The sequence below is a fragment of the Engraulis encrasicolus genome, chromosome 6 (genome assembly GCF_034702125.1).
Source record: "Engraulis encrasicolus isolate BLACKSEA-1 chromosome 6, IST_EnEncr_1.0, whole genome shotgun sequence".
In the NCBI taxonomy this organism is placed as follows: domain Eukaryota; kingdom Metazoa; phylum Chordata; class Actinopteri; order Clupeiformes; family Engraulidae; genus Engraulis; species Engraulis encrasicolus.
Window position 1 is genome coordinate 39,941,215 of NC_085862.1, and position 72,089 is coordinate 40,013,303.

General features: G+C 45.1%; 2 protein-coding genes across 2 annotated transcripts; one reads left to right on the top strand and one right to left on the bottom strand.

Annotated features, from left to right (window-relative positions):
- The first annotated feature begins 9,092 nt into the window (after positions 1 to 9,092).
- On the top strand, positions 9,093 to 36,589 carry LOC134451565 (E3 SUMO-protein ligase KIAA1586-like). Its single transcript, XM_063202071.1, has 6 exons — positions 9,093 to 9,096; positions 9,217 to 9,478; positions 13,184 to 13,206; positions 16,049 to 16,125; positions 34,032 to 34,197; positions 35,281 to 36,589. The coding sequence occupies exons 1-6, from the start codon at positions 9,093 to 9,095 to the stop codon at positions 36,453 to 36,455; spliced, it is 1,707 nt and encodes a 568-aa protein (XP_063058141.1). The 3' UTR covers positions 36,456 to 36,589.
- A 20,379-nt stretch (positions 36,590 to 56,968) lies between these two features.
- Positions 56,969 to 59,154, bottom strand: LOC134450386 (uncharacterized). Its single transcript, XM_063200232.1, has 4 exons — positions 59,074 to 59,154; positions 58,601 to 58,981; positions 57,761 to 58,516; positions 56,969 to 57,636 (listed from the first exon to the last, which is right to left on the bottom strand). The coding sequence occupies exons 1-4, from the start codon at positions 59,080 to 59,082 to the stop codon at positions 57,139 to 57,141; spliced, it is 1,644 nt and encodes a 547-aa protein (XP_063056302.1). The 5' UTR covers positions 59,083 to 59,154; the 3' UTR covers positions 56,969 to 57,138.
- Positions 59,155 to 72,089: the final 12,935 nt, after the last annotated feature.

A 72,089-nucleotide genomic window follows, 5' to 3' on the forward strand; every position in this document is an offset into this window, starting at 1 on the left:
CCACTCGAGCTTCCTGTACCTGGACAGGAAGTTCGCCCACATTAACACTACATACCCTGCTCCCCAACACAAACCACCTTACATCTGGAGTATCACAGAATTGAGTCTCTTGTTCAGGTCTCCAGGTGTGAACTCTGCCGCATTCTGAGTAAGGGCCTTCCCGGTGACTCTGGGGTTCTGGACGGGGATCAGTGGGAACACTCGGCCATCTCCAAAGTGCTGGATCCGGTTGCCGCACGTCAACGGCCCACTTGCTTTGTCCCTGTAGGCAACCAGTTCGTCTGCCGTAGTGCTGGAGAGGGTGGCTCCTTGTGCCGCAAGGCAGGGGTTTCGGCAGGTGTCTTTCCTCTCTGGCACGGAGACTGTTCCAGCTGATGGGTCTGCCTCCCACTTTGACTTTCCCCGGGCTTTGGAACGGAGGAACTTTGCTGCCATCTAGACCGGTGCGGGAGACCTGAGCGATCGAGGTAGGCTGCTGCGTTGCCACCAGGTTTGTGGCTGGAGCCTGAGCAGGGGATCTGGGCAGATTGGCTGCACTTGCAGTTGGTTTCAGTTTGAGCTTTGTCCTTGCTGTAGCTCGGGTCTGGGCAGGGACTTGACCGATGCACTCTTGGGGGATGAGTGGATTTGGACCCTGGGCTTTGACTTCATATTTTGAGAGCTTGACTCTCAGCTGCATTTTCTTTTTCTTCCTCTTTTTGGAGGGGTTCACAGCCCACATCAAGTGAGGCTTGTCTTGTTCTGGAATGTACACAGGACCCAGAGTTTTGTTGCTCTGCTCAGGGAGTGGATTTTGAAGGGCCATTACTGAGGGCTCTTTCTTCTGGGGGTCCCCTGGCTCAGACCTCCCACTTTGGCCTGAGTAGGCCCATGACTTCTTGAATGCACCAGACTCCAGGGTGTGCTCATGGTTTGCTGCACTCTTCATGAGCTGGTTCAGGCCATTGGTCCTTTTGTTGATGCCCCCAAGCACATGTAGATTCTCAATGTGCCGGTCTCTGATAGTGTACGGCAGTCTACTCTTTGTGGCTCGGACGGGTGGAGGTGGCTGCACTGGGTTGTGACTGAACTCTCTATACTCCACAGCTTTTGTCTGCATGGAACGGGTGAAGTGAGTTCTTGAGCCAAGCGCTGTGACTTTTACCTCCTCCAAGAAGTCTGGGTGTGAGCCACCAACCGTTTTCCCAAGGGGGCCATCCCACAGGACAAGGTCACCAATGGAGCGCACCTTCTGAGGCACGAGTTGGCCTTCTTTGTGGCTGATAAGCAGCTCGATTTTGGTGGGCCGGACCAGCTCATGGGGAGGGATGTCAGGAAATAGCTTTTGCAGCGTCTTTGGAGGCACATGACAATTGACCTCTGCGATGCTGTTGAGGCCGTAACACACAAGTTGATGAGATCTGAGGGTTCCCTTCGGAGTGGAGACCCGGATTTTCAGGAGGTAGCGCTTGGTCTCCACGGTAACTTGCATGCCACCGACACCATGGACTACGAGTGTTACGTTTTCGCTCCTCAAATTCAGTGCGTTAGCAGCTTCATGAGTGATATAATTCGTGTCGGATGCCAAGTCTATCAAAGTCCCAATCTTCTGCCCAACATTTGCGGTGACTTCCAGCATCATCATTAGGACAGGGAACTCTTCTATGCCATTTTCTGCCAGTAGACTCCCCTCTGGCACGGCTGAATGGAATGTCTTGGCGACCGTGTTGCAGAACACGTTCCTACACCTCTGAGCAAGGTCGGGGGGCAGGCTTGTCAGGAACTCTTCCTGGGCTTCGGTGGCCTTTTTCCATGCGCCTCTTACTGGACTGGTATTTGGTCCTCGTGACCCAGCGCTTTGGCTTCCAGCTTTGGGACAGAGGTAAAAGTGATGGCCCAGGTCTTGAGCACCCTTGCACTCCTCCCTCCTACACAGAAAGGTGGTCTTACATTCTGCACAATCGCTGTGAACCTCAAGACACCTCCCACATGCGCCGATCCTCTCCACTGCTTCCTTCCTCTCAGGTACATTGAGGGTCTTGAACTTTTGGCAGTAGTAGAGTTTGTTTCTGTGGCCTCTCTCTCCACAGACGACGCAGAATGCTTGGGTGCTTTGGGAGTTGGTGACCTTTGTGTGTGCATGTTTTTGTGGGACTGTTGCCTCTCTCCTATTGGCGTCATCGTCCCTCAGCTGGTCCAGCTGCTCATAAATCCTCTCCTGGCTTCTCAGGAATTTGAGGAGCATGTCGAACCGTTTCTCAGGGGAGGAGTCTTCTGCTTCTTCCTCTTCTGACGCATGGACCAGCCACTCCTTTTTCAGGCCCTCTGGCAGTTTGCTTTCAAGGGATTTTGTGACCAGTGGGTTTTTGAGAGCGCCGGTATTTCCCAGCGCGCTGAGGTCATACAGGGCCTTTTCCACGGTTTGGATTAGTTCAACAATCTTCCTGGGCTGGTGACTTTTGACTGGGGGCAGAGCCTGTAGCTCCTCGATGATTTCCAGTGCTATTGCGGTCTTGTTGCCGAACCGGTTTGTGAGGACCCGGAAGATGTCCTCCGCCGTCCCGTATGTTGACAGGCGCAGGTCTCTTGTCACTTTGTCTTCAAGGCTTCCCAACAGCTGAATCTTCTTCACCTCTTTGGACCCGGTTGGTTCTCCTTGGTGTTGAAGTGCCTCCCATTCTTTCCGCCACAAGTAGAAGTTGCGCTTATTCTACCATGAAGACTCGAGAGGCAAATGAACGTTATTAACATTTATTGAACAATAGACATGATACAAAAATGCATGAATCCGTTTGGCAAACAATTGCACTTGATACAAAATGCATGAATCTGTTTGGCGAAGGTTCCCGTCTTCGCGTTGAACTCCGGGGTAGGACAGCATATCCTCCAGCGGAGATGGAGGCGGGCGTAGCCTGCCCCCTAACAGACGGGAACCACTGGTGACGGTGGACGGAGGGGTGGTGGTGGCTTCGAATTCGGCTTAACTGGAAAGCAGAGAACAGAATGAGTGACTGATTTTTAAACAAACGTGAATGCGATCCATTGGCTGAGAGGGAACGATGCATGAGTGATGCGTAACGGGGATTCCCAAATCTCGCGTTGTGATTGGTTGACGACCCTGGGCAATGATGACGCATGTATGATCTGTCAAAAGGGAGATTGGATGGTTAGCCTAGTAAGTTTGACAGCCGAGAAATTCGAGTCTCCCTGGTAGAATTTACGCAAGCTCCCATTTCTACCATGAAGACTCGAGAGGCAAATGAACGTTATTAACATTTATTGAACAATAGACATGATACAAAAATGCATGAATCCGTTTGGCGAACAATTACACTTGATACAAAATGCATGAATCTGTTTGGCGAAGGTTCCCGTCTTCGCGTTGAACTCCGGGGTAGGACAGCATATCCTCCAGCGGAGATGGAGGCGGGCGTAGCCTGCCCCAAAATAGAGATTAGAAGTGAACTCACCTACCGCTTACAAGGAGACACCATCTGAAAGACATGAAAAGTTAGTTAGATGATTGATTGATGATGGACGGAAGATGAAGGATGATAGGTGATGATGATGATGATGATGATGATGATGATGATGATGATGATAATGATGATGATAACAATGATGATGATAATGATGATGATAATGATGATAATGATGATGATGATGATGATAATGATGACAATGATGACAATGACAATGATGACAATGATGACAATGACGATGATGACGATGACAATGACGATGACGACGATGACAATGATGACAATGATGACAATGATGACAATGATGACAATGATGACAATGACAATGACGATGATGATGATGATGATAATGATGACAATGACAATGATGACAATGACAATGATGACAATGACAATGATGACGATGATGATGATGATGATGATAATGATGATAATGATGACGATGATGATAATGATAAAGATGATAATGATAATGATGACAATGACGATAATGATGATGATGATAATGATGACGATGATAACAATGATGATGATAAAGATGATAATGATAATGATGACAATGACGACAATGATGACAATGATAATAATAATAATGATGATGATGATGAGTGATAAGTGATAGGTGTTGGAAGACAAATGATGATAGATTAAATGAGATTATAAATGATAGGGATGTTCTAAGGCTTAAGCTTATGGGCGGTGGTCTAGCGGAGGCATGAAGCCTGTGATGATGATGGTGATGATGATAATGTCGGTACCTTAGGCTATGCGAGAAGACATGGCGCGGATGCGCTGAGAGCAGAGACACAGCAGAGCGTTATGATTTGATTGATAGATGCACCTTGGTCAGGAGAGCGCTGAAAACTTAGATTATGACAGTAGGTAGAGAGCCGGAATCGTGACCTAGGAGAGAGAGTAGAACATGGTGATGAATGAGTAGATGAATGGATGGATGAATGAATGTAGGCTATAATATGTGGTATGATAGTTGACATCATGGATAAACAACCATGGCAACTAGCCAGGCTGGTTCAATGTTACAAAATATAGAGATAACAGGCTTACAGACCACTATAAATCGATCTGATAGATGAGAGAAGGATAGAATACAGACATGACCGGGTGACCGGAGCGATAGCCCCCCAAGAGATAGAGTGAATGCCGCCGGTGCAGCAAAATACCACCGTCACCAGAAATGAGAATAGAAAACATAAAGTTACAGACCAGATATAGCATGCTTCAACGACGTGATGAGGAGTGAGGCAAGTGCAGGAAGCGTATGCGCCAGACGACCAACGGCCCAGCGCCTTGATCGCAGTAGGGGACAGACCCCGCTTAGCGGCCGTGGTGGCCACGCCGATTTTGAACGAGCGTGCTGTATACCTCTTGGGCGAGGAACGAGAAGAATGAAACAAAGTTAACAGAACAGAAACAGTACACTGAGCCAGATGACAAAGCGAGGAACGAGCCGAATGCAAAACGCACTGCGTCGGACGACCAGCGGCTGAAAGCCTGCACTATGCGGGCGTCTGCCCAGAGTGGTGAGAGAGACAGCTTTAGACAAAGCATGAGTGGCTAACATTAAAAGACGAGCACCTCGGCCAGGATAGCAGAAAGGTCAGGTTAAAACAGAGGAGAATCGGCAGACAACTGGTAATCATGACCTAAGAGAGGGAGAGAGCAGAGCTTGTAGCTGAAACGAACAATGAATGAAACACCAAGAAAACATCTCGACCAAGAATAATAACACCATGTCAGTTATGATAAACACCTACGCGGTGTGGCGCGGTGAATGCTTGTGCAAAGCAGGCATGGACACAGGCAGTGGGGCGGATGCCCTGGTTGGTTGAGAGAGACAACTTGCGGTAACTGCATGATTAGACTAGCAATAAAAAAGGGTGGCACCTTAGTCAGGAGAATGCAGAAAGTGCGAGCTTACGACAGAGGAGAGTCGGAGAGCCGGTTATCGAGACCTGAGAGGGACAGAGCAGAAAGCCGAAACATCACTGAATAACGGCACCAGAACAAAAACGGCATATCAAAATAGACATAAACTCCTACTCGCTACCAGTGGGTAGCTGCGATAAGTTCGTCATGCAGGATGGATGAGGATACCGATACAACCAGGTGACTGGCGTTAAAGTTGGGGCGACAGCCCAGTGCGATGCTGAGGCGATGGCCCATTGTGATGCCGAGTTGTGATGTTGAGCCGTGGTGTTGAGGTGCGACAGCCCAGGGCAATGTTGAGGTGTGCCGTTGATGCACGAGCCCTGAGGCGCCGGCCCAGGGTGATGTTGAGTCGCCGGCCCGGGGTGATGTAGAGTCGCCGGCCCAGGATGATGTAGAGTCGCCGGCCCAGGATGATGTAGAGTCGCCGGCCCAGGATGATGTAGAGTCGCCGGCCCAGGATGACGTTGGGGCCGATGCCCAGTCCAATGTTGGGGCCGATGCCCAGTCCGTCGTCGGGGCCAATACCGTCGCCGGGTCCAGAGCTCAGTCCATCGTCGGGGCCAGAGCCCAGTCCATCGTCGGGGCCAGAGCCCAGTCCATCGTCGGGGCCAGAGCCCAGTCCATCGTCGGGGCCAGAGCCCAGTCCGACGTTGGGGCCGATGCCCAGTCCGACGTTGGGGCCGATGCCCAGTCCGACGTTGGGGCCGATGCCCAGTGCATGACGTAGCGTATGCCCTACGTGGAGCGCAGACGCACGTGTATGTGAAGTGTACGGGAAAGCAGCAGAGACCACCATCACCAGATATGAGAAAACAAACGCAATACGACACATCATAGTCCGAGCGCCCTGACGATTCCAATGAAGCCTAAGGGCACGAGTGGTGTGCAGAGTGAGAGGGTTAGCCCATAGATGGCTACCAATGGGGAGTGATCAGAACCCTGACAGGACTCCATGGGCAGAGTTTCATGTATAATTTAATTATGATTATTAACGGTCATCATCGATGTACTTCCCACGGATATCACTCATTCATTTACTTAAATTTGGACGGTGTACATGTAGCCCATTGTGATCAGAATAACTCGAAATAGACAAGGCATTGCGACCGGCTACAATATCCCTCGATGCTCGGCGACCGGGCGCAGGCCGAAAGCCCTGCGTGATCTTTAAAGGTACACTGTGCAGGAAATGGTCAAAAAAAGAACTGCAACTATGCTGCTCATTGAAACTGAGCTGCCGATTGCCAAATTTGGTCTTTACATGAACATTTACCATGTAATAAACAATATTTTCTAGTATGGTCCAAGTAAGTCATTTTTGGAGCTAAAAATGCTATTTGGGAATTCAAAATGGTGGACCATGGAGAGGATCCCCCCTTACATGTAAGGAAAGTGCAATTTTTTCTCAGTCATAAGGAATACTTAGAATTTGATGGTGGGGGTAAGTATTCATGAAAAAGGTAATTAGTGAATTGGCAGCATGAATTCTGGAAAAAAAAAAAAACTAAAAATCTCACACAGTGACCCTTTAACTTAATCCAGCCCTGAATGACTTGAAGCGGGAGTGAGGAAGCAAGGTACACTTATCAATACGAACTGCCGGCAGTGCGATGACATTAAGTGATGATTGGCAAGCGCGCATAAGCTTAATGTGCGATCCAGCAGTCTAGGCCTACGAACCGAAGTCATAACTCAGAAAAGTCAACGAGACCGCCACTCCTCCGCCACATGGGCCAGTCCATGCAAACGACAACGTAAAATAGGCTCGTGTTGTAGGCATAGGCTACTGAACGGAACATTTGAGAATAGGCGGGTGCAAACTGATGAGCGCACGACCGGAATCCACATGAATGAAAAACTATAGACGGTGCTACGGCCCGTAGGCTGAGGTCCTTGCAACATCGCTCCGGAACACAGGAAGTACGTTTGTAATCAGGACAATTAAGAACGAGTGCATGGCTCTGCAATGTCCTCCGTCCGGTATCGTGACAGGCAGTAGCACGAAACAACACAGAAGGTAATGTCAGGTTATGCATGCGGGCGAGGCGCTTCGATATATAAGTAGCCCATTTAAATCTGTAGGCTACCCCCAGCAAACGTTCCAAAAAAAACCACACCGACCGGTTCATAAATGCTCTATAATATTGGCAAGCGAATCACCAGTCCATCCGCAGCAGATGAGGCCGACGAGGACCAAGTAGCCTAAATTGTGACTCGCAGTACCCTCCGAGAAAACAAATGTGCTGAGCAGATAAGCTGGCTAAGTGCGCGAGGCGCAACGAGAGAGCACCGCGGCCAGTTACTTCGATTCCGCCCTTCCCCAGCAAATGTTCCAAAAGTCACTCCAACCAGTTCATGGAATTCTCCCAAATGACCGCAAACGAAACGTAGGCCATCAGTCAACCAGCGGCATACGAGACTGATATCCGAGACAGTGCAACAAGCCGAGTATGAGGCATAAGAGGCGACTTGCCTGGACAACATCTTCCCCGCAAAAATAGTCATTCGCTGAGATAAACGTTCCCTGGGTCCGCAGGACAAGTGAAGGGAAAGCCGCCAGGTTACTCACGAATTACACCAGTTCGGGGAAATCCATCCACAGGCAGGCTAGTTCAAAAGCAAATCCACAAGCGTCGGGAAATCAGGGAGCGGCGTGCCAAACAAATTGATTGAAGCCTTGCGAGGAAAATATTAGGCTATTAGAAAGCACCGATTGCGTGCCACGCGTTTGAGCGGTTGGAAATTCCATCCCAGCGACGGCAAGGTGAGGATAACCAGGTAGAAAATAAACAGAATGTTTGATAACGAAAACGCCGGACAGCCACTTCAAATTCGGCTTAACTGGAAAGCAGAGAACAGAATGAGTGACTGATTTTTAAACAAACGTGAATGCGATCCATTGGCTGAGAGGGAACGATGCATGAGTGATGCGTAACGGGGATTCCCAAATCTCGCGTTGTGATTGGTTGACGACCCTGGGCAATGATGACGCATGTATGATCTGTCAAAAGGGAGATTGGATGGTTAGCCTAGTAAGTTTGACAGCCGAGAAATTCGAGTCTCCCTGGTAGAATTTACGCAAGCTCCCATTTCCCGTCGAACCGTGGGAGTGCAGTTGGTTTCAGCTTGATGACAGCTGACTGGTGCAGTGTTTGCTCCGGGGATTTGTTGTCCAGCTGTGTTTGCAGAAGGCCAGCTTTCTCCGAGGTGAACTCAAGCAGTGAGCCTTCCACGTTCCAGAGGCGCTGCTGGATGTCAGGTCGCTCCTCTTCCGGGACCCACCGAGTCCATTGCCGCATGGTTTCTTTCGCCGTCTTCACCAGCTTCTCAAGGTTGCTGAGCATGAGTTCATACACCTCCAGCTTCAGGTCAGATTGTCTTGCAGCCAGCCGTTTACAGTCCTTTTCCGCTGCCTCTAGTGCCAGAGAGAGTTCAGTGCAGCCAAAGTTTTGCCACAGCACCTTCTGGATGACGTCCTCCACCTCCTCCAGTTTCTGTTCGCAGTCCTCTGTGGTTCTCTTAACCTCAGCAGTGATGCCTTCCTTCGCTGTGTCTTCAAGCTCCGCCTCATCCGTGAAGACTTCCACCTCCTCATTTGCCTCAATCACCTTTTCAGCTCCGAGTTTGAACTTGCTGAAGGCTTCCATCACTTCTTCCACCGACATTTTCTTGCATGACTTCATGAGTGAGTTTGCTTGTCGGGTGAACGTCTGTTTGGCAGTTTTCCTCTCTCTTTTCAATTGTTGGAGAGATTTTGGATCAGCCATTTTGGTCTTTGGGAAGAGTGATGGGCCTGTTTTTCCAGCGGCAGGCGAGCTGGGCGCGGACTCAGCGGCAGGCGAGCTGGGCGCGGACTCAGCGGCAGGCGAGCTGGGCGCGGACTCAGCGGCAGGCGAGCTGGGCGCGGACTCAGCGGCAGGCGAGCTGGGCGCGGACTCAGCGGCAGGCGAGCTGGGCGCGGACTCAGCGGCAGGCGAGCTGGGCGCGGACTCAGCGGCAGGCGAGCTGGGCGTGGAGCTGGTCTTGTTGCGGCGGCGGGCTGGGCTGGCTTTGACGCGGCGCTTCAGGTTGGCTGGATTTCCAACCAGCTGGTCGCCGGTTTTTTACTGTCAAGTTGTCGGTTTAGTTTTGATTTGTTGGTTGGTTTTTCAGTTTTTGCTTGTTTCAAGCTTTTTGGTTTGGCTGACCCCTGTGCCGTTTTCCCCAACTAGAAAAGGATGACATCTGGTTGAGGTGTAAGGTGCAGGATTCCACTCAGAGGGATTTGACAAGACAACAGTTTTTCCTTTTCGATTTCCTCTTTATTAAAGTTCAGTGATTATTCTCCAGTTGAGAGAAACAGATTTGGTTCAAGGAAACAATCAGGGCTTGTAGGTCTACCTTTCCCATAGGTAAAAAAACCTAGAGGGAGACGTACAGACAGATAACAGAAAATGGAAACAGAAATTAGTCACGGGTAATAAATGTGCAAAATGTTTGTGCAAATGCAAGCAATGTGCAAATATGCTGTTAATAAATAACTTATCAAAAAGTAGACTTTGCAACATTATTACACTAAAAACCCAGACTATAAATACAAGCTTTACTGATTTTTAAGACAGCAATAAATAAGATTATCCCAAAATAAACACCTTGAATTTTTACTCAAAAGTGACCCCACTATAAAGTGCCAAATGCACGCAAGTCTCGGAGTCAGGCCGTTTCCGAATCAAACACCGAGGTCAGACATTACTTGTGCCCAGGCTATTTAGCTTACAATCGCAACAAAGATTATTTTGCAACAGTGGAAGTGAAAGAAACACTACATATTTACATCACCAATCAAACTGAGAAACAAGCCGGGAGCACAACATTATGGCTTGCTACAAACGCTACCAAGGAGGTAATAAAACAGCGCTTACCGGCTTCCCCTCAACTTTCAGATGTCTTTTGCACAGTGGTTCGCAAGTTTTGAGCAAGCAAACCAACCTGCGTGTGCATTCCAGGCTGTGTCTTTTCACACTGAATCTTCCCCCATTGATTGTGCACCTGTGCACTAGGTTTGCCGCTCAAACCAAATTACTTGAAACGAGCGCAGCTGACACTGATCAGCTGCGCACGCTTCTACTATGTGGACGCGCTCCTCACCAATCAGTCAATTAGTGATTACTATGCACCAACAGTACACCCTTTTTTTCCCCGTTGTTTTTTCCCAATGTTTTTTCCCAGTGAAATTAAGAATTAAAATTTAAAACAAACCGCCGCAGACCTAGTCTGACGCGACAGCTACACATGGGCTTTTTACTACTCAGTTCTAGGTCACATACTATATAAATAAATATATTTTTTAACTAAGGATTGCCTTGATCTGCAAAGCTGTTTTTTTTAACGGTTTTAACACATACCTGGACCAATTTGATCAAACTTTAACAGGTTTTCTTGTAGAATGAACTAAACTACAGCAAACATTTCGAGCAAAGGCGTGGAATTCTTTAAAAACAAGCCCCTTACTTCATGCTTGCATCAAAGTGTAAGCTTTGCATGAAAATATATACAGAGTGGTTTATGCATTAAAAGGAAACTGTCCGAAAGCAGTTCTATGGAACACATACGGTAAGCTTCATAAGCCTGCTTACTCAGGATAAGGGAAATATATTAATGATCAACCTACAGCCAGCTAGGAGGACTGGACAGCACTGTAAATAAAACATCCAAAATGTAGGTCCAGCTAACAAAGGAGTGTCTCCACAAATATGTTTCCCCCTTTCCGTTTTCAAAACATGATTTGGACAACTCAGCTGTTTCAATAGAAACTAAATCAAGCGATCATGCAGCCCAAAAGGTAGGTTCTTCCGTAGTCACAATTTTGGAAAAGTAAATACAAGCAAGATTGTTTTCAAAGTTATGACAACATAAGGCAAAATATATTGTATGAATGGATGATTTCCTAACATCAGCTAAATAGTTTGAATAAAAACACTATCTATTGTGAAGTGAATTTAGTCTATTTATTTCCATAACCTCTGTTGCCATTCACTGACTGTTCTAGTATGCACAGAAAGATTAAAAATGTGACCGATAGTAACTGATGGTAACTTCGCATTTTGAAATATGATATGATTATATGAAATATGATAGGCCTACATCTTAATTCTCATGATTAAATATTCCTAGAGGCATTCCTAGAGCCATCCAGTGATAGACTAATGAAACAGACAACCTTCTCTGCTAGAATTGCATTTTGAGATCTTAAAGTGTAAAACACTGTTTTCATTGCTGATGCCTAATTGCCAGTTGGTTGTGATATCCTATAAGACTTTACCAAACCTAAAGGGAGCTACACTACAAAAGGAGTCTGACCAAATGATGACGTGCATCTGTTTCCCTGAGAGCAATTCGCTACTCAGTGCCTATGGTCAGGGCCGCTGACAGCTTTGGCTGGGCCCGGGACAAAGACATCTGAAAGGGCCCCAAACCCAATATTTACAATGTAATGAGGATCAAATTCTGGGCCCCTTCTCTCCTTGGTCCCGGGACAAGTGACCCCTTTGTCCCCCGCCCCTGACAGCTTCCCTGCCTATGGTAATGGTACTGGAGGAGGTCCACAATGGCAGCCTCCAGGGCCTGCCACGTAATTACCGCCAGACAATATCCTGATGATTTGCAGGAGGTTTCATCTGGAGGTGCAGGCTGTCACTGTGGTCCTATAGTGACGTCAGAGATTCTTTAAGTATATAGAGATATGCCATAATAGGTCTCTATGGGCACCTAATGTGACCAGGTTCCGGTCTGCCTAAAAGGGCGTGTCATAATGCTCCTAGCATTGAATAGAACAGTCCTTAGGTCTGCCTAGGTCTGCCTAAAGGGGGATTTCCCCCCCTCCCCCTTGCAATAATAGAACCCGGAAACAATGGGCCAGTGGAACCTCTCTCTCTCTCTACTCTCTCTGGTGACGTGGTTGCCACTGTTGTTGCCCCTGTGGCAAAGCTATTAATATACGACAAAAACCTGAATACAGGTAGGCCCTATTTACGACCCTTCATTGTCCTTTCGACTATACCTGTCTAATTAATTGTGCAATTAATTCACTACCTACATTAACTCCTGCGGCAAAGCCAGGCAATTATATTTTCTGTCTGTTACGTTTGTTAAGTGTATTCCTGTCTCTCGTTGGATAGGCAGAGCAAACAGTGCGTGTGTGTGTGTGTGCGTGTGTGTGTGTGTGTGTGTGTGTGTGTGTGTGTGTGTGTGTGTGTACGCGTGTGTCTTCCAGGCAATTACAGTACAGTGTGGCTCCTGGTTAATGACGTGAAATTAAAACAAAAATTGCATTGTCCATGGGGCCTGGACTTAGCTCTTCAACTCGGCTTGCTAATTACAATGTCGGCTGGACCGGAAACAATGGCCAGATCACCCTAAAAAACAGACCTCTTTATTGCACAATGCCACCAGCACACTATTGTGTGTGTGTGTGTGTGTGTGTGTGTGTGTGTGTGTGTGTGTGTGTGTGTGTGTGTGTGTGTGTGTGTGTGTGTGTGTGTGTGTGTGTGTGTATCTGTCTGTCTGTGTCTGTGTGGTGTGTGTGTGTCAGAACTCAATTTTTGGGCCCCACCTTTTCCTAAGCCCCACCTTTGCCTAAGCCCCACCTTTGCCTGGGCCCACAACGACCAACCCCTTTTTCCTCCCCTGTCAGCTTGTGCGTGCGTGCGTGCGTGCGTGCGTGCGTGCGTGCGTGCGTGCGTGTGCACATGTGTGAACGTGAAAATGTGTTAGTGTGTGTGTCACTTTCCCAGTTCTCAGTCTCACCACATCACACGTTGGCAGCCCTCTACTTCTTCCTCCTCCTCTCCTCTCCTGTCCTCTGTCCTCCTTCCTTACTCGTCTCCACTCCACATACAGTATAATATACAGCCGGTGATTTGTGGCGGAGGAGGTTGGAGAGGTTCAGGCCTCTTGTGTTGCATTTCAATGGAGTATTGACCCCCGCGTCCTCTGGCATTCATAGTTTCTGCAGCCCATCTTTAATTAGCCGAAGCAAGACGGCATGAATCACATCCTAATGCATTTCCTCCCTCCATCCCCCCCCCCCCCTCCCATCTTGTCTGATGACATTTTTTTTGGAGGCAAGTAATTAAATTTGTCAGATTCAAGAGCGCCTCCTGGGCATTGAGTGGCTGGTGTTTTATACTTGTGTGTTTCAGTGCAACTGGTTGGGTTATATTATCGTAATCCTCCTCATTGCCAAAGATTTATGCTTTTTCAATGGCAACTAATAACTATTGTTTTAAATGATGGTGTAACTAACGCACTCGCACGGTTCATTAGTTGACATAAGTGAACCATTAACTTGCGAGCTGTTAAATATGAGGTGCTACAGTGGGATCGTTATTGGCATTATCTGCTACATTTAGTTTGTATTAGTCAGTCAAACCTTGGTGTTAAATCAATGCCTTTCTTTCATAGCAGTCAGCCAAGGTCTCCTGGGCCGCTCACCTCCATCTCTCTCCTCTCTCTCTCTCTCTCTCTCTCTCTCTCTCTCTCTCTCTCTCTCTCTCTCTCTCTCTCTCTCTCTCTCTGTCTGTGTGCTGATGGGCGAGTGTGTGTGTGTGTGTGTACATGTGTGTTAATTGGCAGATTTCCAAGCATCTAAGCAATGATCGAATTGATCTGCCTCTTTAACCCAAAACAAAGAGCATGGTCACATCAAAAGAAAAAAAAGTCAGATCAAAGTCTGATCTGCACTGTAAACAAGACAAACAGAAAACAAAGAGACAGAATTAACTGCCCACAAAACGTGTTGACCATTCCAAGACCATTTGTTTTGAATATTCTACACCAATGGTCTCCAATTATTTTCCTACAAGAGCCAAATTATGTAGCGCAAGTAAGGCTGCAGGCTAAACCACCAGAAACAAGTTAGATGGCTGGACAGAGAATAGATTTTTGCTTTTCTGTTTTCCCTTCTTGTCAATGTCTGTCATGAGTCACTGTCACTGTCAGCACAAGATCTAAATGCACATTTTGTTAAAGAAGAAAGTTCGAGAGAAGTGAGAGAAATGAAATGTGGCATGCCTGATTTACTACCTGCTCCACTCAACTGTCATTCATCTGAATTCAGCGCGAAAAGATAGGCACGACTATTCAACCAGCTGCATCTAATTCTCCGCTTTGCCTTCATTTGGCGAAATTTCAGCGTACTGGAATTTGGAACGCCCCTTAATTAACTATTCAGCATTTATTGTTCGCTCACCTGTCTCCAATCAGAAATTGTATTTCTCGCTCGCACCCACCACCTCCCCTTTCGCCTGCCGCTGTTTGACCGATTCGTCAGGTGATAGACATTTCTCGGCCATGGCAGTGTTTCAGCACCACGGCCAGCGATATTGCCCAATACGCCACATAAGCGATCTCAGCTTCTTGATTGCAGTGGTCCCTGCGAAGATGTATGCATACATGCTTAATCCAAATTTCAGATAGTGAACTAATGAACTCTGTTAATGCTTTGGAGAGATATGACCCACTGAAGTTTAGTGATCGAAAACCACACACATTTACATTTTCATTTGTTCTGCATGGCGGGCCAAACGTTTGCCATGCCCGGGCCAGATTTGGCCCGCGGGCCTTCGTTTGAAGACCAAGGCTCTACACTATTAAACCAGAGGGTCCATACGACCAGGTGTGTTGATTGTCATTAAAACATAATACTCTCAGCAAGACAGTTTGCCCAGGTCAAAGTCATCTGAAAGTGCCCTCTTCTCAATACATGCAGTGTATTGTATTGACTACCCGACTCCTTGTTGTCAGCGGGCAGCAATGTCCTGATGGTCTGCTTTGGGGTGTCGCCGTTAGTGCGCGGAGGCTCTGGGCACTGTGGGGTGTCTCCGGGCCTGGATCCTCCTCCGTCTCACCAGATGCCGTACTGGGTACTGGCACTGTGCGTTGCTCCACGGGATTCCTTAAGCAGCGCATCTTGGCCTGCTGTATCTTCAGACCTGTCATATTTTTGCAGACCTTGCCACATTTTCAGACTGTGCTCGTAGTGGATTGTCCATTTGCAGGGGTCTTTGTCCGTAGGCCCAAGACAACTGACCTGGTTATTAGCCCCTGCTCTTGGAATCACAGCTACAACAAAAGGCCTTTCAAAAGTATGGCAGTCATTTAGTCTGACGGTACGTAGGTGTTTCCTTTTTAATGGCAATCTTTCCAGTGAAAGAAAGTTTATAACTCGACTACAACGCACGGCCACTTAATCACAAATATCCAAAAGTAAATGCTTTGAAAAAGGAATGTGAAACAAATGTTGAAATGAAACATTTTTCTTTATTTGGTGTGTGAGCAGGGACATTTGGTGAGGCTTCTTGAGACTGAACAGTTACCAGAGGCACGCTATTTAAGGACTCTGTAAACATATGCCTTTAGAAAAACACTAGAAATGCATCTCATTTTGTCTGAAGTTGAATCTGGAACAAAAATCAGATCAAGTGAGGACAACTCGATGCATCATTCTGGGGGGAACAGAAAAGACAGAAAAGAAAATGGAAAAACTATGTCGCGGAAATAATTTGCAATAGAGGTCTAGGGATTTTCAGACAGTCAACATTTTGCATCTGTTTTATCGTGTGTACGTATGTCCTTCCCTTTTGTTCTACTTTCAAAAGCATTTGTCCTGAATGAGGAGGTGTCAAAGGAGGAGGAGGAGGAGTTGCAGAAGGAGGAGGACGAGGAGTTGCAGGAGGTAAGCGGTTAAGGAGATTAAGGAGAAAGGGAAGGAGGAGGAGGACTTCCAGAAGGAGGAGGAGGAGAAAAGGAGGAGGAGGAGAGGGAGGTGGAGGTGAAGGTGGAGGAAGAGAAGGAGAGGGTGGGGTGGAGGGGAGGGAGGAGGAGGAGAGGGAGAGAAGGAGCCAAAGGAGGAGGAGGAGGGGTGTGTGTTGGAGTGGAGGTGAAGGCGGTGCAGAGGAGGTGTCTTAGGAAGAGGAGGAGGAGGAAGTGGAAGGTGTTGGAGCGTATGAGGAGAGGAGGAGGAGGAGGGTGTTGCAGTGGAGGAATAGAAGTAGGAGAAGGAGTGTCAAAGGAGGAGGAGGAGGCGGGGTTGTTGGAGTGGAGGAGGAGGAGTAGAAGAGGAGGTACCAAAGGAGGAGGGGGTGTGTTGAAGTGGATGTGAAGGAGGTGGAGAAGAGGTGTTGAGGGGGGAGGAGGAGGAAGAGGAGGAGGAGTAGAAGAGGAGGTACCAAAGGAGGAGGGGGTGTGTTGAAGTGGATGTGAAGGAGGTGGAGAAGAGGTGTTGAGGGGGGAGGAGGAGGAAGAGGGAGGTATTGGAGTGGGGGTGGAGGAGGTGTCTTAGGAGGAGGAGGAGGAGGGTGTGTGTTGGAGTGGAGGTGGAGAGGAGGTGTTGGAGGAAGAGGAGGAGGAGGGCGTTGCAGTGGAGGAGGACGAGAGAGGAGGTGCCAAAGGAGGAAGAGGGAGGAGGAGGAGGTGGGTGTTGGAGTGGAAGCCAAGGAGGTGGAGAGGAGGTAGCAGCAGCAGCAGCCTTGAGACGGCTCCTGGCGAGCTGAGCTCTGATCTGTTTCCTTTTCCCATTAGCATCTCTCTACCCTTCACGACACCCCAGCGAACACACTTCATCCCAGACCACTTTGCTTTGTTGTTTTTTTCCCACTTCTTTCTAAGCACACAAATGTAAAAACAATAGCCCCGCTTTTGTGTGTGTGTGTGTGTGTGTGTGTGTGTGTGTGTGTGTGTGTGTGTGTGTGTGTGTGTGTGTGTGTGTGTGTGTGTGTGTGTGTGTGTGTGCATGTGTGTGCGTCTGCTCACACACATATCTGTTTTACCCTGCAGCTAGATTATGGCTCTCCTCATCTCTCTCCACTGAGGAACTGTGGATCATCACAAACAAGCCCATATGTATTCAAACACACTCACAGAAGAGAGAGAGGGAGAGAGAGAGAGAGACAGAGACAGAGAGACAGAGAGACAGTGAGATATATGTACCTGCATGCACCTAGACAGACACACAGATTCATGCACACAAACGTTTGTGCACACACGCACACACACACACACACGCACACGCACACGCACACGCACACACACACACACACCGCCATCACCACCATCACTACCACCACCAGATCAACAGACCTCAGCTATCGTCCTCTATTTCCCCATCCCTTCCTCCTCTTTCCTCTCTCCTATGTGTCAGGGAGGACACTGGCTGGTTATCCACCAGCTCCGGTGGGTGTCCTGTCGGGAAGAAGGGCCACTGACAGCATCGACTGGGCTCGGGACAAAATCATCAGAAAGGGCCCCCTTCTCCATACACACAATGTAATGGGGTCCCAATTCCGCCCCCAGTATCCCTGGGCCCGGGAAAACGGACCCCTTTTGCACCTCTTTGTCGACAGGCCTGGCCGGGGAGAAGGGTGGGGGACACCAAAGGGGGCCTCTGATTTATGGGATCTCTCCGAGTACTTTCACCCCAAGGCTTATTCATTTCAATTGAATCTGCTCAACTGTAAAAGCCCCTCTGGGTACAGTCAAACTCGGCCCCGCACAGTGTCACACAGGCTCCATAAAGCAGCTCCCATGCAACGTGTCGCCAAAGGGCACAATAGGCTGTCGACTTTCGCTGCTGCCCTAAATCATACTGATATTAAGGAAGCGTATATATATATACCGTACTAGAGCACTTGGCAAACCGGCGTTGTAAAGAAAAAAATCTCCTGGCCTTTGCTACTGTATACCAGGTAACCTAGTTTTCAGATCTGCCTGTAGAGGCAGAAGCAATCGGAGGCAATGATTCTCGTGACCTTGCTCTTTATTTGACAGTGCCCTGCGGTTTACTGCGTCTCCGCCAGAATCTGTACTTCAGCATTCCGATGGATGCCAGTTCCCAGTTCCCAGTTTGTTTTAACACCCTCCATTGCTGACTTTTTTTTTCATTCGAGGATGAAAACGGTGTTGTGTGAAAAAAAATCACAACCTGCGTGTGAAGCCACTGTTGTGGTTGTCGTCCCCACCAGAAACCGAACCCTGGCATTCCATTGGATGTTTTCCCTTCTCAGCTTTTTTTTTTATCACCATTGCTGATTTTTTTTTCAATCCAGGATGTAAACGGTATGGCAACCGGCGTGTAAATCCAGTTCAATAACAACAACAGCATAAACACATCCTGTGGCACGAGTCCGGTTCAATAATCTCACACAGGAAGAGAAATCCGGAAGAGTGGACTGGACACCTGACAAATGAAAGCAGGATGACTTTGTCTCTGGGTTTTGCCAGTGGCCGCCATGCAGTGCTCAGAAGCGCAGTAGCCTCCTCCTCCTCCTTCTCCTCCTCAGCCCCTCCTGGGGAAGCAGAAGAGAGAGAAATCCTCTTTCAATTTTTGACAGAGACAAATCCTCTGTCTCCCGGCAGCCCCTAACGTGGAGAGGATGCTATGATAGACAGACAGTCTGTCATCGTTTTTTTTTTGTCTCCTCTTTTTTTTCGTGTGTGAGGGATTTAGTTCCTTTATTTTTTCTGGGTTGCACGCACTCTGCAATACGCTATACCCTTCTTCCTATAGTGAACACACACACACACACACACACACACACACACACACACACACACACACACACAATCACATACAGTGCACACACACACACACACACACACACACACACACTACCCCTGCCTTGACCTAGATCAGCGTCACAACTGCATCAGACCTTTGTCAGATTCGGACCAGCTTCATTATTATCCACAAACACATGCATACATACACACGCACGCACGCACGCACGCAGGGCCGCTGACAGGTTTGGCTGGGCCCGGGACAAAATTTTCTCAATGGGCCCCCCCTCCCAACACCAAAAAAGCCCCCCACCCCCTCATCCCTGACGGTCCCTACACAAAATAGTCAAACGCCCAACCACAACCACGTAATTCCCTTGTGCAGCTCCAAAACACACCACGTCGGGTGACAAGTCCATTATAACGGATAAACAAAAACGTATTTACATTACAACCTTATGGATATGGACTGAGTGAAGTTATGGTTTTCAAAATCCTATCACAATAAAATCCACGCTATTGTAGCCTATTACTTTAGCTCATGAATAGCACATTTTTCATCACATCGACCATTTTCACTTGACCAAGGGGAATCATGTCAAGGACGCGTGTATGTCCGCTGAACTTCCAGAGAGGGGAACAAGGCGGAGCACATTCTTGCGAGTGTCAAGTTCACCGCAATCAGAAACGAAAGTTACAGGTTACCCCAAAACGACACCGTTATAATAACCCATTCGTTACATTCAATTCTAGGCTATCTAAATGTCAATTTCACACGTTGACATGCCACTGGCTTATTTTAAACCAAATAAGTTTAAACCAGAGTCGAGTTACACTGGCTGTAATTCAGCTGACCGGGGATGATTCTCAAATCAATTCAGCCTGATTGGCGTGCGCGTGCCTGCCTGAAACTTTTGATTTGGACACATAATTGCAGAGTAATGCGCATATTCATAGATTAAATTACATAGGCGCATGAAACACATTGTAATTAAGCCGTTGTGGTAATCAAATTATTCGATACCCCCTGTCTCTCTGATACTGAATCCCGTGTGACTTGCTCACGGCCTCCTGTGCCAATGTTAGGCTACTTGACGACGGGGCTGGAAAAAGTTTGCCGTGTCTTACCTGGATCTGCTGCACAGCTGCTTTTACTGGTGCCCGCTACATCATTCCAGTCTTTCCTGAAATATTTAGCCAGAGAACCCCTCAGCCTTTTGGCTTCTTCCTCTCTTTTTCGATTTTCCTTCTTTTTCTGCGCTCCCGACTTGTGCATGTTTACTAACTAGCTCGCGCACACTGACTACTTATCGAATGCTTCGTCTTTTTTTCTAGAAAGACCAAACCATTTTGGAATAGGGGTGATAGGGGGTTATTGGCCGTTTTTTCAAGGGCAATGAAGACAAACATCTATAAGTAATTGTTTGAATGCAAATAAAGCACTTTTCTACCCTAAAAAACAACACATGTTGAAGTGAACGTATCATAATTGAGCCCAACGTCATGGGGGCCCAGTTATGGGCCCCCCTCTATTCCAGAATTCCCAGGGCCTGGGACAAAAAGCCCTTTTGTCCCCCCCTGTCGGCGGGGCTGCACGCACGCACGCACGCACACACTCGCACACACTTGCGCGCACACACACACACACACACACACACAGCACATCTCCACACGCACACAGACAGAGACACAGACACAGACAGACACACACACGCACGCACACATGCGCACACTCACAGCACATCTCCTTCCCTCCAAGACAGAGCCGCATGACAAGATAACAGGGATTAATAGCCCATGATATCTCCACACTTAAGGTCCATTCAGATTACATTTCTCTCTCTCTCTCTCTCTCTCTCTCTCTCTCTCTCTCTCTCTCTCTCTCTCTCTCTCTCTCTCTCTTACTTCTCTCTCTCTCACACACACACACACACACACACACACACACAAATGCATGAACGTCACATCCAAGGCACCCAAGGGAAATGCAAAATCCTTTGTCAACCGCCCCGCTGCCCGGCCGCACCCCCACTCCCCCCGCCCGGCCGCCCGTTCCCTACGCACATTAATATCTGGATTTACAGTACCAGCTGTTCTCTGATCAGACTACGCAGTCTCAGGACCCCCCCAACAGTAAACCATGCTAGTATGCTGTCAATTATATTTCACCCTATACAGTTCTTGTACTGTAAGGGTCCCACTCTAGCATGCTAATGTCGGGCGAGACAACACTTCCTCATGTCATTACTCTGCGCCCCGTCTACAGTATGACAAACGACCAGGCTGAAACCCGGACGTAAATTACGGTGACTGTTGGTCTCAACCGCTCCATATGCCCCCCCCCCCCTTTTTATAGGCTTGGTATTTCATAAGCATTACGCTTTGGCAACAGGAATCATGCGCGCCCACCTTTTATGCATCCGGGGAGTTTGGCTATGAATCAATCGCTGGTTGGTGTGTGTATGTGTGTGTGTGTGTGTGTGTGTGTGTGTGTGTGTGTGTGTGTGTGTGTGTGTGTGTGTGTGTGTGTGTGTGTGTGTGTGTTGCGCGCCAATGAAGGTTGGGACGTCAGCTAGGCACAAATTGACTCTGGCATTTCAATTCCCGGCGGTGTGTTTGGTGCTGGTGGTGTGGATCTGGTGAGCGCGTGCAGTAGGGGCCGCTGACAGCTTTGGCCGGGGCCTGGGACAAAGTCATCTGAAAGGCCCCCGATGACCCAAGACATGCAGTGTAATGAGGACCCGATTCTGGGCACCCCCCTTTTCCCTGGGCCCAGGTAAACTGTCCCCTTTGTCATCCCCTGTCTGCTTCCCTGAGCGTGTGTGGTGTGCATGGTGAATGTGGCTTTTCCACAGCTGATAGCAGTTCCGTGCACGCCTGTCATGCCATTTCCCACACCTACTTAGAATATAATGCTTTTTTACTCTCTCTCTCTCTCTCTCTCTGAATCTCTCTCTTTCTCACACCATCTTCCATCCCCCTTTCTATCTTTGTCTCCTTCCATCCCATGTCCTCCTTTTGTCTTGCTATCACCTTCTCTCTCTTGTGCTTGCTCTCTCTCTCTCTCTCTCTCTCTCTCTCTTTTGCTTTTTTTGTATGCTCTCGTTTCCCCCTCCCGGTTGCCTTCCATAAAACGGTCCATCCCTTCCTTCCATTCCTACTTTATGGAAAGAAAACTGTGAATCCCTCCTGCATGGCCCCTGGGAGATCCATGATCACGTGACCATGAGGCTGAGAGTCCCATTTGAACTCTTCATGCTCTCACACTGTAACACTTCTAAATCATTTAATCCCCTTTCTTCCCCTTTCTCTCTCTCTCTCTCTCTCTCTCTCTCTCTCTCTCTCTCTCTCTCTCTCTCTCTCTCTCTCTCTCTCTCTCACACACACACACAAACACTCTCTGTCTGTGTGTGTGTGTGTGTGTGTGTGTGTGTGTGTGTGTGTGTGTTCGGGTGCAGGCGCGTGTGTCAGTGCATTTGTCTATGTCTGTGCATTTTGTCTGTGTTTATATGTGTGCATGCTATGTATGCTATGTCTTTAAAGGTTCCCAAAGGCTAAGTGCTGGATCTGCCAAGAAGTGTCTAAACTTTAACAAAGCACAATATGCTACCGAGTCCCTGGAGTGGCACCGCTCTGGGTTCATGTCAGCTCAATGTATTGTAATGAATTGCCTCATTCCAGGGATGCAGGAATGTTCATAGCCGACTCTGTCCACTAGGACCCCCATCATGCCTTTAGGGGGGGTCTCGGAATAGCGCTCTGTTTACCTCATATTGTTCAGAGGAAGAGCCTTAGGAGGTGTTCTGGAGCCTCTGATAACATTTTTTGTGAATGCTATTTTTTTTATACCTCAGAGCTATGTGACAACCAGCCTAATCTGTCATTTTAAATGTCTGTTTTTTTCAGACATCACTGGCTACAGACAGACACATCGACCTGCTCACGAGTGACTCTATAACAAGCTCTATAATCCAAATCACCATTCTATCCTTCTTTCTGTCTGTCTATTCATCTTGCCCTCTAAACTCTCTGTCCTTTCCTTTCCCTCTCTCCCACCCCCCCACCCCCCCCCCTCCCCCTCCCCCTCCACCACCACCACCACCACCCCCAACTTCAGTTCGACAGAAGCCTCCTTTCTTACGGAAGTGAAAATAAGAAAGTCAAAGTGAAAGTGGCCGTGATTAGGACTTGTCCAACCCCTTAGACCCCTACTAATGAAAAAGACAATTAGTCCAACCACTCGTTTTTTTCCCACCTCATTCTTCCTTTTTTTTCGGTACCTGCCAAGTTTTGTGAGATAACAAGGAATGCAGCCGAACATTTTCATTCTGGCTGGCTGATGTTAGCGGGAACTCTCTTCATCAGCCATTTTTAGACACTCGTTTCCTCTGTGCTAATCCATGCTGGGAGAAAGCCAACATCTCTCTCTCTCTCTCTCTCTCTCTCTCTCTCTCTCTCTCTCGTTCTCTCTTTCTCTCTATCTCTCTCGCAGACACATACACTCTCCCTCCCTCTTTTTTACGCGTTTGATGTTTAAAGGCTTTAATGCTTCGCCTTTGCTCTGAATGTCAACATCAACTCATAAAAACTCACCTAATTATCAGGGTCTTGTGTATGGGCAGGCTAGCAAGAGAGATACCCTTTAAATCCACAGCCTCCATTCAAGCAAACATAAAAGAAAACCCTATTTGGTGGGATTTAGACGGCGTATGCTAAGTCACAGTATACACCTAATTCTACACGCAGAGTTTACACTGAAATAGGATCATGTTATAGGGAGGGGTGGTATGGGACAAGTTGGCACAGGCAGGTACATGATGAATTAAGCCGAAGACGGAATGTGGCACCGTTAGCTTTGTGTGGCGCTTGCATATTTTGCCCACTGTCGCAGATTCTTGGTAAATAATGCATAACCCTACACACCTACATCGTTTTTCACATTCACCAAAGCACAGGAGGGTGGCGGTGGCGCAGGCAGGCAGGCGGTGACAATAGAAGGCGTATACCACTTATGCTACCTGGCCACATTAGCCTCGTCGAAGCATCTTGCTGTGCGGGCCGCTCTCTGAATGTAAAACCTCTCCGAGTGCATGTGTAGAATATTCAGCTGACACGACAGGGCCAGGAAAAGACACGCGAGCGGAAGACCCAGAGTTTGTCGGAAGTGGGAGAGGGCAAAAGGGCAACAACTCCCCTCCGCGGCGAGTCGCAACCCTGCCTCAACCCTAAGTAGCTGCAGCCATTAAAATTCTCCGTACGAGGCTGGCAGAGAACGAGAGAACGAGACAAAAAAATATGGTTATTCTTAATAGTATCTGCTGTTATGTAAATCGCTATGGTGTTTTCTCCAGTGGTGGAGGGTAGGCTATATGCCGCATGTGGAAATCCAAACTGTGGAGCTGGAGTTATGGGAAAAGTTGAATATTTGAATCTGGCTATGATTGGAATAGATGGCACCATAACAAAAAAACACTAAAAATACACATTAAAAATAGCAGTGTTAGTTTAATTCCAAAAGAGTTGAAATTAACTGTGTTTCAGATAACATTGGGGTCCCACTCAAAATTAGTGTTCATTTTACTCTTTGGTCAGTGTAACATTTTCGCTATAATATTGTGCAAAAATTACACTGGCCACCTGCAGATTTTTTTTACTCACATTGAACTCCAGAGTCATTTGACCCTGCATTGTGTTGTAATTACTCTATCCAGATTTATACGGTATAGAAAAGAAGGATATGTTTTCTCTTAGCATCCATTTTTAATGGTAGTATATCCTCTTGTGAGTGGAGTAGAGTTGATAATAACTCCTCCATTATTTCCCCTCACTATGGAGACAGTGTGTCTACTTCTGTGCCGACCTTGACTGACCCCTCTCGCAGTAAACCACAACTTTCTGTGAATGATACACACGGAGGAGAAGAGGCATATCATCGAAAACAATGATCTTATTCATCCATCCATCCATCCATCTACCCATCCAGCCAGCCAGACAGCCACCCAGCCAGCCAGGCAGATCCAGACTTCCTGGGTGAGAGACCTCTCCCTCCTCTTGACTTCAGTTGCAATCGGAGCTCGTAAAGAGTCAACTTGACTTGTTCTCCGCCAACCCCAGCCCCCCCTGCTGACTGCACCCCCCTACAAAGCCACCTATTCATTACGGCGCCCAGCGGGGGGTGGAGGCCAACGCCGTCTCCTTGTGATGAAGTGTTGTGGGGGCCTGAGTGACCGCTGATCGCCAGGTAGTCTGACTGATGGAAACGCTTGGACGGAGCCATCCATTTCGGAAGAGGGGAAGCATTGTCACTCTGCTGCTCTGTGTGTGTGTGCGAGCGTGCGTGTGTATGTGTGTGTGTGAGTGCGTGTGTGCATGTGTGTTTTCATAGTAGCACCCATGGTGTGTGATGGATAATATGCTGTATGTGCATGAGTGTGGCCCTGTGTATGTGTGTGCACACGCATATGTATTCAGAGTGTATGTGTACTGTACTGTACATACTGCATGCACTGCACACGTCTTTGTTAGTGTGCATATGTGTGTGTCTATGCGAGTTCAGGTTTAATTAGTTCTCATTTGGAAAGGAAGAGAGGAGAAGAGATGGGTATGGTGGTGTGTGTGCGGTGTGGGGGGGTGTGAAGTCGTCGGGGCAGAGGAAGAAGTCACATAGCCCATTAGGACACAGCCACTTAATCTGGGGCCTGACCTGTAAGACAGACTGATTAATTACAGCACGGAGGGGGCACGGGGGCCGCGTGTAAGCTAACGAAGGGAGGAAGAGCCGCGCAACCGGCAAGTGAAAAAACAAAGAAGCAGCCCAACGAGAGAGGAGGGCTGGGAGAGAGAGAGAGAGAGAGAGAGAGAGAGAGAGAGAGAGAGAGAGAGAGAGAGAGAGAGAGAGAGAGAGAGTTGAGATTGAACAGTCATTCATTATAACGACCCGACGAGAGAGGGGGAGAGACTCTGTGTGTGTGTGTGTGTGTGGTGTGTGTGTGTGTGTGTGTGTGGTGTGTGTGTGTGTGTGTGTGTGTGTGTGTGTGTGTGTGTGTGTGTGTGTGTGTGTGTGTGTGAGAGAGAGAGAGAGAGAGAGAGAGAGACAGACAGAGAGAGAGAGAGAGAGAGTGAGAGAGATGTGGATTCTGTACAAATATGTTAAATGATTTTTGCAGGGCAGAACGAGACTCCATTCCCATTTCATTATTAATTTATGTCCAAAAAAGATGAATATGAATCAAAGCCATTGCAATTCATTGCACTTGAAAGCATCTCAATATCAAGAGGATAGCCTTGATCCCAAACCCCCAAGAGAAACTGCATTAAAACTGACTATTCCACCAACCACCATCACAGATCATGCCAGGTCATTCTGTAGCAATGGGGAGTATAGTTGCCTTGCCGGGACACGAACCCGGACCTTCGGGGAACCAAAATGGGGCTCTGACCACTACACCAAAGAGCCAGACTCATTGGTGTGACAGTCAGAGTGCATCCACGACCCTAGTGATGGCCACTCCATCACACTGCTTTCCCCTTCTGCAAGCGGACCCGTGCACTTTACACACTCATTGGTGTCCCTCACGCAACTGCCGATCATGCTACTCCCATCCAGTGTGCCCCATCAACTATGCTTCACCCATCACTGGGGTCCCTCATGCCAGGGTCACCAATCCTGGGGATCCCTCACATGGCATTAAGATTCACAAACACTGTCTTTCTCAAAACCTAGGCCAGTGTCCTTCCAAGTGTATCAGCCTAATTAGTCACGCCCAGTGATTGGATACTTTTTGGTGAACTCTACAGAATATCCAATCACTGGGTGTGACTAATAAAGGGTATCCAATCAATGGGCGTGACTAATTAGGCTGATACACTTGGAAGGACACTGGCCTAGACTTTGAGAAAGACCCAATGTGTATGCTTCCGGCGACCTCAGAGCAGCCATCCCACTTCTGTAGGAGTAGAGTTGGCCTGCTGGGACTCAAACCCAAGCCTTCTGGGCTACCAAACTGTGGCTCTGACAGTCAGAGGGCACCCTAATGCTATTGATGGCTACAATATAATATAATAATTACATTACATTTCACTGAGCTGACGCTTCCATTTCTTCAAAGCGAGTTACAACTATTATTTTTCAGGGTCTTGGTTACAGACCCTGGAGCAATGTGGGGTTAGGTACCTTGCTCAAGGGCACTTCAGCCATGGATGGAGGTGTAGGGAGAGGTCACAGGGATTCGAACCGGCAACCCCTAGATTGAAAGACCAACTGTCTAACCACTAGGCCACAGCTACCCCTCAGATCATATCACACATTGATATATAGCCAACTGTGATATTTTTGTTTGTGTGGTGTCCTGAATGTGTAGATAAATCTTACCCTGTAATGTAATGTAATGTAATGCTATGTCAAGCTCTTGTAATGTACAGTATATGGGTGATCTCTCTCTTTATGATTACTTCTAGATTTGATACAGCATGTGGACTCTACTTGCCCATGGTAATTTTACCCTTTTGAGACATTTAATTATTTTCTTATCTTATCTTATCTTATCTTATCTTATCTTATCTTAATGTATCCTCATGATCCAATCACAGTCAACTAAGGTACATAGTAAAACAAAAGATCTTGTGTAGAATAATGGAGATCAAAAGAAAAAAAAATGCAGGTCATTAATGTTAAAAGAGCAGATACACTGACCAATAAAGACACAATATTTAAATGTTTACTATAAAGTACAGACTGGTTTGGCCACAGGGAAAGCGCACTAAGACCACGGCTACCTCAAGAGGGAGATGACATGGACTGATAGCATGTATCTGCTCTTCCATCTACACCACAGGTACACTTGACATACAGTGCTCCTTGCTATCTTGACTCGGGCAACAATTTTATTCCAATTTTGAATGCTGGAAAGAGAGGACCAAACTTAGAGCAAACAAAAGTTAACAGAGTTAGCCTGCCTGCCTACAGGGAGAGTTTTGAGAATTTATGGGATATGATCCCCTATTCAGTGCCTTGTAGTGCCCACCCAAGCACCTCACCTATACCTAGACTACAGAGTTTGTCCACTCACCACACCATAAACTTTCAAAAAAAAAAATCTCCTGCATGAATTAATAAAAATGAGAGTCAGCGAATGGGAGACACATACAGCCAGAGAATTGAATCGGGAGACAGAGAACAGGAGAGAGAGAGAGAGAGAGAGAGAGAGAGAGAGAGAGAGAGAGAGAGAGAGAGAGAGAGAGAGAGAGAGAGAGAGAGAGAGAGAGAGAGAGAGAGAAAGAGAGAGAAGGAAATCTCAAGCTGAGAGATAGGTGCAAAGGCAAAGAAAGCTACTCGCAAGATTGTTGACCCCTCGCTGGCCCTCCACACATACACACACTTACACACACACACCCACACCTCCCCAGGTCCTCTTGGGTGATTTCACTTAAAGGCAGCCCTGGAGGCTTAGAGAAAAGCACCCCTGAGGAAACCTTGCATGGGTGAGAGAAGGAGGAGGGTGGAGGAGACGAGACGAAGAGAGGAGAGTAGAGAGGAGAGTAGAGGGTGTCTAAGTTGAACCAGGGGGGCCTGACTGTCTATCTGCAATCCATCACTGTCTTGCCGCTCCATCCTGTGGGCAGATTAGGGGCGAGTGGTTCACAGGACGCCCCCCCCCTCTCTCTCTCTCGCTCTCGCTCTCTCTCTCTCTTTCTCTCTCTTTCTCTCTCTCTCTCTCGCTCTCTCTCTCGAGTGCGGCCGGTGTTCGCCGTGACTGCGGCGCGAGTGCCGTAATCATTTCTGAAGGCTTTCCAGCAGTTGAATCCAATTCATTTCTTTTCGGGGTAAAGTCGTGAGGGAACCAAGTGATGTCTGGTAATTGCTTCCCAGCTCGAGACCCACATCGCCGCAACAAAAAGAGAGAAACACACAGAGAAAAAAGTAACAAAGAAAAATAGAAATTCGAGAGAAAAAAAGCTAGAAAGCAAGAGAGCGAGCGAGAGAGAGAGAGAGAGACAGTGAGAGAGAGAGAGTGAGAGAGAGAGCGAGCGAGAGAGAGAGAGAGAGACAGTGAGAGAGAGAAAAAGTTAGCTGTTGTTCTCTTGGTCCATGTAGGTTAGCTCCTAGCTGAGGCACTGATGAAAGTTTAAACATGAGACTGCTGCAGAGCATTCAGAGATGCAACGCTGAATCAACCTGGAGACTAAAATACCACACAATGCAAGCATAGGCAGCAGCATGCTGCAACGTTGTTTGTGTTTATATTCATGCTGTTTATATCTCATGGGATGTCTGTCAGAGTGTGCTACTCATTTCCGAGGCTAAGGATGTTAAGCTTCCTGTTGTGTGTTTACATACACATAATAATACTCCACTAGAAAGGTGTAAGAAAAATCCCAGTTATTTGTAATCAGATCCAGTCAGCCATTCATTCATGCCCTTTCCCAAAATCACTCTCTAATCATTACCAATTGGGGGTGAAGTGCACTTGGGTTGAAATCACCCTCATGACTAAATCACATTCGCTCTTAGGAGAAGGGTGTAAATTGAGCTCCAACCTTTTTGGGCAGACTCCCCTGGCAACGGGGTGGGCATGAGAGCTGATGCAAGTTCACCGTGGGTTTGAGTCAGAAAGCTAGGCCGAGCTCACATTTGTAAGAAGGGTCCTGCGTGTCGAGACGAATAGCAGCATTTTGCGAGAAACCTTTGACAAGTCAGTATCGGTGCTCATTTGGTGGCAATGGAGTTTTTATGCAGTGAAATGCTTTTGGATGGTACTTGATATGGCAGGGGCCTAGTGACCAGTCAGAAATGGCGAGGCTAGTTAGGGGAAACCTGAGGATGCTTCAGAAAGTGCTTCTGACTTTAAACGAAGCAAATGTTTGCTCTACCTTTAGGTCCCTCGGTCACTTGTGAGCAGAGGTAGTTATTCTCGGCCCAATTATCAACTCCCTGCCTGTGGAGCCTGATCTCGAAAAATTGCGTCTAATTTCTCACGCAAACCAACATCCAAAGTTGCGTACATATTCCGACGCTTTCCCTGCTGTCTAGAGCACATAACTTCTGATTGGTCTAGCTGTGCCCTTTCCAAACCATCCCTAAACCTAATCTGTCAGTAATGCAATGTTTCATAGTTTTACAACTGTGCCCTTCCCAAAACCATCCCTAAACCTAACCTGTCAGTAATGCCACATTTCTGAGTTTTAAATTTGTGCCCTGACCAAAACTTTCCCTAAACCTGTCACGGACAGCTGCATGACCACTGCGCATGTGTGTCAAAGAGAATGCGTCGTAAACGGGACACAATTTCAGTTTTTGGTTTGCGTTAGATTATAGACGCAATTCGTTCGAGATCATATTGGCCTGTGCTGGTTTAACATGTGCACATAAGGCCAGTTACATATCAGAGCACGGTATGGCTGCAGCGAGAAGATGGCGGTCTTTCTGCCGAGTCTCGACTGGTGTGTTCTACTCAGCCTTTCACACTCACCGCGTCAGTGTGCGTGGTCAGTCCTGTTCAAACCCCCCACTTTGCCTCTTTGCTTTTCATTTCAATGGGACACCGTCCGCTTGAGTTGGATTTTCCACATACAGTGCGGCACTAAGCCATGTCCTGTGCTGCTACGGCCTGACTACCACCGTGTGGGTGTGGAAGGACAGATCTGTGTCCATGTATTTTCGCTGCGGCCGATAAAAATCGCTTCCGTCCCACCGACGGCAGCCGTTCTGGTGTGAAAAGGCCCTAACACTGGCTAATTTAGCAAACCAACGAGGTGCTAAATGAAACAATGGTTGCATAATATGAGGCCAGAGAAGCCGACAGGGGGGATCAAAGGGGTCAGTTATCCTGGGAGCAGAGATTGGGGGGCCCCTAAATGTTTGGGGGTGGGGGGTTTCGATGACTTTGTCCCAGCCCTGCCCAAAGCTGCCAGGGGCCCTCTATGAAGCTACGTTCCCCAACTCTGCTAGTGAGTCTCAGGCAGCATGTCAAATAAGGAATCCAGGCTGACCTAAAGAGACGGGCTTAACTGGTACATCTGTGGGATCAATGCAGGAAGTGTAGTGGGGAGTCATGTCTGCTTTTGAACCCTCTAAAGGGGTCAGACTTCCTTCATCCACTAAGCTAAGTGGCTCGTTCTTAACCCCATGCTACTGCAGGCCATTAGGAATTACTCAACTGGTAGGCTATATACAGTATGTATTTGCTTCCTAGCCTCCTTCTGGAGCTGTTTTGGCACTGTAGCCAGTTAGGTTCAGGAAAGTCTTGAGCTGTTACAGTTCTTTTTCGCTGCTTTGACGCACCACCCACCAATCCAAAAAGCGCCTATTCATAACATTTAACTAACACACCAGTCTTACCACTGACACTGCACTGTTTCCAAATGCAACATCAAACATTCCACAGATGATACAAAAGCAAACCCTTTCTACAGTCAACGCAGACTGTATGAACACTACCTGCCAGTCATTACACAAGAGAGAAATATAAAATAAGGCTTTTGTGTGTCATTTTGACGCAATTTGCAAATTGCTTAACACTGTTGTCAACTACTTAACTTTCATGCCAGTGCCATTTTAGTTTCTTATTTTAAGACTTTGTGTGACTAATATACTGCTACATATGAGTTAATTGGCCAGGTCAGTAAATTGCCATTACACAGAATCTCATTGATAATTATTGTTTTAAAATACCTTTCTCGGTGGCTTCACAAACAGTTTTTTCTCTTGAACTGTAAATTGTGTTTTGAGCGTACTACTTTCAGAGGTGTCAAAAGTAAAAGTAAGAGTAAAAACAGAAGTAACTTATCTGGGTAAACAGTACACCTGTGAACTCGTCTTACGATCAGCTAACTGTGCACTAGTCGGATCAAGTTTGTGGTGGGTCCTTGATAGGTTTTCAGTGTTTTTCAGTAATAACACAGTCTATATATCCCATTAGTTACAATGGAGTACATGGTGTAACAGCTAATGTCATGTGCCAGTGTTGTAATTACACCACAAAAGTACTTTTACTTTTACTTTTGACACCTCTGACTACTTTGTGAAACTCAAATGGTACCTGCCATTGGTATTGATGTGTTCATCTCCACCCTGTACTTTCAATTTGTTTCTAGATTTTCTCCTTTCCATGTCAGTGGCTCTCAAACCTTTGTGTATTTTTCACCCACCTCTAAAGTACTTCGGCTCCACTCAACACATAATACTCCACTCCACCTCTGCCATTGCTTATGACTGTCCTCACAACAGCTTGGGCTATCATGTATTAGGTTCATATAACTTGACACAGATAATATCAATTGATTGCTGATAATGACACAAAGGTTAATCCTTTTATGCAGAGCCTCTATGTCGTTACCACAATTGGCAATAATGACTTAAACTGACAAACTGTAATGACTTAGGCTTGACTCTATAACACAATATAGGTTATTTTTCTTCTCTTCTCTCTATTCTTAAGCACATTGCATGACATTTATGTAGCCTATGATAATGTGCTATATAAATATTTTGATTGATTAATGACGCTTTTCAGCAAACAGTGCAGCAAAGAGCAGCAAAAAAAAATAAAAAAATTCCAGCATCCCAAAATCCCAGTCATCTTTGTGCTCACCACAGGTTTGGAGCAGAGTGCTCTCTTGATAGAGAACAATTGAGACGGGGCCTTTGAACTTCCTCCACAACTTTGAAACTGCTTAGTGGTGTTCTAGCCCACGCAGGGATGTCAGCATAGTGAATTCAAAAGCAGCTTTTGCACTGCTACAATATTATACTAAATACACAATATACAACATATACAATAATATATAACTAAACAGAGTTCGAATTACGGGGGGTACCGGGGGGGTTTGACCCTCCCGAATGAGACTTGATACCCCCCAAATGACATTAAAATGAAACTTTGGGGGGTACCGAAAATAATGTATTCATTTTTCAAATTGCGTGTTTAAAAGTGTCTTCTTATTTCTTAAATGCGTTCGATGTTTACTTTGAGTAATCTACTGACATTAAAATGCAAACACCCCTTGAATGGACTGTACCATTGTCGTCACAGCCGTCTTTTGACCATAGATATGAACACTGGTTCAGCGCCGGCAGCCTTTTGTTATGGCGTAACCAGGGCGCCTCTTTTTTATGACAGTAATGTCGCTTGTCATTGATGACATAACCGCCACCTACAGGGTAATGTGCGTACTGCCCTGTCTTTGACTGGTGATCTGCCGGCAATGGCCTGGATAAACATGGCGGCGAGCCAACGACCATTGCTTTCAGTACAAGGGAATGGCCGTGTAGTGGTTTTTCTATGGCTTGACCTGAACTTGAACTCGTTGTCTGACTTGAACTTGACCCGCTCACTCGACCACGCACTTCAAGAACACCGACGAGACTGACTGATGGACCAAATTGTCTAAGGTGCTGCTGTGACTGTGAGTGAGACTACTCGTATCAAGGTAAATGTTTCTACGAGTTTTTATGCATATAGTGCACCAGACATAGTAATTGTTGTTTTTAGTTCTGCATATTGTGTTGTTTTATTAACAGCCGCCACTGATTGGTTAGGTGCTAATCTATTTGCGATGCTAGTTGTGAAGACTGTCCGCGCTTGCTAAAATCAAACTCTTTGCTATTGCATTACGGGTATTACCTCGTCAATCTGATCTAAGTTTAATGGTCCTGTGCTGTGAGTCCGTACACTGACGGCAATCTGACTTCTGATCTGGCGCTTTTGCACACATGTAGTCGGACAGGTGCGATGGATATTATCCTTCGTTCCTCCCAGTGAAGATGTAATTCAATTGTTAAAAAAGAATGATCCCGCGCACAGCCCTTTCCACCATCAATCGATTAAACAACTACGAAGTTGCGAGCACCTGACCAACATAGGTGCGCACAAGCCTCTGTTTGAACAGTACGTTATGTGTAATTTCTTTCATATATCGTTCACAGGTCAACTACGATGAGCAAAAAGAGAAAAGCAGACATTAGGGACTTTTTTGGCTCTAAAAGAAGAGTAGAGGTAGGCTAGGTGTATTGAGCAATCCATAACAAATTAAAAGGTTAAGTGACTAAGAGAAGACATAGTGTAACCTTATAAAATGTTATTTATGAAGGAAACAGATTCTGTGGAGTCAGGGCAGAGGCAGAGCCAGGGAGAGGAGAACACTGAACACAGCCAGGAGCAGCAGGCAGAAGAGATTGAGGACGGGGCACCAGGGATAGGGCAGCAGGAGGATGTTGAGGAGGAGGCAACAGGGACAGAGCAAGAAGAGGTGAGATGTTTTTAAGGTGTACCACCATGCTATACTACAAAGCTGGTTCAGGAGTAAACCAGGTTAAGTTAAGAGGTAAATCACATAATAGAAGAGCCTAGAGTCCTCATTTTCTTAAGAACATGAGGACTCCAGGCTCTTCTAAGCTTATTGGATGATTTTCCTCTTCACTTAACCTGGTTTACTCCTGAACCAGCTTTGTAGTATAGGCCCCATATGTGTAGTTGTGTATTTATGTATTCATGAATGTAATGTAATGTAACTTATATGTTGAAGGCAAATGTGGCTGGAGAAAATGAGGCAGGGATACCAGATTGCTGGACCAGAGAGCAGTGGAAGGGCTGGAGGGAGAGGAATCCGTGGTTATATGCCAAGTATGGCAAAGTCGGATGCCATTCATGCAGGGATGCAAAGACCTTGTTACTGTCAGCAAAGGTTGCAGGTATGCATTTTTCGGCAGAGTGGGTGAATGCAGAGGTAGGCAGTAGTTGTAAAAAAACACTGTCTAAAAAAATTTACAAACACAAAGAAAGTGCATCACATCAGAGGGCCTTAGAAATTCAAAGGCAGCGGCAAAAGGAAATTTTGCCGACAAATGTGCTGACCAACAATGCCAATTTGGTGAGGGACACAATCAGTGCTTTCCGAACAGCATATGTAGTTGCCAAGGAGAGGTTGGCTTTTAGGAAGATGCCTTCCTTAATGGAGCTCCAGGAGCTCAATGGTGCTGAGGTAGGAGCTGTGCACCGTTCCGACCAATCCTGTGCCCAAATTGTGCAGCATATTGCCATGGAAATGAAAAAAAAAATGGTTACTAAAATAAAAGAAAACAACACCAAACTGTCTATCACTATTGACGAGAGCACATTATTTGGCTTGGCATACATGATTATCTACATCAGATGTGATGTGACAGGGCATGGGGATGTGGATAATGTTTTCCTGGACCTTGTGGAGTTGACAGAGGGGACTGATGCCAGATCCATTTATGAAGCTTTAAGGGAAAGCCTTAGAGTAGCTGGTTTTGATGACAATTACCTAAGTACACACCTTTTAAGTGTTGCCACTGACGGTGCCTCTGTGCTAACAGGTTCGAAATCGGGAGTCCTCTCTAGGCTGAAAGTGGACTTCCCACAGGTAAGATTTATCCACTGCCTGGCACACAGGCTGGAGTTGGCAGTGTCTGACAGTTTAAAGGCAGTTGGGCACTGCAACCACTTTGAAATTTTTATTTCAAAACTGTACAGCATATTCAGTCAGTCCCACAAAGCTGTGAGACTACTCTCAGAGGCAGCTGGGGATCTGAATGTTGAGCTACTGAAGATTGGCCAAATCTTCACAATTCGATGGGTGGCAAGTAGTTTTAGGACTCTCAGGGCTGTCTGGCGTAACTACCCAGCACTCGCCAAATTTTTCGAAACAGAGAGCAAAGACGAGAGTCAGCCAGACAGACACAGAAAAAAGTACCTAGGGTTACTAAAGTACTTCACCAGTGCAAACTTCCTTAGTGACCTAGGGCTGATGAAAGATGTCCTTCGGGAGCTACAAAGCCTGTCTCTTAAACTACAAAAAAGGGAGACCACAATTGTTGACAGCTTCCAGTTTGTTGCACAGACAATAGAAGTCCTTACTGCTCTAAAAGTAAATGGTGGCAAGTCCACACACAAGGCTGAACAGGCAGTGCAAGCAGGCTCCTTCAAAGGTGTCAGCCTCATAGGGGAGGGGGCGGGCAAAATAAGCAAGCAGCAGTTTATTCAGGCTGTAGTAGACCACCTCAATGCACGCATGCCTGCAGATGATTTCGTAAAAATGCTGGAGCCTCTGCAGAAGTGTACTTGGCCTGAAAACCGTGCTGACCTAGTGCTGTATGGGGAGGCAGAGGTCTGCAGATTTGCTAAATTACTTGGGGAGCCAAGCAGGGAGGCTGTGGAACAGTTTCGTGACTACAAATTGAATGGGAAAAAGGAGGGGGGGACTCTGAAAAGACTGATAATTGCGAAAGAAACATACCTGGCAACCTCTGCTGAATGTGAGAGAGGCTTTTCTGCACTTAATGACACAGACAGGAAAGCCCGCAACAAGCTCCGGGTTACTAGTTTGGCAGCCCTACTATTTGTTGACATTAATGGGCCACCAGTACAGATGATAGACCTGAGACCATTTGTTGAGTCCTGGGTGAGGGCTGGGCATCGCCTTTCCAACTCATGGGTTCCAGGGAGGAAGGCCAAGCAATGCCAACCAAGGCCTCTGTGGTCCATGTTTTAAAGTTTTTATACCACTGACATTGATTGTTCCAAGATAACATGATTTTGTTTCATAAAATATGTTAAGTGTTATCTTACAAGATTCATGTTTGTTAACGTGGTACATGATTTACTATCTGTTTTTGTGTTGTGTTCTTTGCAGATACACCTGTTTGGAATAACCCCCAACTGGTCATTTTTATTATTGCAGTCAACCTGAATAATCTGAATGGAAATAAATAAAACGATACATGGTCTGACCACAGCAGTGTGCAAGTGTTTAAATCATTTTGGTGTTCTATGAATTACTTCATCATGATATGCATGCATGCTTTAGGCAAATCCCAGTATGCAACTATCATTTTATGTGGGAAAACTAAGGATTTTAGCCTAATCTAATAGTATCTGTTGTTATGTTTACTACTAGTGGTGTAACACATAGCCTACTTAGGCCTACCTGACATAATGATGTGTAGGCCTAACAGCTAAAACAGTAGGCTAAGGCTTAATATATGTATTATTACTAGGCCTACATTATTATCGTCAAGTCTGTAATCATTCATCTTTCTGTAACCTGGGATACCTGTAGCCTAACTCTTTTGTCTGGTCGCTGGTACGTTTTCAAATGAAGGGATCTCCAAAACCTTGCTGATCTTTTCAGCGCAGCATACCCATGCCCAAATCGTGCGCCAAAAGCGCCGTGCGCACATTTACATCAAAGGCGACATCTCCACAGGTCTCACTTTGGAGTCGTGTGGACGCATGTCGCCTGTAAGTTACCACCCTCTGCTTCACAACTGTTGCACTCAGAAGCAGACTACTGCAAACGCCCTGGTTGTTTCGATGACTGTTTATTGACAGATCCGACTCGGCACAGTTAGGACACAGATGTTCATTATCATCTCATTTAGACGGACCATTGCTGGCTGGGTTTCGCACTCCTCACAGTTTGCGAACAACTTACGACCGGACGTACTGTTCCCTGGATGCTTTGCAATTCGGCCGGCTGAATATTATCACGGACCTTGCTAAACACATTGTGTCGTTCTTTTGGTAAACTGTTTAGTACAGCAAAGATTTTTTGAAGTTCCCGCAGCAAGCTAAGACGGAAATGTCAAAAAGACAACACGTGAGGCACAGGGCGAATCACGTTAGCAGAAAAGCACCGCCAGCCAATGAAAATACTTCAGTGCTTTAAACCCCTCTTCGGAGAGTCAGGATTGGTTGCTGAAAAGAAAAGAAATGTCCATATTTGGATAACACAGCCTTCTGACCGAAACTGTGCTTTAAAACCATATCAGATATGACAGATGTCGTGTAAAAAGACGAGACGCGGAACGTTGTAAAACGCAGAATTATTGGTAAATTTAGGCGAAAATGGATGCCGTGGTTGAACAGAATTGTGCTGAAACAGACACAATGTGTAATTTTAACTTTTTCTCTATGGTAATATGAAGGATAACAAGTTAAAGATGCAAATTAGGCCGACATCTTAAATTTGACCAGGGCATGAAAAAAACGACATTTCACCTGCCGTGTCTCGCCTTATAGCCTATAGGCCTAAAAAAAAAAAAGAAAAAGTGACGTCATCACCATCTGTTTCAAAATGCTGACCCCCCCCGAAGCTGGAGTGATAATTCGAACACTGTAACTAAATATACAATTTGTGTCTGTATGCAGTTTACCGCCAAACTTATCCCTCATGTTGTCAAATTTATAATTTTCCAGGTCCCAGTCTGGGGCATTAAGGGGTTTAAAATGGTGTACTTTGGGGCATTATTTCAGCTTAATACTAATAAAATAATCAAATCCATACCGTATACTGTATATTGTCATACTGTAAATGAGAAATAAAGAGCAAGTGGTGAAAATGGACTCGAAACTTAAAAAAAACTATTTCTACACTTTTAAAGCCATTTTTTGCCGTTTTTTCACCAAAAACACAGTTTAAATGTGGTCAAATGTTCAAAACAACCACTCAATTGTATTCACTGGGTCAGTGTTGTGTGGACAAATGTGCTAATTTGTCTCTGGATGTGTTATGGCCCCTTCTGCATCCTTTTTCTGGGTTCCAGTCTAGGGCATTAAAGAGTTAAAAATGGTGTACTTTGGGGCATTATTTCAGCTTAATACCAATAGAATAATCAAATCCATACTATATTCTGTATATTGTCATACTGTAAATGAGAAATGAAAAGCAAGTGGTGATAACGGACGCAACTTGAAAATATGATAATAAAAAATATATAATGATTTCTCCACATTTCAGGCCATTTTTTTGCCGTTTTTGACTTAAAATGGGGTTCAAATGTGGTACAAAAATACCCCTTAATTGAATTCACTGGGTCAGTATTGTATGGGAAAATATGTTAATTTGTCTCTGTATATAGTTTACTTCAGAAGTTATGGCCCATTATGCATCCTTTCCCCCCAATCTGCCGTGTTCCAATTTTTACATAGGCCTTCTGGGCACCCCAACTTTGACGGGGTGTCACGGAAATTCCCATTGGATTTGGCCGTGGATAAATTGTGAGGTGTGTCCAGACACCTGTAAGAACACATGGTAAAAAAATGGTAATATATTAGTTCACAGATTTTCCAAAATATCCGTATCTTTGCCTAACTACAAGTTGGTGAACCACTGAAAACGTTGTTGGAACCATTAATCAAATTTTGAATAGTTGTTTAGTCCTGCTTTAACTCTTAATCCCAATTGGACACACAATAGACCTTACCTTTAGGCTACATATAGTCCACCTATGGCGCATACTTGCATTCAAACTTCCATTTGTGATTGTCAATGAATCTCAGAATGTGAACTATTTATTCATGTGATTTTACTAGTTTACAGGATAGCTGACTGACAATGAAACAAATGTAATGGTCGTCAAAATAGTCATTTTGCATTTTTCCTGTTAGCCCACATTCCCTGTCACCCGTAATGATGCTGCTGTGTCAGGACACAGGAATAATTTCTTGTTGAAACAGATGGAGATTAATGTTCCTCTTCATTTCTTTGCTTGATGTAAGAGTCTGCCATTAGTAACACTGGTTAAACAATTAAAAATCCAATTTAAGTACCCTGTAGTTCCCTGCCAATTGCTGCTCACCTGCTGCTAAAAACTCTCACACTGCACATGCATCCCTCATTACAAATAAATTGGATTTCAGTTCAACTATTCCATTTAGGCTACACACATTAACAAACTGTTCTAATTAAGTCATAGGTCATATTTTTCAGGCAGTTGACGGAATTGACATGATGTAAGCTCAGTCAGCATGCTTCTATGTAGGCTACATCAGAAACTCAGCTTATTCAAAATGCATTCAAGACTCAAAGGGGAATGACACTATTATTATTATTATTATTATTATTATTATTATTATTATTATTATTATTATTATTATTAATAATAATAATAATAATAATAATAATAATAATAATAATAATAATAATAATAATAAACCTGTTAGGATCATATTACTCATGCAGTCTCTGAGGCACACTGTCTGTACAGCATCAATCTAATATTTAAACTTGTAAATTATCTTTCCTATATGCATTTTCCTTCAACAGCCTCATAGATCCACTGAAACTGAGGGTTCCAGATTCCCCATCCAAAAGGAATAAGGCAAACATCCATCTCATGCTGTTCCCAAGTGCTGAGAAACCAATTCAGGAGCTACAATCCAGTTCCACCTATTCCAAATATCACGGTTTTAAAAATCAGCTCTTTTGGAATATGTGGCACTGCATTGTAGCTTCTGAATCCAGGATGCCCATCAATACCCAACATACCGTAGAAGGGGAATCCAATGATGACTTTTCAATTCAGCAATTAACAGTTGAAGACCAACCTGTTCAACATTGGCTGCACCTAATCACTGAAAGGCCTGTTGGGGCTTGACCCGCTCTTCTTCATATAATCTGACCTCTTTTTAACCCATTGAAGTCTGGTGCTGCGTATACATAGCCAGGCTGCGCCCTCCTAGTGACGCAACACCTTCGGCTGCGTTGCTTCTACAGTAGATCGAATCTCGAATGCAAGTCTATGATAATCAGGCAAGCGTATACACTGCATTGACATAGGTGACTGGACTGGAGCGACATACCATAGATGCTGCATTCAGGCTCTTGAGATTTAAGTTTATTTATGAAAAATGTGGGTGCTAGCTGAACGAACACATTCTGATGCAAGATGAGGGTCCTAGCTTTTACATGCAACTTATATCATATTTATATGTGCTTCAGAGGCTGAGATATTTAGGATTTTTGCAGGTTGAGGGCACCTTTTCCCAAAAAGGGCTTAGGCATTCAGCAGGCGTTTTTTTTGCAGGGGCCTTAGGCTTAAATGGGTTAAGGAAACGAAAGTGTATGATTGGATTGGACCAATGAACTATTGTTGTGGTAATAGACACATATTTTGTTGTTACCGTAAATCTCTGACTGTCTTGACAAGAAATGTCATGTCTCAAATATCTCAAGGGATTGTTATCATCCAGCATCATTGGGGACTTACCAGATCTATGCTGATAAAACTAATATTATACTATAACAACCGTACTGGGAAAAGAAGATTTATTTCAGATTTATTGCTTTCTCTGCTGGAGTGATTGACAGAAATGGATTTGAAATTGTGCAGGTATTGCATCATGTTCACATATCCTGTAAGTTATTTGGTTATATCGAATAAATCATGTTTGTTTTTCCAAGAGATGAGTACACTATATCTCCAAAGAGCACAACAATGTGCTATGAATACATAATATCACATTCTTTGTTTACAACTAATGCATTATTAAAACTAGACCCCTAAAACCAGCTTTCTTCTCATAGGGCCTTCCCCGTCTGCTTATAACACATTTGCGGGGGCGAATTTTTGCACTCTTCTCAAGCGACCAGACCAGTCACACCCCAGACTGCTTACTGAGCTGGAAAAGAGCTCTGACCATGGTCGTACCACCAATGTTTGTCTCTGTTTTGCTATATTACAATATACAAATGAAGGTTCTTCAGTTAGTGGGAAAACCTCTTTGCAGGGCTGCTGACAGCTTTGGCTGGGCCTGGGACAAAGTTATCTGAAAGTGCCCCATATCCAGTACAATGTATTGAGGATCCAATTCTGGGTCCCCTGTCCCACTGGGCCAGGGACAAGTGACCCATTTCCCCCCCCCAACCCCCCATCTGTAGGCTTCCATGCCTATTTGTTCTCTGGGGCTAAAGTATAGGTTCTTGGAGGAACCCCAGGCTCCCACAGAGAATTTTTAGGGGTTCCCCCGTGTGGCAAATGAAGGTTCCTCAAAGGACCTTTGGTTTCTTGGATTCTCTGAGCAACCCTCAAGAAAACCTCTGGGTTTTTCACACCAGGGTTCCTTTTAGAGTGTCAAACTGAAGTTTGGTTAGGGAACTTCCACAGTGTAGAAAGCAACCAGACCATATGTCACACCAGAGACGGCCTACTGACATGGCCAAAGCGGATTTGGTGGGAAACAATCTCTGATCATGGTCATGCCACCAATCTTCTTTTTTTGTCCTGGGTCTGTCAAACAGCACTATGGCACCATCAAGTAAGTGTTTGATAACCACATTCACATTCCATTCACAAGTTCCACAGGCTTTGCCTTGTGGAACAACAAATGGCATGGCAGGCAAGCATGGCACAAGCACCAGTTGGTGAACGGCTACAAAAGCCTTTCACTTCCCAGAAAATCCACTCTTGACAGGGAGCTCAAGAAGGCCCAGCTTCCACAGCAGAATGGCAAATAACACAACACACACATCACACCAAGCGGCAAATATGGAGTACAAACTCTCCCTCTTAATTTTAGATTTGTCGAACAATGGTGGCACCGACTGGCAGGCATTTCATATCAATTCCCTCAATTCATGAGAGCCACTCGTTCGCAAAAATAAATTAAATAGTTGATGATTTAATCAAATGGAAGGTCAGAAGGATAGAAGGAAGTATTGTTTATTTTGGAGCGACGGTTGTGATGCAGTCAGGCGGATGTCATTAGCCAGACAAATTTGCTCACGGATGTGACGGAGCGATAGAGGAGAGGGAGGGGGAATGCGAGAGTGAAAGAGAGAGAGAAAGAGAGAAGGAGAGGCGAAAGTGAAAACAAATTTAATCACTCTTCTCAGAGGCAACAAGCATAGGCTCCTTTGATATGGCAGGCAGAGCATTTGAGCTGCAGGATTTTAATAGCTGTTCTCTGGCCTGTGATAAGGGAGGAGGGAATGGGATGCTTTGCTAATAGTGTCTTTGGCTCTTACCCTTGCCCACAGTAAGACATGCACCACATTTCATCATCACTCACCAAATCTCTTCATCCTCCTCCTCCTCCTCCTCCTCTTTTTTCCTCTCTCCCTCTTCATTTCTTTTCTTCTTCCACTCCTCTGTTTCCATCTACCCCTCTCTCTTTCTCTGTGTCTCCCTCTCTTTCTGTGTCAATCTCTACATTTCTTTTCTGCCTTTTTTTTTAGTCTGTCTGTCTTTTCACTCTCTTTCCTCTTTCTCTTTCTCCATCCTTCGCTCCTTCTCTCTTCCTTGATGACTGACTCTCTCTCTCTCTCTCTCTCTCTCTCTCTCTCTCTCTCTCTCTCTCTCTCTCTCTCTCTCTCTCTCTCTCTCTCTCTGCCCACCACCCTCCATGATAGCTAGAGGGCTGTGCTGCTCCAGTGGACAGGGCTTGGATGCAGTTTGTGTGTGTGTGTGTGTGTGTGTGTGTGTGTGTGTGTGTGTGTGTGTGTGTGTGTGTGTGTGTGTGTGTGTGTGTGTGTGTGTGTGTGTGTGTGTGTGTGTGTGTGTGTATGTGTGTGTGTGTGTGTGTGTGTGTGTGTGTGTGTGTGTGTGTGTGAGCGAGCGCATGTGTCCAGTGGACAGGCCTTCGATGGAGTTTGTGTGTGTGCGTGCGTGCGTGCGTGCATGCGTGCATACGTGTGTGTGATCTTAATGGCCGGTTTGGCGCTGAGGGCGTCAGCCCCCTGGTGGTCTCCAGGCCTCACTGCTGCTTAATAGGTCACTGACATGAAATGAAACGTGCCTCTCTCATCTTTCTCTCACTCCGTCTCCCTCTCTATCCATCCCTCCCTCCCTCTCTCTCCATCCCTCTCTCTCTCTCTCTCTCCATCCATCCATCCCTCTCTCTCTCTCTCCATCTCTCTCTCCCTCTCTCTCTGGCTGTCAGTCTTTCTCCCTCTTCCTCTCTCTCTGAGGGATATAAAGCTAGTGAGGGAGAAAGCATGTGCATGTGAAATTAAGAGAAAGTGAGACCATGTGTGTCAATGTGTGAGTCTGTTCTGTTCATAAGTGTTTCGCTAGAGCGTGTGTGCGTGTGTACGTACATGTGTGTGTGTGTGTGTGTGTGTGTGTGTGTGTGTGTGTGTGTGTGTGTGTGTGTGTGTGTGTGTGTGTGTGTGTGTGTGAGTGAGAGTGTGTGTGTGTGTGCGTGCGCGTGCGTGCGTGCCTGCATGTGCGTGTGTGTGTGTGATGAAGGATTACGCCTGAAGCTTCCGCTTGACTGGTATCTCTAACTGTCCTTGAAAATGGGCTGGAGACAGATCTGGCCCTCTTGTGTGTTGTGCGGGTCTCTCAACGCTTTGACCAAAATCAGCCAGATTACAGTCCCCTGCAGTTGGTCCTCGGGCAACGCATCGGGCTCTGGAGCCACATTTGAACAGGTCTCCGTGACAACAGTAATGGATGTGCTCTTTGCACTGCCGGTACAAGTATGAAGCAGCACAGCTTCACTTGGCTCACTCGCTCATCAGCGATATTTGAATCGCAGAATAATTTTCTCCTCCTCATCTCTCTCTCGCTCACTCTCTCTCCATCTCACCATTTAAAAGCCCCATGTGGAGACGATGGACTTGTACAGCATTAAATCACACACGCTCTTTAGCAAAGGCTGCTCTGTGCCAGCATAAGCTTCCCACTGTGACAGAGAGAGAGAGAGAGAGAGAGAGAGAGAGAGAGAGAGAGAGAGAGAGAGAGCATGGGAGAGGGGGAGAGTGGGAGAGTGGGAGAGGGGGAAAGGGAAATAAAGACAGAATGAGCAAGAGAGAGAGAAGATAAAAAGAAAAAAGGTGAAGAACAACAGACTGACCGAGGGACAGAGACAGAAAGAGAGAAAAAAATAAAAATGAGAGCAAAAAAGAGATAGATAGAGGAACAGACTGTGGGGGAGAGGGAGAAAGGAGAGAAAGAAACAGAGAGAGAGTGAGAAAGAGAGAGAAAGAGGGAGAGAGAGAGAGAAAGAGAGAGAGAGTGAGAGAAAGAGAGAAAGAGAGAGAGAGAGAGAGAAGAGTAAAGATGGCAGGCAGCCTTGGGATTTTATCTGTCCGGTGTGTGTAATTTATATTTTTTGCTCTGTCACTAAGGAGATTGGTTCTGGTCTCAGCAAAGCGGTGCAGTGCCGCCGGCACCCCGCTGTGGGCCACCGCTCTCATAAAGCAGCCAATCCAATCGCTCGCTGCTAAGAGTAATTGCCTTAATTGATTATTTATTGCGCTCTGCACCTTTTTTTCGGATCTAATTAAAAAAAGACAGCACTTGTGGATTCGCTGGTGCGTGCACTTGGCTTACAGTACAACATTTGCATACATATACCACACAGACCACTTACATAAATATATAAATACATTAATTAAACTAATCAGAGTGTGGATGGTTTTAGTGGTAGGCCTATTGGGTGGTGGTGGGGGAAAGGAGTTGCGGGCACTACCCGCAGAAATATGGTTTTAGTATAATATATATACTAAAATATTTGCAGACAGGGAGGAATAGTTATGTTTCTTTATATTTTTTTTCTAAAACAAAATATGCAGGATGTAAATGATTGCAAGAAAACAAATACTGAATCATTAATCATGAGAGCTCCAGGCAACGTTAGCAGACCTTGGAAGTAGTGCAAGGAATATTGATGTCTTTGCAATTGTTATGAGTAGTGACCTAACCAGGCAAATCCCTCCTCCCTCACCGGCTAATGGGCAAAAGCTGGCATGGCTTAAAAATCATTAGATGGCTCCCTTCGCTAATTTCCCCCTTTGAAACATTTCCATAAAACCCTCATCATACAGCAAGCCCCATCTTTCCAGGCCGACCAGGAATACAGTAGGCTACAGAATCACCAACACTGGAAAATTGTGATTTCTCTAAGTATAACAGGTGCTATGCAATTTCCCTTTCGTCTGTATTTACCAGTTTGAATATTATTGGTTCGGAAAGTTTTTTTTCCCGCACTGTTGCTATGAAACTCTCTCTCTCTCTCTCTCTCTCTCTCTCTCTCTCTCTCTCTCTCTCTCTCTCTCTCTCTCTCTCGCTCTGTTGATATTTCTCTCCTCCACTCCAATCCATTTGGGAACCTGATGGTTGTCAAGGGAGCGGGTCAAAGGCGGTGTCGACTGCCCCTGCTGTGATAAATGATGTCTTGGGGGGCAATTGGGCACCGCAATGGTTGCACTCCCATCCATGCCCTGAATCTCCCACCATCATTAGCAATATCTTCATGCATGCTCGACCTTGCTGACTGTGGAGACTTACTGTTATCTTCAGTCAATAGCTGTCTGATACAGATTGATGTTAGCAACGGGCGCAGGTCGATTAATTAAATTTGACCACGATTATAGGGAATCAAACTTGGGTTAGCACAACTAGTAATAGGCTAATAGCAACTGTTTAACCAATACTGTGGACAACTTGGGGTCTGGGGTGAATATCGACTAGGACTCCTAGCAATAGTTCTAGTGCCTGTCTTTATTACAGGCTATTACTACTGCATTAGGAGCTGTCAGGATCCATTTTTGGTACTTCACCTGTTTTATTCCTCTTTTTATTTTATTTCCCCCCAGTTCATTGCTCTGGAACGGGAAGGAACAGGATTTAGAGTGGATTTGTACCGAGACCATTCTAAGTTTGAACAAAATCCACGCTGGGTTTAGAGCAGCCATTTTCATCAGACTCCTATTTATTTTAGGATTTAATTCAGTGTGTTGGCAGTATGTTTCTAGATCTTTTATCTCAGTAAAGATAGGATGTGTCTTACCGTATGCTCTAAGGATTTGGGTAACACTTAATTGTATGGTTTCTTTCTTAATGTACACAAATCTTAATTGTATGTACATAAATCTTTCTTAATCTCTCTTAATGTGCCATTCACATGTATCAACATGTAAGGTCATGTACTCGTACTGTATTGTACAAGACACACCTAACCCTAACCCTGAGATAGGCTATAGAATAAAATGTACTGTGCTGTTACACAGTTAACATGGTTAAAACATTAGAAACATGGTAACACTTTATTTTAACAGGGCTTTAACTACAGTGCACTTCCTCATTAGGTACAGTGGAATAACTGGTGCAATAACATGTACAATAGTATGTGTGATTACATCATACTTACAATGTGTATTTTTGTGTATCTCTACATACCATGGGTGTCTTGGGCCTCAGCTCAGCCCTTTGCCTCCCTGGAAGAATTCATCACTTTGGCAAAGTAGGCTATTATAAAACCACTTAATTGTAAATTATGGTCATTATTGTCATTGTGGTATGTAGATACAGAAAATATGTGACGAAATAACATGTAGGCCTACTACAGTTGTACTAACTCACATGCTATTACACCAGTTGTTTTACTGTACCCAATGAGTAAGTACATTGTAATAAGTGTTTCCAGACATTGTGAAACTGTACCTAACAGGGACAGTGAAATGAAACGTAAGCAGGATTTGAGGTTTTAAATTAGGATACGGTATGGCTATTGCAAAGTTAAGACCATTTATTTACTCTCTATCCATTCTGTCTGGTCACAGGGAAAGTGTCATGGCAGAATTCCAGGGACAAAAATGACCCCTGGCCATAGAAATGTAGGCCACAGATAGATAGCAGTTTATGTGGGCCAAGACTTGCTGAAGGTGAAATGGATGTGCAGTGTTTGTTGATACCAGATGCTAAACTGACCTCAATGATATCTCCAAGCAGGGCTGAACATGTCCAGAATATCATTCTGACGTAAGTGTCCTGCGTAGGTCACTGTTATCCTGATGCATCACATTGAGCCACTTTGTGCAAAATGTGTAAAATCTCTGAACTTTAGCAATGAAGAACTCCAGAAATGACTAATACGTTTTGCCTCAACCTTTTGTTTTTCCACTTGGTATATTCAGCTGCTTTTTATCAAAGCGCCCCCTAGAAACTCAGTCAGTGACGTCTTTTCCCTCTAAGAAATTCATCAAACAGTAATTTTTATTCTGAGTTGCTGGAGGTAAATCAAATTGATTGGGAGCAAGTAACGCTAGCTGGGCTAGGTCAGTGAGTTCCCATAGTTAAAATGGTAATGATTGGAGATGAGAGGAGATGGACGTGAATAACGCGAAAAAACAGTACACAGTAAATTTTGCCGTGTTAATTCAACACATAGAGAGTCTATTTAGATTGTAGATTATATTCGGCCCCATAGGACGCTGTAAATAAATGACCTTTAGCCATTGTCAAAGCAAAGCATCTACTGTATACCCCCACGTGGCTTCAAATCGGCTAGCCGCGACGCCTGTACATTGATGCTGATGGTGAGTCATTCTGGATAAGAGTGTGGGATAGGCTAGTAAATGGCTTTTGATAAGCATAAGCTGGTTTCGTTCAACAGCGCTTACTGAAACGGATGTCCTCCTGAAGAAGGTCCCCCAGCACAGCTCATCATGTGGTGCTGACATGGAGGAAAAAAGGGGCATGGGCCACGTTCCAGCACGGTGTGTGACACGGATGACTAAAAACAAGTTAATGGACCCGTCACATCACCTGGCCCTGTCCCACATCACTAACGCTAAGCACACAGGCTACCATACGTAGCCTACACGCCTCCCTTCCTCCGCCCGCCCGCCCGCCCTCCCGCCCGCCTCCCTCCCTCCCTCCACCTGCTCAGCCACTACTCCACGCACAGGCAGGGCTGCTGCTGACAGCTCTGGCTAGGCCCAGAAGAAAGTCATCTGAAAGGGTCTCCTCTCTAATACATACAACGTAATGCGGAGTGGGGAGCCAAATATTTGCCCACTGTCTCTGTCTGGGCCCTGGACAACTGACCCCTTGTCTGTCTCTCCCCCCGTCGGCTTCCCTGCCCTGTCCCGGACGGAGCATGCTATGAGACACATCCTCAGTGACAGCGCATGAAACAGATGGCAGTTATGCGCAGCCAAACGTGATTCAATAAAATCCCGCCTTGTTCCTAACGCGCCAAACCCAGACATTAAAAAAAAGATTCCTGGACGTTCTGCGTCAATGTTTCTCTCTAGCTCACTGTTTTTTTGTTTTTGTTTTTTGCTTCCCCACGCTCTTCCTTCCAAGTCAATTACAGACTGTGATCCATAACTATTACCACTCACATCTTCATTGGGTGCTGTGAGGGGAGCAGAATGTACATTCTCCCTGAATTCCTACATTCCCACTATGTGAGTGAATTTATGAACAGACAGAGAAGAGAAGAGTGTGCGTGTGTAACGCCGCATTATGTAATAACGGTGCAATATGTAATAATGTAACAAATTATTACATAATGTGGTGACAATCGCCGCATTGTGTAATAATTTACGCATTTCGTAATACATTTCTTGAACGCATTTCGTAATAACTTTTTTCTCATCTTGTAATAAATTATTACAAAATGCGAAATTTATTACGGAATGCGGCCGCAACTTTTTTTTTTGATGGAAATGTAATAACATGGTGCATTATGTAATAATCTATATGGATATGTTTTTTCTGCACTTGGATTCAGTAGGCGCAGCACACATACATAGTCTCAGTGACATGGTATAGTCACTGCCCTCTCTCTCTCTCTCATTCTTCTCAGTTCTCAAACTGCTCGAGAGTCGCGAATGATGCGGTTAAAACCGTTAAGAAATAATTTCACAACTTGTTGCGTGCAACGAGTCCAACGAATGTCTCGCACTTTCTGCTACATTACACCAATTTACAGCGACATTAAATAGGCCAGGTCTAAACACTTCACGAGGAGGTGAAAACTTGTCTTGCACTTGCGTGGGTCTGTGGCGAGAGAGAGAGAGAGAGAGAGAGAGAGAGAGAGAGAGAGAGAGAGAGAGAGAGAGAGAGAGAGAGAGTGTGTGTGTGTGTGTGTGTGTGTGTGTGTGTGTGTGTGTGTGTGTGTGTGTGTGTACGCACGGAGACAAACCTGGCCCATATTGATCTTAAGCCCCATCTTGGCTCTTTGGAAATATTCTTAACATTACAAAGGCTATTTTAATATTTTCCCCCAAACAACATGAATCAAATCCCAGGAAAAGACCAACCAATATAAGTCCATGCTGGTGGTGCTTAATTTTTCCCGATATTTGCCCGTGGAGTAGTGAGTCTTTCATGTCTGCCTACATGCGCGCCAGGGTCTGACCATGGTGCTTTTTGCCCGTGGAGTGAGGAGACTGTCTTCTTGCAAAGCAAGAAGTCATAGCACCCGAGAAAAATGCCACTCTTTGTCCTATTTTCAATTTCAGTCCACTGTTCAGTAGGCCTATTAGGCTGCAATCAAATTCAATAGCCTATGCTCATCCACATGCACGCGAAAAACAATAACCCAAGCGGCGGGACTAATTCGATTATATTCCTTCCAAAAATGTCCGAACGTCACAAAAATCAGTTATTTGCATTGTCCGTAATTATACCAAACAAAAAGGTATCAATAAAAGAAATCAAGTCTTCAGTTTCGATAATCCACGTTACAAATCCTCAACAACAGCAAGCCATTCCTTCTCTGCTATGAGGCAGGCAACGGAACAAGTGCAGACAGTAGGCTATATCACCACGTTGATGCTGCACGGCTTGAAAGGATTCTGTCTAAATTAAATATCTTGGATAGCCTATATAGACCTAGGCCTAACTAACTAGATTTGTTGCAATACAGATTAATTTTCTATAGCCAGAAGTGTTCCGTTGGACTGACGAAACCGAACACGATCAAGTTTGCAACTTCTTTCCCTCATGCGCTGTCCGTCAGCACCACCTGTCATCAGACGTCCGATTAGCTTTCATTACGTGCTGAGGGAAAAACTCTCGCCATTAGGCTCATGTGCTGTTGCACTGTTGTGAGGGATATCACCAAATAATTTAGATAAAAGTCAGAACATTATTTTGGCAATCTGTTCAGTCTGTTCATTTAAGTTTTTGGGTGCTCTTGGATATCGGGGATCAGTTCATGTAGAGAGAAGAGTTCATCCAGGCACTCCAAAATAAGGTGTCCAAACGGGAAGTTACATTAAAAAGCCTTTAATGGTACTGGGCTGGGGTTACATTAAAAAGCCGACATGTTTCGACCTCACCAGGTCTTCATCAGGGCTACGTTCACCATTGAAAAGAAAGGCCTCCCTTAAATAGTGACATCACCACATGTGACCCATTACGCACTAAACACATTTGCGCACACCAGAGAAAACAAAGATAAAAAAATAGCTTGGGGTAATAAGTGATGCCACAGAAAAAAATGACCAGAAGTACAAATAAGCATCACAAAAAACAAGTAAAATCAATATCCTCATTTAGACCAGGATAGCGCATGGCATCCAGTTGGTGTATCCAAAAAGTCTGCCTCTGATTAAGTCTTTTTAGCCTGTCCCCACCCCTCGGAAGAGGTTTGATATGCTCGACGCCCTGTATGCGCAGCAGAGAATCATTTTTACCATGGTATATTCATTGAAATGTTTCGCCATGGGATAGTCAAAATTGCCCACTCTGATAGCATACAGGTATTTATGTTCTGCTAGCCTGTCTCGCATGCGCCTTTTTGTGCGTCCGATATAAAAGAACCCTTCAGCGCAAGGACAAGTTAGGCGGTATATGACAAATGTAGAATTGCAATTAATGAAATCTCTCTGTCCGTATTCTCTCGTGGTTTTAGTATCCACAAAAGATTTGGCTTGTGTAACATTTGGGCAGTGAGGGCAGTTCATACATCTATAGGTGCCAATGGGTTTACGCAGCCAGGTTTCTCTCTTTTTCACCTGTAGGTGAGAGCGCATTAATTTATCTCCTAGGATGGGTGCACTCTTTAAAGACACCATGGGTGGTTCTGGGAACACCTCACGTAGTTGCGCATCACTTTCAATAATGGACCAATTGTTCTTAATAATTTGCCTGATCCGCGTCGCTTGTGTACTATATGTCGTAACAAAAAAGGACGGGACTGCTGGTGGCGATGATGTTTCTTTTTGGTCAATAACGTGTTGCGTTGAAGGGAGCGCGCTTCACTGTATGCGTTTTGGATGGCTTTAGGGTGATAGGCTCTATCACTGAATCTTTTCTCCATCAGCTCGGCCTGCTCGTGAAAATCATTTTCGAAATCACAGATACGCCTAATCTCTGGAATTGGCCGTGTGGAATATTTCTAATGAGATGCGGGGGATGGAATGAATCCGCTCTCAGAATGGTGTTCCGAGAGGTCGCCTTTCTGAATAAGGTGGTGTGCAGCTGTCCCTCCGCGTCTTTATATATCGTCAAATCCAGAAAGTGAATATTAGTTAATGAATATTCCAAGGAAGCCATTCAAAACGCATACAGTGAAGCGCGCTCCCTACAACGCAACACGTTATTGACCAAAAACAAACATCATCGCCAGCAGCAGTCCCGTCCTTTTTTTGTTACGACAGTTCATAGATGTATGAACTGCCCCCACTGTCCAAATGTTACACAAGCCAAATCTTTTGTGGATACTAAAACCACGAATGAATATGGACAGAGATATTTCATTAATTGCAATTCTACATTTGTCATATACCGCCTAACTTGTCCTTGCGCTGAAGGGTTCTTTTATATCGGGCGCACAAAAAGGCGCATGCGAGATAGGCTAGCAGAACATAAATATGGTATCAGAGTGGGCAATTTTGACTATCCTATGGCGAAACATATGAATACCATGGTAAAAATGATTCTCTGCTGCGCATACAGGGCGTCGAGCATATCAAACCTCTTCCGAGGGGTGGGGACAGGCTAAAAAGACTTAGGCCTAATCAGAGGCAGACTTTTTGGATACACCAACTGGATGCCATGCGCTATACTGGTCTAAATGAGGATATTGATTTTACTTATTTTTTGTGATTTTTATTTGTACTTCTGGTCATTTTTTCTGTGGCATCACTTATTACCCCAGGCTATTTTTAATCTTTGTTTTCTATGGTGTGCGCAAATGTGTGTAGTGCGTAATGGGTCACATGTGGTGATGTCACTATTTAAGGGAGGCCTTTCTTTTCAATGATGAAGACCTGGTGAGGTCGAAACATGTCGGCTTTTTAATGTAACCCCAGCCCAGTACCATTAAAGGCTTTTTAATGTAACTTATCGTTTGGGCACCTTATTTTGGAGTGCCTGGATGAACTCTTCTCTCTACATGAACTGATCCCCAATATCCAAGAGCACCCAAAAACTTAAATGAGCAGACTGAAGACTGCTTGAGCTTCCAGCCACCTGTGTGCCTTTCATTGCCAAAATAATGTTCTGACTTTTATCTAAATTATTTGGTGATATCCCTCACAACAGTGCAACAGCACATAGGCCTAATGGCGAGAGTTTTTCCCTCAGCACGTAATGAAAGCTAATCGGACGTCTAATGACAGGTGGTGCTGACGGACAGCGCACGAGGGAAAGAAGTTGCAAACTTGATCGTGTTCGGTTTCGTCAGTCCAGCGGAACACTTCTGGCTCTAGAAAATGAATCTGTATTGCAACAAATCTAGTTAGGCCTAGGTCTATATAGGCTATCCAAGATATTTAATTTAGATATTTAATTTAGTTTTCACCACCTCGTGAAGTGTTTAGACCTGGCCTATTTAATGTCGCTGTAAATTGGTGTAATGTAGCAGAAAGTGCGAGACATTCGTTGGACTCGTTGCACGCAACAAGTTGTGAAATTATTTCTTAACGGTTTTAACCGCATCATTCGCTACTCTCGAGCAGTTTGAGAACTGAGAAGAATGAGAGAGAGAGAGGGCAGTGACTATACCATGTCACTGAGACTATGTGTGTGTGCTGCGCCTACTGAATCCAAGTGCAGAAAAAACATATCCATATAGATTATTACATAATGCACCATCTTATTACATTTCCATCAAAAAAAAAAGTTGCGGCCGCATTCCGTAATAAATTTCGCATTTTGTAATAATTTATTACAAGATGAGAAAAAAGTTATTACGAAATGCGTTCAAGAAATGTATTACGAAATGCGTAAATTATTACACAATGCGGCGATTGTCACCACATTATGTAATAATTTGTTACATTATTACATATTGCACCGTTATTACATAATGCGGCGTTACAGCGTGTGCGTGTGCGTGTGCGTGTGAGTGTGAGTCACGAGAGAGAGAGAGAGAGAGAGAGAGAGAGAGAGAGAGAGAGAGAGTGAGTGAGAGAGAGAGAGAGAGTGAGAGAGAGAGAGAAATAGATGTGTTCTTCTGAAGATACCCACATGAAAGAGCAACTGTATGAAAATGGATGGGTCATTTAGTTCAGGGGGAAGATTCTTTATTGGACCAATGAAATCACCATCACCACAGTCTTTGTTTTTTTGTCTTTGTCACTGTTTTCTGTGAGCGGGCATGGACAGAGAGGGTGCAGAGCACTTAAAGTCATTTTGAGCTATAAAGGAGAGAGAGGCTGTTGAAGTTGTTAGATTTTGATGCTGTGGTGTGACTGTAGTTTTCCCTGACAATGGTTTTAACTCAAGTCAAGGTCAAGGTCACTCCTCATTTAGAAAGCAAGTGGGTTTCAATTTGGTCAGCCCTGCTTTGCAATAGTTCTGAATAATATATCACTAACTAGAAGCACTCAGAGAGTGCACACCTCCGCCAAGGCCTCCTATGCCTATAATATAACTTACAATGATGTTGGGGGGCGGTGGGATAGAAATTGTCCTTCAGTCTCGTGGTGCGGGTACGCAGAGTCCTAAATTGTCTGCCAGATGCTAGCATGGTGAAGAACTTGTGACCAGGGTGTGAGTGATCTCTAAGGATGTTTATTGCTGTGTTTGTGCAGCGTGTATGGTGGATCTCCTCAAGTGTGGGTAGTTGGCAACCAATGATTCTCTGTGCCATTTTTATAATGCACTGTAACATCTTCTGAAAGGGACACTGTGTGAGATTTTTAGTTGTTTATTTCCAGAATTCATGCTACCTATTCCCTAATGTTACCTTTTTCAAGAATACTTACCACCACCATAAAATTCTAAGTATTCATTATCACTGGAAAAATGCACTTTTCATACATGAAAAGGGGGATCTTCTCCATGGCCATTTTGAATTTCCAGAAATTGCCATTTTTAGCTTAAAAATGACTGTACTTGGGCAATGCAAGCAAATATTAGTTTATTACTCAGTAAACATTCGTGAAATTTTCAAATTTGGCAAGAGGCAGCCCAGTTTCAATGAGCAGCATAGTTGCAGTACCCTTTTTGACCATTTCCTGCACAGTGTCCCTTTAATTTCGTACGTGCAGCTGGTGTACCAAGATATGCTGTACGTAATCACTGATTCAACGATACACCAGTAGAAATTGGTGAGTAGATCTCATGGTACAGTAAATTACGTAAGTGAGTACACCCCCTCACATTTTTGCAGATTTGTCAGTATATCTTTTCATAGGAGAGCATTTAAGAAATTTCACTTTCACACAATGATTAGTGATCTTTTAATAACATATATAACCGCTTAAATTTCTAAACACATGCTTAACACCATTTAAAGCAAATTTGTTTATCTTGGTCTCTTCAGACCACACGACATGGTTCCAGTGATCCATATTCTTGGTCTGTTCATCTCTCTTGAGACCAAGATAAACAAATTTGCTTTAGATGGTGTCAAGCATGTATGGTGGTAAACAAGTGAGTTTTAAAAAAAAGTGTTTCCTCTCAATATTCAAGCATGGTAGTGGGAATGACATGGTTTGGGGATGCATGAATGCTGTCAACATGGAAATCTGAATTACACCTAAAAGAAACATGCATGTCAACATGCACTGTGACCACTGAAGCAGGTCATGATATACTCCATAGGATTGTATTCAAATCTCACACCAATCTATTTAAGCCAGGTGCAGACTCAAATGTAAAAGTTCAATGTAAAGAAAGGTTGAAACGCACACCAATGACCTCCCTTTTAATCCCTTTTCTTTTGGAGACAATTCGAGTCAACACAGCCACTTCTCTACTGGATTTTAACCTGGGGTGTACTCACTTTAGTGGGCAATGTTCAAACATTAATAGCTCTATTTTTTCTTTTTTCTGAGTGAGCAAGAAATTTAAGAGTTTGTATATGTTGTTATAAGGTCACTAATCATTGTGTCAAAGTGAAATTTCTTTAATGCTCTCCTATGAAAAGATATACTGACAAATCTGCAAAAATGTAAATGCGTCCATATGCGGCTGTGACTTACCCTCCATACTGGAGCTATTCGAGGGAAGGAGCATCAGGGAGGCAAAAAAAATCTTGGCTGATCCTAGTCACCCCAACCATGAACTGTTTTCTATATTACCATCTGCGAAACGGTACAGAAGCCTGAAATCTCACACTACCAGACTCCAAAGTAGTTTCTTCCACCAAGCAGTTAGATTACTGAATTCATGCTGAAGACAGCAAGCCACTTTCTTTGCACTTTTTTCCACCCCCCCCCTCTCTTTTTTATCTTTATTTTTTAATCTTTTTTCTTTTTGAGGACACAAAAAAACACAACAATTTTTACTCTTTATAGGCTTCAAACCTATAATAAGACGTAATAAACTAATCTTGAATCTTGAATCTTGAGTCTTGAAAATGTGAGGGGGGTACTCACATGTGTGATATACTGTAGCTGGGCCTTCTTTAGTGTCTGTAGGAAGTATAGCCTTTGGGCCCCCTTTTTGGCTATTGCCGAGGTGTTGGTGGTCCATGACAGGTCCTAGTTGATGTGCTGTCTTTGTAGTCGGTGTGTGAATGAATGAATGAATGAATGAATGAATGAATGAATGAATGAATATGAGGCAGAGGCACGCAATGCTGGTTTTGAATTCTGTAATTTTGTGATACTACACATACGTAGTTGGGTGCATATAATAAAGACCCTAAAATCGAAACGCTCCAACTTTTCAGTATACAGTACACAAGCTACTTTTGCCTATACTGCCACTTTAGTTATTAGGTTATGCCTCCTCCTGTTCCAAGCAAAATGGCAAAACAGTTTCTGGTTTTAATTTTTTTCCCTGACACGGTTCAGCCTTGGCTCTGGAGACTTGGCTGAGTATATTTTCACATTGAAACTAAGCATCTCTACAGCATAGCCATTGAGCCTTTTGGAGTAGCTTACTTATTAGTTCAATGATTTTTTTAAATGACCACTGATAGGACTGTACCATGACCGTCCAGACGGAGGTTAATAGCTCATCGAAAGACAGTGAAGACAGAGTGCAATCTTTTGGTGTAATTAATATATTATTTATTTAGAATTTAATGTAATGCTTTATATTTTGAAATAAATTTAATACATTATTTAAAAATATATTACTCTTTTAAATTGAAACATAATCAATTAAATATTAACTTTAGCAATCCAATAAATAAAATGAAATAATGTCCACATAATATTTGTCAAATATAATAGTTCATAATGTCAATACCTAATTAAGAATACATCATCATTATTATGAAGTCCAATTTGAATAGCCTAATTTATGAGTTCATCGCCTGGCCCTCTTTCTCTTTGGCTGCTCAGGCAGGGGCTCCTCACTAATGTCCACTTCAATGACAGGTGCATGAGGCTTCAGGGTCGGACTGCAATAGGACTCTGAGATCTGGACTCGGCCATCTGCATCTACTGTCTCCACAAACGAAGGGCAGTTGAACTTCTCCCACATGCGTTGTTTGATCACTCGGCCCACCTGAAGATCATAACGGCAAGCATTGCCAGACTTGGTGGTCAACTTTGGATCCACCACGGAGTGGTAAATCCTTTTGAAGTCCTCCACATTGTAGCCGTGGATCCTCAGAGGCTCCTCTTGGAGCTGTGGTCCATTGCTGAAGCTGGGCTTTGGGTTCTGGATGGATGCCGGTGCTGAGGTTGGCTGGCGGAGGTCAGGGAGTACAGCAGCGTTCTTAATGTAGCGCTCATCCAGAGGCTCCTTCAGCTGCCTGAGGCTGCTCTGGAGAGCAGCTTCCCTCCTCTTCCTCTCAGCTGCCTACATAGAGGTGAAATAGAGGCATTTCGGTTATTGTGCCTTTTAATTTTCATTAATTGGGGCTAAGATCACTTTCATGTAGGTAACACAGAAGGAAGCTACTGTATGTGAAACTAAATCTTACCTCAGCTTTGTAAGAGGAATCATCAAGATGAGGAAAGAACATGTCCTCTCTCTCCCTTGGAGAGGATGACCACTCAAAGGGGATGTTAATGTCCTGAGGACTGAATTTCCCTCCTTTGTCGTGTTGATCTTTGTCCCCGATGAAACCATGGCAGGGTGTCTGGGGTATTCCCAACACCTGGTTGAGGCTATAGGGCAGACCTGCAAAAGATGCCTGAGAGCAGACAGGAGCAGCCTGTAGGTCATTGAGGGCCTTGGGCGCCTGCTTCTGCACTTTGCTGGGCATGGCGCAGCGAGGCTTGGCCTGTTTGCGCCTCCGTCCTTTGGTCTCGCAGCTGGCAGTGTCACCTCCGCTGGCACCTGGCTGGATATCGAGTCCTGATCTGCAGACATTCTGGGGCCCAGACAGTTGGACATGTAGGGCTGGAATCTGCACTTCACAGGGCACGATGTGGCAAGGGTTGACCAGCTTCTTTCTGCGACCTTTGGCCTCACTGCTGTCCACATGGCCACTGATGGCACTAGCTTCGGCATGCTGTTTACAATACGTATGATCCTGGTGTACCCTAAATTTTCCATGTTGAGCTACTGGAGCTGCCTGGGATGTAGGTTCACCTTGTTGGACAGTGCTCTGCTGGTGAACAGGTTGTCCAAGGCTCAGTAAGATGGAGGCAATCTCAAGTGTCTCCTGAAGGGGCGCCTTGGCCACAACAGGTATCTCCTTGTCCACCTGAGAGCCTACTCCAGTCTCTGCTGCCTAGAAGGAAACAGGAATGTTAGGCTTTGTAGGTTCTCTAAATATACTCCAAGTTTGTCATGGCACCAAACAGCATAAACTTACCTGTGCAACATCAGCCTGCTCATTTCTTGAAATCAGTGGCTGAGTTGGCTTGCTTCCTCCAACAGTGGTCTGAAATTCCTCTCGAGAGGAGGGGATGACAAACTCTGAGATGAATCCACAGCGAGACCCCGGAAGTCCAGTTCTTTTTATACGCAGGATCAATGGGCCACAGCTGCTGTTGCAGGTAGCCTCAGTGGAGACAGGTTGGTGGAGAGGAGCCTGTACAGTAGAACTGTGCCCATTTGCACCATTAGTCATGGTGTGGACACACTTCTTTTTAGACAGGCTCAACCCTTCCACATAGTAATCTTGAAGGCGTTTTGGTAGAACCGCAATCCTTCTAAGGCCATAGTGGCCATTCAGAGAATGGCACTCACTAGCCTGTAGGAGAAAGGATAAGGAAAATTATTAGAAAAAATCAATTAAAAATCTAAAATTATTTAATGAAGTGAAAGTAATAATTTGTAGCTTACCCTTATCATATTTGTTGAAAGAAATCCACCAATAAATGACCAAAATACAGTGTTTTTGCCAGGAGAATCAAGAGTTCTGACTGTTCCAGTTCATCAAAAGGTGAAATTCTCATTGTTTGGATTACGTTGCCAATGGTGAATTTGGAATTGAGACTGTAGAATGTTTGTGATGTCACTTATTTGTGGAAAGCAGAGTCAGTGTACAATATTCAAAAAATAACAACCACATGTTTTGGTTAAAATAACCAATATTACACATTGGAAGAGGTTTTGGAGGTTTTAGCCTATTAAAATTATATATTTCAGAATTTCTGTATCATATAAAGGGAAAATAAATTGTATTTTAAATGTGTTAATAATGTTAATATACACTGTTGCCCTCTGGCAGGCGCTACAAGGCATTACCAGCCAGAACCAATAGGATGAAGAACAGCTCCTTCCCCAAAGCTGTTACGAGAATGAACTCACACTTACTGGACTATGTTCATCTATAGGCCTAAAGGACTGTGCACCTTGTAGGGAAGCTCAAGTCTCTGTATACTTTGTATAATGACTATAAAGGCTTTCTATTCTATTCTATTCTATTCTATTCTATTCTATTCTATTCTATTCTATTCTATTCTATTCTATATAAAAATAATATTTAAAATGTTCTGGATGTTAAAATAAACAAATACGTAATTGAATATATTTTGTTTTATAATAAATAATGTATATCACATGTATATTTATTATTATTATTATTATTATTATTATTATTATTATTATATTTTTTATTTTATATGATATAAAATATTTTACATAGGCCTTTTCACAATATCAAAATAGCCATCATTAAACAATACCATTCACCCCCCAAAAAACCTAAAAGCACTAAGAGAGCGCACACCTCCGCCAAGGAAGCTGCTTCATAGAACATTTGACTATGTTCATTGTTCACCCTGTCTTTCTGCCTTCTTTTTGTGGAGTTAGAAACTGATTTTTTTGCCTTGTCCCGCAATTAAATTTGTGGTCACTTGGGGCATCTGGATTTATAGGCCAGCAATGGTGAAGAATCTTTAAAAAGGTCCTGGTTCATGATCCGGACCACCACCAGAATTTAATCTCTTGTTCCTTGGGTCATTACCAACAACTCCACAGAGTTTCATCCAAATCCGTTCATAACTTCTTGAGTTATCCTGCTGACAGACAGACAGACAGACAGACAGACAGACAGACAGACAGACAGACAGACAGACAGACAGACAGACAGACAGACAGACAGACAGACAGACAGACAGACAGACAGACAGACAGACAAACCAAAGCGACCGAAAACACAACCTCCTTGGTGGAGGTAATGACATAGACAACTACACCAAAATGATCTGGACAATTGAGCCAGTCATTCTTTTTGTCTGTCACCTTTGCTCAAAGGATCACCGCATAGTATTGTTTCAAGATTACTGTGTAACACACTGTCACTTACTTACATTATAGTTGATGTGCCGTAGAATTACTTTTGTTTAGCATTATCTAAAATCGTCAACTAGTATATTATTCATGCACGGGTCTATCAACAGCTTTGGTTTCAGCCCTGTTAAAAATGTGCTTTTTCAAAGTGTTAATAATATAGTGCTAATAAATACAATTAATGATATACCGAGTATCATTTTCTGATGCAAAACGTGAAAATTAATACCACATTTTGTGGGATCCGTACGAAAACAAACAACAAAGAAATCATGTGTGTTTCACTCCATGTCCATGTCAGATGTAATTGTTTAATTGATGCCACGTGAATTATGAATTTGCTGCTTTGCCTCCCTCCCTGCTTGAGTTGAGTGGATTTGCCGGAATGATGATGATGCATTTCCGCAATGTGGTGGGAGCTGGGCTGGGAGGGTGTGAGCTAAGTGGTGGTGTGTCTCGTCAAAATGGCCTACCTACACCCATCGAGCTGAGCCACAAAGCCGGTCTGAGGCGAACTTTACTGTACATTAGGCAAATCTAGGTAGTTGCCTAGGGCCCCAACCATATCAGTAGAGTAGAGTAGATAACTTGTATTAATCCCGAGGGAAATTAAGGTGTCTGACAGCTGACGTAGATACATAAATACAAGACATAGACAAAGACCTAATACACATTATTGCACATTGCACGTGACATTGCAGAAATCTGGGTATTGCAAAAAGCCTATCTGCTCTGAAATCATGATAAATACACCAAAAAAAGAAGGCCCCATCTTAATTTGTCACTTAGGCCTATGTAAAATAATAAAAGAGACAAAACACTAAAATATCACTCTCGCTCCTTCCATGCCAAGTGGTGACATGTTTTAAGAATGACTTTTGAGGGCACCGTGTTTATATTTTGCCTAGGGCCCTAAAATGGCTAGATCCTCCCCTGAAGCCAGTGTTTGTGTTAGGGTTCAGACTAGGGCTAGTGTATTAGCAGGCTACTGGTAGCTCATTTCGATGAAGCTAGTGCATTTCGACGGAACAGTAGCTCGCTTGAATAATGCATCCTGTGCTGATGAGATGAAGACAGTTGTTTTGCTCGCTGCAGTTCAGCCGTGATTGAGCCCTGAGTTTCTCAACAGATGGTTTGCATGGCGCCATGATGAAATTAGAAAAACAAAGCAGGCCAGGCAATCAAACTGCTCACTCACAGACTTCTTATCTGTGTGTGTGTGTGTGTGTGTGTGTGTGTGTGTGTGTGTGTGTGTGTGTGTGTGTGTGTGTGTGTGTGTGTGTGTGTGTGTGTGTGTGTGTGTGTGTGTGTGTGTGTGTGTGCGTGTGTGTGTGTTCTTGCGTGTGCGTGTAGGGCTGCTGACAGCTTTTGCTGGACCAAGGACATAGTAATCTAAAAGGGCCAATCATCCAATACATTTGTTGCAATGAGAACCCAATTTTGGCCCCCCTCTATCCCTGGGCCCGGGACAACTGACCCCTGTCAATGTGTGTGTGTGGGCATGCGTGCATGCGTGCATGCGTGTGCGTGTGCGTGTGCATGCGTGCGTGTGTCTGTGTGTGTGTGTGTGTGTGTGTGTGTGTGTGTGTGTGTGTGTGTGTGTGTGTGTGTGTGTGTGTGTGTGTGTGTGTGTGTGTGTGTGTGTGTGTGTGTGTGTGTGTGTGTGTGTGTGTGTGTGTGTGTGTGTGTGTGTGTGTGTGTGTGTGTGTGTGTGTGTGTGTTGGCCATAATCAGGCAGTGCCAAGCTAACTACTGCACTTCCGGCTAATGACAGACAAAAAAAGTTGCCCATTGTAAAGTGGCTGCTCACACCCAATCTTGATTTCCTTCTGCTTTCTCCTTTCTTTCTTTGTCTTGTGAATCCCTTCTCTCTCCTTCTATCGTCCTTCTCTCTCTCTCTCTCTCTCTCTCTCTCTCCCTCTCTCTCTCTCCCTCTCTCTCTCTACCTCTGTCTCTCCTTTCTATTCTCTCTCTCTCTCTCTCTCTCTCTCTCTCTCTCTCTCTCTCTCTCTCTCCCTCTGTCTCTCTCTCTCTCTCTCTCTCCCCTGGTGCTCTCTATTCTCTGCCTTATTTCCTGCCTCTGTTATTCTTCTCCTTTCTTGTCCTCCGTGTTTCCTTCTCTAAATCTCCTCCTCCGCCTCTGGCATTTAAATGCGTGCACTCACTCACTCACTAAGCGTGCACGCACACACACACACACACACACTCTCACACACACACACACACACACACACACACACACGCACACACACACTTTACTTTATGGAGTGTGGAACGGCTACTGTGCACAATCAATTGGCCCTATTAACTCCTGCTACTTGACAGCTAGACATCCCTATTTGGCTGCGGGAGTGTTTGTGAACTGAGTTGACCCTTTGTGGTTCCTGTTGTTGCTTTGGCCATGCCATTGATGGAGCAGTAGAGTGACGGGACGGGATGTGCATGGTAAAGTGACATGAGAAGGTCGGTTGGATTGGATTGTACTTCCTGTTCATGTTGATGTGGTGGTGGTGGTGTGTGTGCGTGCGTGCGTGCGTGCCTGCCTACCTGCCTGCGTGGATGTGCGTGTGTAATGTATGTGTGTTTGCAGGGTGGCAGACAGGTTAGGCCGGGTCTTGTACAAAGTCATTTGAAAGGGCCCCCTATACTACCCAATACATTGTAACTAGGTCCCCCTCTCTCCCTGTGCCCAGGATGACTGACCCATTTTCCCCCTCCTGTCAGCTTCCCTGTGTCTGTTTGTTTGTGTGTTTTTTGCATGTGCGTCGTGTGCAGAGAGAAGGTACATTTGAGGCAAGTCTAGCCAATGGAAATGGAGGTTCAGCCTTGGAGGATGCAGCGAGGGGGCCTAAACTGATTACCAAGTCCCGCGATTGCTGTTGTGTTCTTCGCCTTGGCAATTACTTGGGCAAAATTGGATTTTAATGGATGGTAAAGATGAGGCAGCTCCCCTTATAGCTGCAAGACTCTGCTGAAAAATGCCCTCGACCCTATTTGGGGTTTTCATTTTTCACATTTTACCTTTAAGGCCTCACTGAATGTTAGCCAGAGAAAAAAAAACTGTTATTTAATTTCAGACGGTTATATCCATCTACTATTTTTCTGTTTTCTTTTTCTTTCTCTTTGCATTTCTCTCTCTCTTTCCTTCTCATCTTTTTTGACTCTCTTTTCTCTTAATGGAACAAAAAATCCAAACACTTGAAAAATAAATAAACAAAACATCTTGTGAACTCGCAATCCATTAGCGATGCTATTTCTGGGGAGGCCAAAGATTACGTTTTCGATGTTGACTGAAAGGGGAAAAAAAAGTTTTCTGTGAGGGCTGGGTTACGTAAAAACCAAGAGGTGGCTCATACATGATTGCGCTTGGCAGAGAGTATTTTTTGCAGAGCAAGTGAATGGAAAATCAGTCCATTTTCTCAAATCTAATAGGGTGGCGGAGGTGGTGATAGCATGGTGGGTTTTTTTTGTGCCAGGTCAAATCATTGCAAAGAGCAGAGTCGAAATGGGAGTCTTCCTTGACTGAGATACTGGTGATGTTTACACGTGTCCGGATATTTTAAAATGTGGATATTTTTTTATCCTGTTTCCGTGTAAATGCAAGATGTGGCTAAAAATGAAGACTCTATTGTAATGTGTGATTTTGTATCCTAAGTATATTTTTAAAACCGGATTTTTGATTTGCAGATTTTAAAACTCTGTTTACGAGTAAAACCAATGCGTTTTCCAAAAAATCCATATGTAAACAGCTTCACTATCTCTCAGGATAGCAAGGTCTCAGATCCACTTTTTGAAAACTAGTACTTATCACTCTGTGCAATAGTAATCACTGTTTTGTGCATTTATGTCCTACTTGGTAGGTCTACTTATTATTTATTACTTATTTGTTTCCACAGTGAATGACATGGTATTGTGAGCATTTGGCTGACTCGATCTCCCTGTAATTGTTCCAGATCAACCATAGATTCAGACCATTGAGAGTGCAGATTCAGACGGTACATGAAATGGATGCAACATACCTCCATTAATCATGATAATGGTCATGGGCTGTTTAGGACTGTTAAGGATTTAATGGCTTCAGAAATATTGAAGTCTTATCATGGGGTTGCAAATCGCATCCATTTGGATACTGCTTTAGGGGGGGGGGGGGGGGGGATTTAACATTACTGTGAGGTTGTATCACACACAAACTGCCTTTTGGTGAATATGAATAGTTAATATGCAGTGCATTTATAATGAGTTTACAAAAGCAGACTGTATTTCTATAAATCTAGTAAATTTAAAAATGAACTTATTTGTCTTATTTTGACTCACTGTTCTTGATAATAACATTTAATTTGCGTTTTAATTGTAATTAGCCTACTTGGTTAACATGCTATTAAAATATGAAAATGTATAGACTTTTAATGACATGTAGAGGGTTTTGCATCTGAACTCTAAATATGCAGATAATACAAACTGATGTTGGTGGAAATGCTTCGGGTATCCTTGGTGCTATTTTTTGTCCTCCTCCACCTCCTCTTTCTCCTCTCTTTCTCTCGCACTCTCTGTATCTGTCTTTTTCTGTGCATGTTTATTCTCTTTTCTCTTCTTCGTCTCTGATGCACCTGACTCACAGTGTACACACACACACGCGCACGCACGCACGCACGCACGCACGCACGCACGCACGCACGCACACACACACACACACACACACACACACAACACACCATGGAGCTAGTGACAGCAAGTAACGAGCAGGGACATCTGTGTTAAATTTTGTTTGTTTGTGTTTGTATTTGCTGTCACGATTCCTTAGCTAGGAAGGTCTGTGTTTAAATCAGATTTTCTGTGCAATGTGATTTTGCATGTTTCTCTCTCTCTGTTTGTGTGTGTGTGTGTGCGTGCGTACATATTTGCGTGCGTGCCTGCGTGCGTGCATGTGTGTTTATGTACTGTATGAGACTGTCTATGTGTGGGTATTTGTGTAACCTACAGTAAAAAAAAATGCAGCCTTAATTCAACACTAAGAGAGTACTCTGGGAGCAAATATAGTATCGAAGGTGTTAAATCGACTCTCTAAGTGTTAAAATAACGCTGCACATGTATGTGTATTCCATGTTTTCCCATCCACTGCATGTGCATGGAAGCCAGGCTGCTCTAGGAGGTGCCTTCTGTCAGAGGAGCTGCCTACAGTGGTAGCTGGTGCGGCGAAGAGTAATCTTGTCGGCAAGTGATTTCTGTGGACTGTGGAGCCAGATTGAGACATCCATCAGCGGCAACGCGAGCGCGCACGTGGCCAAGATGCGCACGGACTGCCAAATCGGCACGGGCAAGGCTGCTTAGGAAAGGAAGAGGAAAGAGGAGGAGGAGGAGAGAGAGAGGGGTGGATGGAAGGACAGAGAGAGAGAGAGAGAGAGAGAGGGAGAGGGAGAGGGAGAGAGGGGGGGGAGACAAAGGGCGGGAGGGAGAGAGAGAGAGAGAAATGAGAGAAAAAATAAGTGTGACCACTCGAGCTGTTGGTCGGCTGCTGTGTGTGTATGCCCATGGGAACCAAGATGGAATCAGGACCGAATGGCCACGAGAGCACCCCCACGACAATACAGAAATGCTACACAAATCAAGGACACGAGAGAAAGAGAGAGAGAGAGAGAGAGAGAGAGAGAGAGAGAGAGAGAGAGAGAGAGAGAGAGAGAGAAAGGCAGAGATATACAGTTTGGAGAGATGGCGAAGAGAGGAAGGAAGAAAGGGTGGAAAATACAGAGATCGCGAACGAGAGAAAAGGAGAGAGAGCGAGAGAGGGAAAGAGGGATGGAGGAAAGGTGGGAGGCCAACACCAAGAAACAGCTGAGGGCTGGGGGTGCAAGGATACAGCAGAACATTTCAAAGGCAGGTCAGTGAATGTGCAGGGTGTACAAGGTGGGGTGTGTGTGTAGGTGGCAGTTGTGGAAGTGTTGAGAATGGTGTGTGTGATTGGGTGCTGAGAGAGAGAGAGAGAGAGAGAGAGAGAGAGAGAGAGAGAGAGAGAGAGAGAGAGAGAGAGAGAGAGAGAGAGAGAGAGAGAGAGAGAGAGAGAGAGAGAGAGAGAGAGAGAGAGCAGAGAGCAGAGAGCTATAGCAGTTGCTGTGGTTGTGTAAATGGTGCGACCAGGGCCACTGACAGCTTTGGGCCTGGGACAAAGTAATCTGAAAGGGCCCCCCCCCCATTCAATACAATTAGGGCCCCATTTCCCTGGGCCCGTGACAGCTGACCCGTTTGTCCATTTTGTCTGCTTCCCCGGATGATTGGGAGTCATTCGTCCATGGCCGCCCGTATCTGCTGGGTCATATTCCTCACATCAGGTCAGCGCGAAGCCACTAGCACACGAGGGAAACACTAGCACACAAGGCTCACTCCTCTCACCTCTCAGCTGTCTTTCTTATCTCAAGCAGAAAAATCCCAACATGTACGTAGGATGTGTTTTATGCGTAGGCCTACATACCTGTACATAGGTGTTTGTGTGTGTGTGCGTGTGCGTGTGTGTGTGTGTGAGGTGCGTTAGTGTGTCAATATGTGTGTTCATTCAACTTTGTACGTGTATGATGTTGTGTTTTTCCTCTGTCATATCTTAAGATACTAGATGTATAGGCATATGGATGTGCCAAATGAACAAGAAAGAGACACAGACAGTGACAGAGACAGAGATTGGCAACAGAATAGCCTACCTACATGCAAACCTAACATCATGCAAAACTCCATTCAAAATGTGTTCATACCGGTAAAGCCTTGGTTTACAGTAGCTACATATATATTTCATTTGTATTCCTCTTTTTGCCTTGGATAGTTCAGCATAATGTCGGGCTTATCATTCAACTAAACTTATCCCAAATAAACAAAAGAGTGCACAAACAATACAGCGTAAGTCTACATTGAGTTTTTTCACTCAGCACATAGTACATGTATGTATATATACATATACACCCGGGAAGCTAGACAAAACCTGTCTGACATTTTCATGTGTCTGTTTGCACTGTGCTCTATTTTATTCCCAGTAGATTACCTTGGTAAGTCTTATGCACATCCATGATAATAATAAAGGTTATCTGAAAAGGATGACATTGACGCAAATGCAAGAGTCTCTGTGGGTGTGTTTGTGTGTTTATGTGTCTACTGGTAGTGTGATCTTTTTGTTGTTGATTGTGTCTGCTGTATGTGTTGGTCCTTGCATCATACATGCCAATATTTGAGTAGCTGGGAGATAGCACTTGAAGTCATAACCTGACTCTCACCACCTTTCTCTGCATGAACATCCACGTGGAGCTACGCCATTGGCGTACGACTCGGAAGGCGTGGCTTTATCAAAAAATCCTTTCACACACATTTTTAATGAGCTGCAACTTTACTGTAACTACTCACCGATTCGTGTGTGTGTGTTTGTGTGTGTGTGTGTGTGCGTGCGCATGCTTGTATGTCTGTGTACATGTGTGTGTGTGTTCTGTTTTAATCTGTGTCTGTCTGTCTGTGCCCAGGTGTTTTGTGCAAAAAAAGGCAAGTGTGTGAGAGTGTGAGGCAGATAGACTGAATGGACCTCAGTGGAGGATTTCAGTCACAGATGAAAGAGGCTACGGTGAGCTTCAATCGGCACACATCTAGCCAACAGCAGCCACAGACAGCCTGTGAAGAGCCTGTGCCGCAACTCAGCCAAAATTGGGCCGGATTCAATATAGCATAATCCGCTGTCATGCACGTGGGTGGAGGCTATGGCTGCTGTCTGGCCAATGAGCTCTGTCAGGGACAAAAACGAAAGCGACAACCTAATAAGCTGAATCCAATAGCAATTTCAGTAATATTGCACAAGGAATTGACCTTTCTCTCTCTCTCTCTCTCTCTCTCTCTCTCTCTCTCTCTCTCTCTCTCTCTCTCTCTCTCTCTCTCTCTCTCTCTCTCTCTCTCTCTCTCTCTCTCTCTCTCTCTCTCTCTCTCTCTCTTTCACTCTCTCTCTCTCTATCTTGCTCACAGTCTCTCTTGCTAACAGTCTCTCTTGCTGTCTCTGTCTGTCTGTCTGTCTGTCTGTCTGTCTGTCTGTCTGTCTGTCTGTCTGTCTGTCTGTCTGTCTCTCTCTCTCTCTCTCTCTCTCTCTCTCTCTCTCTCTATCTCTCTCTCTCTCTCTCTCTCTCTCTCTCTCTCTCTCTCTCTCTGTCTTAACAGGCTCACATGCCTTTTGAAGCCGGGCCCCACTAGCGATCTCATTTCTAGTTCTCAGAACTCTGTGAGAAATAATTATTTTTGTTTCTTACAAACTGCTACTTACTCTTGCTTTGTGACATGTATCAGCCAGTTTCTCATGGGCTTTCGTTTTGGAAATTGCATTTAGATGCATAAAGGGTCTAATCCTGTCATGAAAAACAAAACAAAACAACTTCAGTTGTCTGGGGGTTTTTTAACATATTTTTTCATTGGTTGTTAAAATTACACTGTCATGCTTGTTCTTAGACATTTGAAACATTTTTGTTTGGTAGTGATGGCCAGTTCCATTTCGGATGAAATTTTTGAAATGCCTTTTTGCAGCCACTTTACATGTCACAGGGCCCTAATGTATCAGTGCAAATTGCCTCTCAATGCTGACCCTCCTCCGAAGCCTGTGCAAACTTGTCGAAAAACCTTCTCACCCCTTTTAAAATAGACACCACTATTTACTGACCATGTGCCCATCAGAAGTGAAATACAGCAAGCGAGGCTGACAGGAATATTGATGACATCCCGTGCCCAGTGCCGGGCTGTTTCCGCCTTGTTTAAACTTGATCCAATCATATTACTCCTCTAGTGTTTCACAACGGCTGTGCCAGATTGCTTGATTCTGATCTGACAAGCCCCCGTTGGAGCCCTTACATTTTCATCGAGAATTTGCAAAGCACAAGATCCGTAAAAGAAGAAAAAAAAACGCGAAGGGAGGCTGAGGGCTTAATGAGTTTTAATCTATCCGGCTCTGTGGAGGGAAAGCACACTGATAAAAAACTGCCCTAGAGTAAAAGGGTACCCTCATTCCAGCCTTGTTAGCTTTTGCTGAAATGAGATATCCAGTTTATCTCCTCAGGAAAGAAACACACAGTGCTGCAATTAATAACCTTATCCCTGTAAACACATTTAGAGAGTTTTAGAGACACCCATAAGAAATTAAGAAATGAATAATTGAGCACACCGTTTTACACAATTTATCGCAATGAATGTGGATAGCTTAGCCGAGATTCATGGGTTTTTTTTCAGCTCACAGCTATCTCAAGGTGGAGTTGGAGATGTGCTTGGAGAGGCCAAAGTTTATTGTTTTTGTTATTTTTTCGTTCACTCATACACAACTGCCTCGAAGCACCTCCACAACCTACCACAACCTCGCTGTGTTCCTTGCGACCGCTAGTTAGCTGTAACATTTGAAGATTCGTGAAGTGTGTGGGATCTCGGGAGCTTCTTCTAGGCTGCCTCGTACCTCATTATCTCCAACTTCAGGGCAGACCTCTGAGTGCGTTCGTTTGGCATCCAACTGTGGCCTACTCACTGGCTACTCACAGATCAATAAAATCATTACCCCTTTCTAAACTTGAGCATTGTTCCTCGCCACTATACAGAGCAGTAAACACTCCCTCCCATCCACCCACCCTTTAAATCTTTAGGTTTCGTCAAAAAAATCCAAGGTTCAATCATTATCTCTTTCATCCTTATGATGGAAACTCTCTTTCAGTTAAATTATGCTCAACTTGGAATTGGTATTGGTATGTATAATACAAACATGGCCTCTTTCTAAAGTTAAAGCATTGCCACCACCTCCCCCACCCCACCAATACCACCACCCCCAGCCTTTTAAACTTAAGCTTTGGCCATGTTGTGGGAAACTTGGAAGGCTACTTCGATGCCTTGAAGAGGGTTACAGGCGTCCGTGCAAGAATTATGGACTTAAAACTCTCAAGGGTCACCCTCTCAATCCATCAAGCCGCCTCGCCTCCTCCCCCCCAAAACAACCCCTGAAGCACCTGTTGCGGGGTTGCTGAGGCACTGCTGAGCTGGTCAGCCGTGCCAGGCATGTTGATGTTCATGCTCTGAAAAACACTCGTAGCGATTAGCCTCGTTCGGCTTGCACATTTGGACCTGCTCTGCTGTCTGGCAGTACATCCCACTGCCTTCCGTAGCTCTCCCTGGGAAGTCGTGCTCATTAAAATATATAACTGATTGCGCACATAAAGAGATGCTTAATTACGACATAGGGGGAGCATCCAGCAGCGATGTTGGGAGGCGTTGGGGGTTCGGAGGGTTGGTCATGCATACTTGGACATGCATGCCTTACGCCTTTTTTTCACTCTCATCACGTGCCCAAATGGCCATCCAAAACATCACCAACACTACCCCCATCAGCCCTCCAGCCTAGCCTCCCAACCCAGCTCATCCATCCGTCCATCCATTCCTCCATCCAGCTAATGCTTCTTCACTTCTTGCAGTGTCACTCTGCCACTTTGTGTGGCAAATTGGATTCAGCATCCAGCTGATGGCTGCCTGGGTGGCACAGCTGAGGGGCTTTCCTGAGCGCGGACATGAGACATGGGTAGTGGGGTCGGGTTGGCCTGCTCTGGGCTGGGGTGGTGGGACGGGCTGGGGATGGGCTGCATACTGTAGGACAGACCGGGCCAGAGCAGAGCTGAGAGCAGGGGCGGTGCTATGGGGGGAGGGCAGGCAAGGCATTTGCCCCTGGGCTCAGCGCTCTCCCGTATTGGAGTTGAGGGCCTTATTATGACTTTGGCTGGCCATATGGGGGGGCATTGTCAGTGTTTTTGCCCTGGGGCCCAGTGTGCATTTTGTTCCGCCACTGAGCTGAGAAGAGGTGTAGTGGAGCGGAGCGGAGCGGGTTCCGGCTGGCCAGGCAGAGCTCAGGCGTGCCGGTGGTGCCGGTGGTGCCGGTGGTGCCGGTGGTGCCGGTGGCGGCAGCTCCACCAGAAAGCCACAGCTGGAAGTTACATCTGCCAATTAGCGGCGCTGGCAGGGGGGCTGTGCTGCCAAGCGTAGCCACAGGGCTCACCTGAGATGCCAGCCATGGGAGAGAGAGAGAGAGAGAGAGAGAGAGACAGAAAGAGAGAGACAGAAAGAGAGAAATAGAGAAAGAGCAAATGGTTGCTCGAAAGTAAAAATGTGTGTGTGTGTGTGTGTGTGTGTGTGTGTGTGTGTGTGTGTGTGTGTGTGTGTGTGTGTGTGTGTGTGTGTGTGTGTGTGTGTGTGTGTGTGTGTGTGTGTCTGTCTGTCTGTCTGTCTGTCTGTCTGTCTGTCTGTCTGTCTGTCTGTCTGTCTGTGTGTGTGTGTGTGTGTGTGTGTGTGTGTGTGTGTGTGTGTGTGTGTGTGTGTGTGTGTGTGTGTGTGTGTGTGTGTGTGTATACATTCGTGTGCATATGTGTAGCAGAGAAAGACAGAGATAATGTTTTGGTTTCAGAGAATATGTATTGTGTGTGTGTGTGTATGTTAAAAAGGCTATATATATAGTAATATGTCCATGCGTGCGAAAGAGAGAGAGAGAGAGCGAGCGAGAGAGAAGCAATTTAGTGTTCGTGTATGTGTAATGTCTTGGTGTT

Bases quoted from the DNA above. Each gene is read 5' to 3' on its own strand.
- LOC134451565 (XM_063202071.1), top strand. The intron at 16,126-34,031 runs GTAAGCGGTTAA...TTATTTATGAAG, and splicing joins AGGACGAGGAGTTGCAGGAG to GAAACAGATTCTGTGGAGTC. The intron at 34,198-35,280 runs GTTTTTAAGGTG...CTGTGCTAACAG, and splicing joins AGAGCAAGAAGAGGTGAGAT to GTTCGAAATCGGGAGTCCTC.
- LOC134450386 (XM_063200232.1), bottom strand. The intron at 58,517-58,600 runs GTAAGTTTATGC...GTTTCCTTCTAG, and splicing joins AGCAGGCTGATGTTGCACAG to GCAGCAGAGACTGGAGTAGG. The intron at 57,637-57,760 runs GTAAGATTTAGT...ACCTCTATGTAG, and splicing joins ATTCCTCTTACAAAGCTGAG to GCAGCTGAGAGGAAGAGGAG.